Genomic DNA, 66,852 nt, shown 5'->3' on the forward strand with positions numbered 1-66,852 from the left:
GTGTCACTTGCACCACTCAGCTTCCTGTCATCTGAAAATTTGGTGAGGGTGCACTCAATCCCTTCATCTATGTTATTAATGAAGATATTAATTGAAAATGACCCTCTGAACCATTGACAATGAACCATTGACAATGACCCTCTGGATGTGACCGTCCAACCAATTCCTAATCCACCTAACAGTCCACTCATCAAATCCATCTCTCTCCAATTTAGAGAGAAGGATGTTGTGAGGGACCGTGTCAAAGGCTCTGCGGAAGTGCAGATAAATGACATCTCTAGCGCTTCCCTTGTCCACTGTTGGAGTCACCCCATCACAGAAGGCCACTGGGTTGTTCAGGCAGGACTAGTCCTTGGTGAAACTGTGCTGGCTGTCCCTGCCCTCCATGTGCCTCAGCAGAGCTTCTAAGAGGGTCTCTTCCATGATCTTCCCTGGCACAGGGGTGAGGCCAACAGGGTAGTAGTTCCCAGGGTCCTTCTTTCTACCCTTTTTAAAAATGGGTGCAATGTTTCCCTTTTTTCCAATCACCCGTGACTTCACTTTACTGCCAGGACTTTTCAAATATCATGGAGAGTGTCTTGGAAACTACATCAGCCAATTCCCTCAGGATTCCAGGATGCAATTTAACAGGTCCCCTATAGAATTATGTGCATTCAGGTTTCTCGGATGGTCATGAACCTCATCCTATCTTACAGTGGGAAGTACTTTTCCCCCTAAGTTCTATCGTGAGTCTTACCCTAGCCTAGGGTAAGCCTAGAATCACAGACATGCTGGATCTTGCAAAATGTGGAGAATGGAACTCACAGTAATGTATCCTCTTCAGAAGAGACTGTGGGTTCCTGGCCTCTGGCTGGGGAGAAAGGGTGATGGTACCTTGGACAGGATAAGAAAGCAGTGATTCAACGATTAAAAAAAAAATCAATCTGTCCTCCACTCCCTTTATGACTGAAACTATAAAACAAAGCTAACAGAATACAGATTTGTGGGGTCAATATGATGATGAGAATTTGCAATGCTCAGCTGTTTCAAGACAGCTGTCTAGCCTGAAGTTACCTGAAGATATACTAACTTTGAAGATCTGTGGATGATTTAATTTGCCCAAGAACACTCATGCCAAAGGAAATGTGACTGCTTTACAACAGATCTTGGTCACAGGTGCTGCTAGAGACTGACTCTGTAGTTGCCTTTTGAAGCAAGGCGTTTACACCATCACTTTGTCTCTACTCTGGCCAGAGTGTGAGCCAAATTGTATTGTCAACAAAAACATGAGCATTTGTGATGGATGTTTTCCCTCAGAGAGAGTAGTATATGGTTGAGAAGCTTGTCCTAATTCCACCAGTTGGAAGAGTTCTCCAGTATCGGTCCCGCAAATTCTGCATTCTGAATTACCCCACTTGATCTCATTTCAGGGTCCAGAGCACTGTACACATACTACAAAAGCCTCACTGTAGTAGACTACTATAGAGACATGCTAGCCCAGCGAGACCCAGGATAATAATTGTGCAGGATAAATATGGCTGAGCCCACCACATAGAGGTCTAGCTCCATGCCAGGATCCTTGTGTTGGTCTGGAGTACCAAGGTGTTATTGTGGTATTTAAACATGAAAACACACACTTGGGCTCATAGTAATATACAGAGCCGAATTCATCATATTTTTAGAATATCACAAAGAAGATTAGAAGTGTTCACACTCAGTTATTTTGATCTTTTGAATTCAGCTTTGTGCAAATGCTTACATTGTACCTATATATGTACAGTCAGAAGAAACATCTCTCAATCTAGGCAAGAGAAATATATGCTAATTGAGAATAATTATCGAAGTTTAAACACCCACCAGATTACTCCAGTGATTCCTGCTGTCACTAGAGTATCCAGTCCATGTAATTTTATGATTCCCATGTTGTTAGTGTTGAAAAAACAGATTGCAAACTCTGGATTGAGAGTAAAATGAAAACAAATAGGCAGAAAATACTTTAGTTATTAAAACTCTTTTTTGAGTGGCAGGTCTGGACTTAATACAGAGAAAAAAATGGTTTTTCTAGATAGAAAGTTTTACACTGAGGTATTTATAAGAGATATTAGGTATTTACAATAGATATTCCACACACTGAACTCTCATTTTAAAATGGTGGTACACTGAACCACTTTAAATTGTACAAACACATAATTCTCATTTCAGATTTTCTCTGAATCAGGTTTTAATTTTTCCTAGCCAGTGCCCTCTCTGCTCTATGTTTTTGTTCCAGTCTTTAATTCTTCCTTTCTTCCTGTCTAGTTCTCCTTTTTGACCCAGATTTTTTGGACTTTCTACTGTGTCTCTTACCTTTGTAGTTCTCTTTCTTTCTAAGCTGGAGGTCACAATGCTTTTCTTTAGGTCAGCCACTCTTCTCCATCGATTCTGGGGCTGTTCACAACTGTTGCTCAGCCACATCTTCCTTTTTGCTAGCCTTCTGAAAAGACTCTTTGTATCATTCTATATTTGTTCATATTACCATCCTCTTCTCTCAGCTGCTCTTCAGCATCCCTTCCTCCTGTAATCCCCTTTGTCAGCCACTGTGCCCCAGGCCCAATCTGTTACCCCCCAGCCACAGTACTCACCTATGCTGCTTTCAGTCCTTCTACTTCAGCAGCTCCTGTTTTCTTTCTCTTCTGCTTCATCTCTGCTCACGTACCTGCTGAACCAGTATCAGCACAGCAAATCCTTTCTGTATATCAACGGTGTGTCAGCAGCTGGCTCAGGGCCAAAGGATGGGCCTCCACCCAGTTCTTTACCTTCTGTGGGAGTCCTGAGTAATAGGAAAACAACAAGAAACTTGCAACGACCAGTTATTCCCTAACACTGAAACACTGAGATTTCCGATGAGTAAGAAGGTGATTGCCTAGACTTCAGATATGGAAGTTTTTTTTTTTAGAATGTGAGTAATTTTTTAAGACTTATTTACTGCACTGAAAGTACTTTTTTGTAGTCACAGGAGAGACATAAACATTTTCAGGACATAATTACTTTAATTTTACGGGAGACCTGTGGAGTCAGTAGCCTAGATTCACCAGAAGTAAAGGATGTTTAAGACAGCTGGCCAACTGAGTGTTTCTCTTGATTTACTTGTGGAAAATACAGTTTTTTACAAAGAATTATTCAAGTCCTACATAAGATGATTCCGTTCTGTTGATGCCAGTCTGTTAGGTATATTTTGCTATCTGTAGTGAGATGAAGCTTACCCCTAATTTAAAAACAGAAAGTTTATGAGAAATAATGAAAGATGTACACTAAAGAAGAGGTAGCAGAATGGTAACAAGAAAATAAGGCATAAAAATGGAGTGATCACATATGTAAAATCTTTTGCAGAGTTATAGCGCTATTACTGTTTAGATCCCTGAAGGAGCAATAATTTACCAGAATGCTAAGAAGCAAGAAGAGAGGATGAGAATTAAACGGTCATAATTAGACTTAAAAATACCCAATTTTTCTTAGTTTCATCCTCCTACTTTATTCTGCAGACATTCAAAAATACTGTGCCCAAAATTGATTATTTATGACTTTAATTATGCTTGGTACAATTCTAAATGTCTATCCATAGTTCCAACCATTGACATCTATGCCATCAGTGCACCAATAAATACAACAAACAAGAAGTCTTTCTACAAGTAAACTATTAACAACACCCAAGTCCGAGTGACCTGTGGTCCCCCTGTTCAAATTCATTTGGGATTAAACTGTATAAAGTTGATTGCTATATACACGTTACAGCAAGTCTACACACATTTCACCCGGGTCTTCTCTGTGCTCTGTCTGGTGCTTTTGTGACTTTTTAAGATTTCTTTTTGAAGTAAGTACAAGTTATATTACATCCTAAAAAAGTGTGGTTTCAGTTTCATGAAACAGACTGTGTGAGTTCTGAGTTCTGTAGCTCTGCATGAAGCATACAGGTATGTTTAATGGCAAGATTTCCTTGGATTATGTTAGAAATTGAATTTATTTGCTAAAATAGATATAGACCTGCCAAAAATCTTAACTGTGGTCTCTTTTGGAGTGCTTCACTATTCCTTCTTTTATTTGCCAATACTTTGAGATAAGGCCTGAACATTCTGACTGTCTGCCTGGGTTACATTTATTTGCACACTACTTCTTATATGAATGAGATTTCCAGAGACAAAGACTTAACTTTTCAAACCAGTGGATTTTCCAGCAGCACAAACTTGAAGTGACTACATCCACACACAGACATACATCTGCTTTATTTTATCCACTGAAGAAGGGAACAGATGGTTAGTGCTTTGGGTATCCAAGACATCTACATAGGTCTGGAAGATAGAAAATACAGAGCTGAAGGTTATGAAGATCCCTCAACAGTGTTTGAAGAGACATACATTTTGAAAAATTAATCCCAAACAATTTGGCTTCTTTTTAATGAGATGAAACACTGTCCAGATTCTGTTCTATTGACTCTCTCCCCATTGATTGCAACAGGGGTTTAGGCATGTTTCACATATGGAAACTTGTGGTATTGCCACTTGTATTTAGGTGCTTTAGTCTTCGGGCTGAATCTCACTCTGAGTCGTAGGCACACGAGGGAGCTGGATTTCCCCTCTGAATGGTGTCTTTCATACCTGCAATCTTATTGAAACAATGCTTGGGTACTGCTTTCCCTGTGGAACCTCAAGCAATTTTCAAGACCAGTAAAATCACTGTTTTATGTATGGAGAAAGTAAGGCACTGATAAGTGAAGAGTTTTATTGGTCAAATCTACCCATCATGAGCCAACAGCAGAGTAGAAATGCTCTGAATTCTAGTGTGATGTCTTATCATACAGACAGCATTGACTTTGGAGAAAGAAAAAAAATATCAATAGTGCTACAGTAGCTGCCTAGCACATTAAAAAAAAAGCGAACAAAAGATGTTCGATATCTTCAGTGAGGTTTAGAAAAAGGAAGGAAATTTATTTCCTCTAATTTTGTTCTTAAACCTCTTGGGCTTTGAAGGATAATATCCTGGGAAATCTTACACTCAACCAAAGCTACAAAAAGCTTGCAGGAACTGCATATGCTCACACCGTGCTTTTTACAAACCTGTCTGCTTTCAATCATTCGGAGAAAAACAGAGAAACAAAGGGGTAAGGTTTTAGCTAAAGAGAGAAAGAAGCATAGATGCTGATCTCATGTTCACACAAAGAGCATTCATTTAATTTCTTTTTCTCCAGATTTCTTAGAGGTCTTTCTTCTCATCTGCGCTCTGAGAATACCAACAGAAGTCATGAATGTCTTTGAAATGGGCATTCCATGTTCTTGTCAGGAACTGTAGTGACAGAACAAGGGAGAATGTCTTCAAAAAAGAATAGATTTAGATTTAGATTAAATATTGCAAAGATAGTCTTCCCTGTGAGGGTACTGAGGCCCTGGCACAGGTTGCCTAGTGAAGCTGTGGCTGCCCCATCCCTGGAAGTGTCCAAGGCTGGATTGGACTGGGCTCTGAGTAACCTGGTCAAGGGAAGGTGTCCATGCCTGTGGCAGGAGGTGGGACAGAATGGGCCTTAAGGTTCCTTCTATTGCAAACCATTCTACAATTCTATGATTCTATGAGTAGTTTCCAAATGAAACAAAGTGTGAGAGAGAAGAAAGGGGAGTTGCTTGGGAAGGAAAAGAGAGGTGGATATAAAAGATTAAAAGTCTAGAAATAAGGAAATTTTTTATTGTACTTAAAAAATCCTATGACCTCTTTTGAGAGTATGAGTTAAATATAATCTTTCCTTCACTCCCTCTTTCTGTATTATGTGCAAGATATTTATGTGGTAAAATCTGGCACTTGTATTCCGCTTTCACTGGACTACAATGTAAAAAACATTCAGCACTATTTTTACCCTGAGAAGCTTCATTCTCGAAACAGGGAGAGTGATCCAGTATTTGAGGACAGGTGCCTGAAATACTCCAATTAATCACCCTTTTTTATTAAATTATTGCTAGTCAATATTCTAGGATACTATGAGGTACATCTGGAATTTTTAAAACCTGTATTAGAATGTGGAATCATAATTATTATTTTCTCTTTTTGACATCCTTTTCATTCAGGTACTTTTCAATTATGGTTTGTATTCTATAGCATGCTAAGATCACTTAAGCTAGATTTTTCCCTTGTACTGCTTAGATCTCCATTGGCTACACCAGAAACCAAGTTACCTGCCTTACCTGTCAGCATTTACCACAGCTTAAATCTCATGGAAGGTACCTACACCAAGTTGTTAAAATACAGTTGTGGAGTCCTGCATACATTACAAGCTGGAAAATATGAAAGCCACTCCCTTAGAAATTAAATTGTATTGTATCTTCTGTCACTTCAATATTTGGCAGTAGAGATGTTCTTCTAGTGAAATATGTAAGTTATGTAATTAGGTTGATTCTAAACAGATTATCCATAGGCAAGAGAAAAATCAAAAGGGAAATAAATATTTTGAAATTCAAAGACAAAAAATAATGAAATCACAAAAATACGTGGATCTCTTTCTTTATGTTTTTTTAAATGTTTTATATGAAAAATATTTTATGAAACATAAAACCTGAACATCATTCTAGAAAATCAGTTGATTATTGGATAGGAATGTTCATGAAAAGTTTAAAAAATATTGTTTGAAACCTTCCCTAAGAAGTGGAAAAGAAGAAGAATAAACATCAAACTTCAGGTATTTTGGGATAAATCAAGATTAATTCTATCAATTAATGCAGAAGAAAAATTTATTAATGGGTACTGTAATTATTATAGTCTAAGATTATACGAAAGCTGCTATTTGGGATGAGAAATGACCTATTTTAGTCAATCCATCAATATATTGAAAATGAGAGAAATTTGCAGGTGCACAGGTCCTTTCCAATTTTGAAAGAAAAAATGCATACATCCCATGTATGCAAACTTAATTAAAATACTATATTTGAGAGAAAAAACACCTTTTTTTCTTCTGCAAATATTCAAGAGAAAGGGAGAGAATAAAACAGTTCAAGACAAGTTTCCTTTACATGAGTCCAGTCACAGAGAAAGACTGTGCTTTTATCTAGATATCTTGTCATTAGCGGCCATCTAGGGTAGCTCGGAACTGAGATCAAAAGTACATTAGCACATTTATTAATGTTGCCTCTTCCCTTTGACTGCCTTTTAAGTGAAGTTAGGGGTAAGAAGGTCTGTGAGGAAATCAGTGAAGCCTAAGCATTTTCTTGAAGTGAGGATCTGAATCACCAATTCTGCTATAGGTCTCAAACATTTTCAGAATTTGCTAAATAATAAAGGATGTCAATTAAACAACTGGTGTGGAATGTCTACTTAAACTGGGTATTTGCAACTCCAGAATGAAAAGGATGCTTGGGGGAGATAATACAAGATGTTTGTTATTGCTTTATTTTTCCTCCTTACATATTCCAGGTCTTCAAGGTCATCATGATACAAGAAAATGATACCCACATCCATGAGTTCATCCTTTTGGGATTCCCTACCATCATAGAGCTACAGGTTCTATTGTTTGTAATTTTCTTCATTGTGTATTTGCTGACTGTCATTGAAAACATAGTTATCATCACTTTAGTCATAAGAAATCACCAGCTCCACAAGCCCATGTACTTTTTCTTAGGCCATCTAGCTTTTCTAGAGGCCTGGTACATCTCAGTCACCGTTCCTAAATTGTTGGTCAACTTTCTGGTGAAGAATAAGAACATCTCCTTCACAGGATGTATGGCCCAGCTCTACTTTTTCATTGCCCTGGTCTGTACTGAATGTGTCCTTCTGGCTGTCATGGCCTATGACCGCTGTGTGGCCATCTGCAAGCCGCTGCACTACACAGTCATCATGAACCACAGAGTCTGTGTGCACCTGGCCGTGGGCTCTTGGCTGGTTGGCTTTCTGATGTCTCTGCTAAAGGTCTTCTTCATTTCCCAGCTCTCCTTCTGTGGCCCTGGTGTCATCAACCACTTCTACTGTGACATCAGCCCTTTGCTCAACCTTTCTTGCACTAAGCGCTTAGTTGCAGAGATGGTGGATTTTGTCTTGGCCTTGCTTATTTTGTTGATTCCCCTCTCTGTCATTGTAATTTCTTACATGTGCATAATCAGCGCCATTTTGTTAATTCCCAAGGCCCAGAACAGGAAGAAAGCCTTCTCCACCTGTGTTTCTCACCTGGCTGTCGTTATCATCTTCTTCTCAGCCACCCTCTTCATGTATGCCCGACCCAGGAGTATACACTCCTTGGATCTCAACAAACTGGTTTCTATAATTTATACTATAGTCACTCCAGTGCTAAATCCATTCATTTACTGTCTGAGGAACCAGGAAGTAAAAGACATTTTGTGGAAAGCCATGGCTGCTCTCTCCAGAGTTTCAGCATCTGATCACTAATATAATGCTTGGAAGATAGTCTTCTGACTGAATTTTTCTGTATCCTATGAAAGTCTTATAAGACTTTGACAGAAATGGGTATTATGCTTTTCTTTCAACATCAATGGTTAAGAATTCCTTCTCCTGAGTCAATCTGCATGTTCAGCTAACATCAATGAATGCTCATACTACATGAATGTAAAAGAAGGTATTTCTACTGAACTTGTTACACATCATTCCTGAGGAGTAGAAAAGGCAATAAACATCATCATCTTCCTTTAATTATATCTTTGGTGTGTATCAAAGAACAATATTGCATTCTGACTCTGATCCAACTTAAAATGAACTTCAAAGAAGTTGAGGCAGCAAATAAATAGTTATGCCAACCTTTTTTCACAGGGATTAGCATGGGAACTTCAGTAATTCAGATTACATCGGTCATTTTAGATAGCTGCCATAGGAGAACATGAATCAACACTGAGAAGTTCCTTTGTTGCTAACTTTGAATATAACTTTGGGAAGTAACTGTGATTCACAAAACAAACTTTTAAGTTTGGGGAAGAGGGTTAATTTGCATAGTTTGATTTCCATTTTAAATGCTAAGTGAGCCTCCTGATTTTCAAGTGCTATTTTCCTCTGGTCCTTCTGTATTGCATGAGGAGATATAAGCACTGAAGAAGAATCAGTTGTCTAAACACAGGCACCTAACAGCATTTCTGATGCCATATGGTATCTAAACAGACACTGGACCTGTAGGAGTCCTGATCTTTCCCGAGGTAACGTTCAAAGGAGACGGTCAAGAAGAACTTGAAGCAATTCAAGAGAAAAGACAAAGAGGTCATGAAGTAACAAATGCAGCAGGTTCTTGCACAAAGACATTAATTTACACAGATAGAGATGCCTAGTTGTATTTCAAATGTCCTTCTCTCCAGAAAAGTTAAGGTCTTGCCAAAGGTCTTGAGTGAGATGTCAGACCTCTATACATGAATGTATAGACAAATTAGTTCCACTTGCAGGGGTATATGCTTTGTGGAAACATATAGGCACATATGTTGAACATATAGGCACAATAATAGATAACTACTCAGGTACAGATTCATATTACATAGTTCTGTGTAGTTCCTGAAGAATTTCTGTCAGTGACTTGTTCATAGGGAGAATCGCTAGCTGGTAAGTGAGGAATAATCACCTCCAGAAAACATTTCACGGCAGCTAAGTTAGGTTATTGTTTTGTTTCCTGAACAGCAAGTGCTGCAGAGAAAGCATCAGAAAGCCAGAATTAGTCTTCATGGTTTTCCTTCTCGGATCCCTTATTTATACACAAGCAGAGTAAACACTGCAATCCCATGAGTAATTACTTATATCTCATGCAGTCTTATGCTGAACTGAGGAGACAATACAGTTCTTCTTCTTCAGGAATTTTTGAAGGGCAATCACGTCCTTCCAAGGAGGAATTTATCCACTGGTATTTCAATGTGTACAGTACACACAGGAACTACAGTGAGCAACATATGTAAGCTTCTGAGCTGCTTGTTGATATGTGCTTATAGAGTCGAGGAAGAGAGGAATAGATGTGGCTATGGAATAATTCCTCTGACCTGTTTTCTTCTCAATGGGAGAAGTACTACCTGGAAATGCCTGTATATTTATATTTCCTAGAAATAAAACAAGCTGACTCTATTGTGTATTGGATAATTAAACTGATAGCTATCTAAATTTCATTAGATGAATTCCAGCTTTTCAATATAGTCTTGTTACGTTAAGGTAGCTCAGATGTTTACTCCAGTTCAAGTGACAGACAAATGTAAGCATTGTATTTGACTTAGGAGAGTCACTCTCTTGCAATTGCTTATTTAGAGATTTGACTGACGTGTAAGATGAACAATTTGAAATTTGAAACACCCAGATATCCCTGGTTTCATAAATAGAATTAATATTGGCCAGGTCAGGAAGTACTGAATATATGTGCCAGGGAGACAAATTGGTTAATAATGTAATTTAGGCTACGAAAAAAAGAAAACATTTTTCAGCTTCTTTTTAGACTTGTGGAATTTCTCATGGTAATAAAAGCTAACAGTAATATGGTTACAAAGCTATTTGAGTTTGCACATTGTAAGTCTTCAGTTATGTTCTATATAACCACTTCTGCAGGTAAAAAATATTTTAAATTAACAATACCTGGAGTGATGTTTCAGTGTCAGCAAGTCTTATGAGGATGAATGTTCTTTCATCACTGAAAATCTAGTTTATTATATGCTCTTCTCTAATAAATCTGGGAAAGGGAGAAGAGGTGGTTTGTTTCTTTGCTTTTAACAAGAAATAAAATATTACAGTAGCAGAACTTTAAAACAAGATATTTTAAATCTTATATTAGATTTCAGGATGGCAAGGTTAAAGGAGATAAATGTTTCCAGCTTGAGGGGGTTTTTGTCTTTTCAATTTTGATTTGTAGAAATTAAGAATTGTATATGAAAATTATCATTAAAAAAAATAAAGACAGACAAATAGAGAAATAGCAAAACAGGGTATGGGAGTGGAAGAGACACAGACATAGAAATGAAATGCATTCCTCCAAAACATAATTCATCTTCCCGGAGAGCTTTATTTAGTATAACCCATGATGCTCTATGGAAATATCTGTTTCACTTAGTGAATATCTTGAGGCTTCCTATGCTGTGAAAATGTAGCAGGAACCAAACTCTACTTCACAGGCAGTGCTGGAATGACTTAGACAATTGGGCTTAGTTCTGGAAATCAAAGTCATACAGATGCATCCAGGATATTCAGCATCCCCTGCAAATTAAAGAGAATTGTGCATCCAGCTGTTATATGGGCATTAAACACCCATGGATTTCACTAATAATCTAGGCCACTAATTATGAACCAGATACCAAAATATCATATTGAATTTGTCCTTCATATCTTCAAAATGGTGTATGATCTGAATGTAATAATGCTCTTCCTTTTCTCCCTCCCTTCACGTTTTTCCTTTTCTTACCATTATCATTCTTCTTCTCTTCTATCTTGCCATTTTTTCTTTTCTTTCTCTGCAGTTCTTCTCATTATTTCTTTGATTTCTAAAACATTAATCCATTTTCTTTTTCATTGTCTTTACTTTTTCTCTGAAACTTATGCTCTGCCCTTTGTCATGAAGGATTAAAAAAAATTTCCAGGAATTTATCATCTTGGGATTTCCAATTACCATGGAATTTCAGATGTTGATCTTTGTAATATTCCTGGTGGTTGTGCTAGTTTAAAGGTAAACCAGCAGGGGAAATGAACTCAACTCAAAAGAGAGATTATAAATCAGAATAACAGTTTAATAAAATAATACCATAAGTACGATTATACAGACAAACAATTGGTTTTAACCCACAAAACCCAAATGTATAACCCAGCACCCTGGGGCATGAACAGAGTGGTGTTCTTTGGGCCCCCTGAGTCCAAAGTAAAAGGAGAGAAGAAAACTTGTTGGTGAGAGTGCTGTTGCAGTCTGGTCAAGAGCGGTGATTGCAGTCCGGTCGAGAGTGGTGGTTGCAGTCTGGTTGAAAAGTGGTGGTTGCAGTCCAGTCGAGAGTGGTGGTCTGCAGTCTGGTTGAGAGTGGTGATCTGCAGCCTTCCTCTGGATCCCATGAGTGGTTAAAAAAGTTCCAAGACTCTAAGATTATATATTCTCCTGTTCAGGCAGGAATGCCCAGCACTTCCCTCAGGGCGCGGAGCTCCACAAAGGGTGTGAGGACAAGAGCATCCTCCTATCTCACAGGCCTCTTAACACCTAGTTTATAGCCTGAGGAGTCAGGCTCTATGGGCAGATGGTGTAAGTGGTTCATTGATAACAGTTTCTGGGAAACGGTATGGAAGGCTATAGAATACACAGTTTTGGGTTACACCCATACAATGATGAACTGGTCCCAGCTGTTCTAACTAGGACAGTGGTCTACATGCTGACTTCTTGGAAAATATACTCAATTATCTTCATACAGATGAACTACCTGCCCCACTAGTCCATGTGTTTCTTTCTCAGCAACCTCTCCTTCCAGGAGGCTTGGTACATCCCAGCTACTGTTGGTGAACTTTCTTGTTGAAAGCAAGAATATATCTTTTGAAGGCAGTCTGATGCAGCTTTACTTCTTCAGCTCCCTTATTTGTACTGAGTGTGTCTTCCTTGCAGTTATGACTTATGATTGTTACGTGGCCATTTGCAATCCCCTGAGCTATTCAGTCATCATGTTACTTGCCACATGCTCCTGGCTCATGGGCTTCTTTATCTCCATGCTGAAAGTACTTTTCATCTCTCAGATGTCTTTTTGTGGCTCCAATATCATCAAGCACTTCTGGAGTGACATCAGACCCTTGCTGAATATATCATGTATGGACATGATGGTGACTGGAACAGTGAATTTCATCCTGGTCTTACTTATCTTGCTGGTTTCACACTCTGTCACAATTATTTCCTATATATGCATCATCAGCAGCATCTTGCATATCCCCACACCCCAGAGCAGGAAGAAAGCCTTCTTCACCTGTGTTTTGCACCTCGCTGTAGTCGTCTTCTTTTCAGTCTTTCTGTTCATGTATGCGTGACCCAAAAGAATCCATTTTTTTTACTTCAACAAACTGGTATCTACTGTGTACACTACTGTATATCCCATGCTAGATCCCTTCATTTACTGCCTAAGGAACCAGGAGGTTAAAGTGGCTTTGAAAAAATCTTCATTGTTAGGCAGATGTTCTCCAAGGTATTTCAAGCCATTGCTGTCCACCATTAAGATAGTTCCTATTGACAGAATGTGCGAGAGTTAGAAGGAAAGGTTTTAATATTTAGGTTGTACTTAGATCTGCAATCATAATAATGCTGGATAACTCAAGAAACTGAGACATATATATGACCCCTTATCTGTTTTGACTGACATGCACTTCAGGGAACAAAAGGACATGTCTGGGATATCATAGATCAATGGCTTTGAGAAAACAATTTAAATGTTCTGTTAATAGTGTATGATCCAAATTCAGGCAATATCTGACAGTTAAGGTGGGATGCATATGCCTAACTACAGGCACCTGCTTAATGTTTTAAAGACCTTGGGTATTCTGCTTTACAAATTTACAATTGTGATTTTAGAAGAGAAGAGTCTTTTCTGCAGTTCCTGTATCATATCTGCCAGTCCAAAAGGAGAGGTCTCAGGGTACTCCACACTGTTTCATATTCTGCAAGAAGCTCAGGAATTTGAATCAATCCTACTGGAAGATAGTAACAGTAGAAGGTAAGAAGGCGTTTACTGTGGAATGGAAGCTTGACTTCTCAAGAAAGGTTGAAATAAATAATCAAAATAAATTGAAGACTTTAAATACTCTACACTGCAAATAAAATAACTTTCCCCCCCTTTTTATGTAGGCCATTTTCAATAATTTCTCTCATATAGTCTGCTGAAGTCACTGTGTCTTAGTTTGAATATGACTGAACATGCAGTTGTTTTGGAATTTTATGTATTTTAGATTGACTGCATATCTACTGCCTTTGTCAACATCTGTACCGATAAATTAATTTACTCTAAGGAGTGATCTGTGGCCATTTTGCTAAACATATCATAGTGTCAGATATACCCTGATAAGCTTTGTGGACAGGCCCCTTTTGATGAAGCTGACCATGGTAATGAGCAATTAATTCCTTGATTGTGACCTACTGCAAAGCCTTTTGCATCTGTTCACTCAGGTCTTCTATCAGTCTGTTGTGTGCTATTCACTGCCATTTCTCTGTTCCACAATGTGAACTTCTCAATTTCCCCCATGTGTCTTCCCCCATGGATCCTAATATGCACTTCTTTTAAGGGATCCTTTTTTTCCACTTTATTTGTTTTTTTACTTGTTTGTTTATTTATTTAGAATGATGTTGTGCCTAAAACAGTTCTGATGCAACTATGTAGCGGCATGCACGTCCTTATATAATAAGGAAAAACGCTCCTCGTGAGTGGTGAAAAAAGAGATTTATTTCAAATTCAGTGTTGGTTTTATCCCTTAAAACCATGTGACTTCTTCGACCAATAAGGTTGTCTATGTCGGCGCATGTTCTTTTGGGCTTCTCTGCCCAGGCATGTGCCCCGTGCCTTGGACACACCTCCTACACAACTACATTGATGTCTTGTTCAGCTACGGAAAAGATTCCTGCATTTCCAAAGACAAGGTCCTGCAATGTTATTGCTTTCCTGTGACCCTTCACTAGGCTGAAAATACTGTAATAGTTAATCCGAAAGTTCATATTTTTTATAAACTGGTAAGAATTACTTTACAGCCTGTGATTTTTATGCTTCTACATGGTACTGAGCTTCTATTCTGCACGTACAGGATAGAGAACAGACAAAATGAAGCAAGTAATGATCTCAGAATCACAGAATATGCTGAGTTGGAAGGGACCCACAAGGATCATTGAGTCAAACTCCTGGCCCAGCAGAGGACCATCCCCAAGAGTCACACCATGTGCTTCAGAGCATTGTCCAAATACTTCTTGAGCTCTGTCAGCCTTGTTGCTGTGACTGCTGCCCCCGAAAGCCTGTCCAGTACCTGACCACCCTCTGGGGGAAGAATCTTTTTCTAATGTCCAATCGGAACCCCTTCCCTGACACAACTTTAGGCCATTCCCTGGGGTCCTGTTACTGGTCCCCACAGAGCAGAGATCAGTGTCTACCCCTCCTCTGCCCCTGCCCAGGAAGTTGTAACTGCAGTGAGGTCTCCCCTCAGTTTCCTCTTCTCCAGTTGAACACACCAAATGCCTTCAGTGTCCTCACACACCTTTCCCTCAAGGCCCTTCACCATCTTTGTTGCCCTCCTTTGGACACTCTCTAATGGCTTCATAGCTTTCTTATATTGTGGTGCCCAAAACTGCCCCAATATTGCAGGTGAGGCTGCCCCAGGGCAGAGCAGAGTGGAACAATCCCCTCTGGCCCAGTCGGTCATGCTGGGTCTGATGTCCCCCAGGACACAGTTGACCCTCCTGGCTGCCAGGGCACTGCTGGCGGTGACTGACCAGGAACCCCAGGTCTCATTCCCATATGTCTGCTCCATCCTAGGTGCAGAATCTGGCACTTTCCCTTGTTGAACTTCCTAAGGTTGGTGATTGCCCAGCCCTCTGATTTGTCGAGGCCACTCTGCAGGGCCTTCCTGCCTTTGAGGGAGTCAACAGCTCCTCCCAATTTTATGTCTTCAGCAAACTTGCTCAGTGTCCCTTCCAGTCCTGTGTCCAAGTCATTGATGAAGATGCTGAAGAGCAGAGGGCCCAAAATGGAGCCCTGTGGAGCCCCACTAGTGACAGGTGCCAGTCTGATGTCACCTCAGTCGCTGTCACCCTCTGTGCTCAACCCATGAGCCAATTGCTCACTCAGCACAGGATGTGTTTATCTGGCTGTGGTCTGGACACTTTGTCCAGAAGGATCCTGGGAGAAACAGTATTGAAAGCTTTACTGAAATTCAAAAATATTACATTACCCTTGATGAACTAGGTGGGTTATCATGTCATAGAAGGAAATTAGGTTTGATAAGCAGGATTTTCCTCTCCTGAAGCTGTGCTGGCTGTGACCATGTCAAGACAGCAACAGTGTCAGAGTATTGGGCCATGTGGAAAGAGCAAGAGAGAGATCTTTGCATCCAAGTCAAATGGGTGCTAAATACAGCACCACTGCTGTTTTGTTTGAAGAAAGAACCAGTGTTCCATTGCAGAAGAGTCCTATATTCACTAAATACTCAATATAGGCTTTAGACAGAGACAGTCAGAAAAATAGCACTTTATAGTGAAACAGAGAGAGATCCACAATAACAATATATGCTCTTAAGACACCAGTCCCAGAGCCACAAGTTCAACTGGAAGTATTCCTTTAAAAATACACAAGGCTCCAAAACTTCACCTAACCGATGTTTTGAGAGCCTTCGGTTCTTTAGTACCTTGAGCTAGTGTAAAGAGAAGAAGCTACACACTACAACACAAGCTCTCCATGGGCTGCACCTTCCTTCAGGGCATCTCCACCTCCTTCAGCCCAGGGCCCTCTGTGACCTGCAGTGTAGTTGTCTGCTACACTGTGGTCCTCCATGGGTTGCAGAGGAATCTCCTGCACATGGGGCATCTGCCCCCTTCACTGACCTTGGTGTCTACAGGGCTGCTTTTCTCACAGTTTTCTCATTCTTCTCTCTCAAATCTGCCACACAGTTTTGGGCAGCAGTGAGTCTGTTCCAGAGCTGACTGAAACCGGCTGTTTGACAGGGGGGTAGCTGCTGATCTCTTTTCACAGAGGCCCCTCTGCTACCAAAACCTTGACATGTAGAGCAAATATAACTGCAAGGCTTGACCAACTCTTCCAACCTCAGCAATGTTAAGATGCTATGATTTTGCATTTTCAAATATGATCCTCTCTTTAAGTGAAGTCAACATTTATTTTAAAATTCTTTTAATAAGACATTCATCTTTATTTTTACAGTGGTTGGCAATGCTTGACAATTAAATATTGTATACAGCAATTCAGTTCCCCTGGCTAGGTGGCTCAGAATGCCTAGATTTCATTTTGTCAACCATCCCTTTTAGAATGGTCAGGCTCTGCCTGAATTGTATTACAGAAGTTACACACAGAGGATCAATTAATCCACAAGCTTTTAACTACCCAGAAGACAGCTGCATGTCATGCACATTATTTTTCTGTTCCATACCTGTAATTTGATCATGTTAGTGCTCACTGTGAATATACAGGTGTTGACTTCCAATTCATCTTTTCAAATGCCATGTAAGCCTTCAAGGTTTACTCCAGCCACAGAGGATGAAGCTGTTTTGCCTTATCTATACAGGCAGTCACAGAGGTTCCTACACTTAAAATTCTCATCTTCTCCCTATTGTGGGACTAGGGAAGGTCACAGAACACAGTATGTATGAAGGCTTGCGGTTCTAATTCCAGCTTCATGTGGTCCATCTCTACCAGAGGCAGTCTGATAAAAAGCTTAGTTTGCCTTCTGGGAAGGAGTTTCTCCCTTCTTCCCTGACCAGCACTAGAGAAATCACTCCAGATCTCTGACAGTGAAATAAAGTCAAACACACCCTATGATCAGAATAACACATTTGTTGTCCTGCACCAGGCTGTACTGACTAAGTACAGGGCTACTCAACACAGATCCCAGAATAGCCCTAGTGATATTGTTTGCTATATTCCTTTTTTCTCCTTTTCCTTCCTCCAAATAAACAAGTAAGTCTTGTGGTTTTTTCAACATTTGCTTTGGTTTTGCTAATTTTGCAATCTTATATGATAACTACATCCTTAGTATGTGACACCTTGTAAGACAGCAGCCCTTTCTCAGTATCTTTTAATATCTTTCACCCTACGGAAGTTCCCAATACTCCCCTTTCAATGCCATAGAATCAGGTCTCTTCTCCCAACATTGTTTTGTTACCTGGACTTACTAATTACTCACAAAAACCAACAGGTTTTTTAAACTTAAATAACAGACCGTGTTGTAAAATATATAATGTTTATGAACTTTTCTTAATACAAAAAATCTCAAAATTATCTGCATTAAATAGGAGAGAGGTACAATGTGTTTATAAACAGGTCCTTTCACTGTAGGAGGCAGTAGCTTTGCAGTTTTTCTGGTGTTGGTTTCAGGCCGCTGCTCTGTCTATCTTCATAGGAAGTCATTCTTTTCCCTACATTAAAGGCTTCTTTCCCTTCAACTCTTTTATCTGTTGTAGATGTAGATCTAGACCCCTTTGGGATAACAGAACCAGAACCTTCAAGCATAGAGATTCAATCATTTTCTGGATATGATCTTGCCAAACACTACATTTCCCTCCACATAAAAAAAGTTTCTCCTGATGTACCCTGATAAATTGCAGTTTGTGGCTTTTGCCCTATGTTAGTGTTTCTGCCGGCCCGGCTCAGCCCCGGGCCTTGTGCACTTGGCACGGCGCGGCCTGGCCCCGGGTGCTCGGGCCTGGCCCCAGGCACGGAAAGGAGCAAGAGAGGGGGAGCTTCGCCGATGCGGACTGTGCCATTGTGGGAGACAAGAGGGGGAGCCCAGAACACACTAAAGAGAAGGACAACTCCAAACCCCGGCAGATGGAGCTCGTTCAGCCCTGTAAGGCCATCCATCTAAGAGAAGGTCACTCTAATTAAACCTACATCCTGAGGACCTCGCTGCCACCGTCCAAGCTCGCTCGGCCCTGGCAGATGAACCTTAGGATTAAAAGGTGGACTCAGTTCAGCACATACTGTGTCTCACCTAAAAAATCCATTGCGCAGGCTTGAAGGCTTTACCCACTTTTGCAAAGCCCTGTATCGACATCTTCTACAAATGCAGTCACACAAAGATCAAAAGACAAAGGCATATACACCTGCTCTCAGTGAAGTTCACCTTCACGAGGAAGGTAGCCTCAGAGAACATGGTGCTGGTTACACACTCTTTTGGTCTGGTAAGCCCAGAACCGAAAAGTGTATCTCAGGAGTCGGCTTCATGATCAAAAACTCTATCATTCCAAAACTCGAAAATCTGCTGTCAGGTCACTCTGATGGCGTTATCTCCCTATGCCTTCCACTACACAACAAGCAACACGTTGTCCTCTTTAGTATATATGTCCCAACTCTCCAAGCTGACCCTGCTGAAAAAGATAAATTTTACACCGACCTGCACCGCCTTACCCAAAAGGTGCCTGCAGATGACAAGACCATTATCCTTGGCGATTTCAACACCAGAGTAGGAAAGAATTTTGAAGCCTGGAAAGGAATATTAGGTAAGCATGGTGTTGGAAGCTGCAACGATAATGGTCAACTTCTACTAGAATTCTGTGCGGAGCAACAGCTCACCATTACTAACACTATCTTTCAGGAGAAAAATACTCTGAAGACAACCTGGATGCATCCCAGATTGGGTGCATTGGCACCTCAATGATTATGTCTTGGTGCAACGGAGAGATGTCCGTGATGTCCACCATACCCGTGTGATGCCCAGTGCAGAATGCCAAACAGACCATCGACTTGTGTGCTGTAAACTTAACCTCAGTCTTAAATTCAAACCTAAAAGGGGCAGCATCCCAAGGAGGAGACTCCAAGTCAACGATCTACAATCAGCCACAGTGAGAAACAAATTCCAGGCTAATCTTCAAACTAGGTTTGATAACCATTCCACAGATTCTACAGATAGTTCTCCTGTAACACTCTGGCGTCATATTAAAAACCGCATCCAGCAGTCCTCTGAAGAATCCTTAGGGTTCTCCCTCAAGAAGAACATTCAAGAGATCCAGGAATTGTTGAGGATGAAGAGAACCACCCACCAAGCACACCTTGCTCTGCCAACCTGTCACATAAGAAAAACAGCTTTTCGTATCACATGCAGCAAACTCCAACAGAAATTCCGTGACATCCAGAACAAGTGGTGGATCAGTCTAGCCGAAAAAACACAATTATGCGCAGACACGGGCGATCACAGATGGTTCTGTGAAGCCCTGAAAACAGCATACGGGTCTACATACCAAGCTCAAAGTCCTCTACTCAGCGCTAATGGTCAAACACTTCTAACAGATAAAACCTCCATTCTGAATCAATGGTCTGAACACTTTCAGACCCTTTTCAGTACCAATTGTGTAGTCCAAGACACAGTCATTCAGTCCGTCACACAACAACCAGTGAAGTATGAATTGGATACTGCCCCCAATTTAGGAGAGACCCTCAAGGCCATACAGCAGGTGAAAATCGGCAAGGCAGCTGGGGTTGATGGAATTCCACCTAAAGTCTGGAAACACGGGAGCCACGCACTCCATGCTAAATTTCACGAGTTCTTACTATGCTGTTGGGAACTAGGCGAACTACCATCCGACCTTCGAGATGCAGTCATCATCACCCTATATAAGAAGAAAGGTACTAAATCAGACTGCTCAAATTACCATGGTATTACTCTCTCTGCTCTCCATTGCTGGCAAAATCCTGGCAAGAATACTTTTAAACAGACTAATACCCACTGTAGCAGAAGGAATTCTACCTGAAAGCCAATGTGGTTTCAGAGCCAACAGGAGTACCACAGACATGGTGTTTGTTCTGAGACAACTGCAAGAGGAGTGTAGGGAACAGAACAAAGGTCTCTATGTAACCTTTGTTGACCTCACCAAGGCTTTCGATACTGTGAGTAGAAAAGGCCTATGGCAGATTTTGCTATGGAATGCGTAGGTTGTCCCCCCAAGTTCCTCAAAATTATCATCTCACTCCATGAGGATCAGCACTGCCAAGTCAGATATGGCAATGCACTTTCTGAGCCCTTTCTAAGAAAGAACGTTCTCGCTCCAACCCTATTCACAGTCTTTTTCAGCAGGATGCTCCAAAGGGCCATGGCAGACCTCGAGGATCAGGACGGTATCCACATTCGATACCGTACTGATGGAAGCCTTTTCAACCTAAGGCGATTGAAGGCCCACACTAAGACCTTAAATCATCTTGTCTGGGAGCTGCTTTATGCTGATGACGCCGCCCTTGTTGCTCACACAGAAGCAGCTCTGCAGTGTTTAACATCTTGCTTCGCAGACGCTGCTGAGCTCTTTGGTCTGGAAGTCAGTTTAAAGAAAACAGAAGTTCTCTATCAACCAGCACTTCAGGAAGTCTTCCATCATCCCCATATCACCACTGGCGAATCAGAGCTCAGATCAGTCCAGCAGTTTAATTACCTAGGTAGCCTTATCTCCTCGGACAGTAAGACTGACGGGGAGATAGACAACAGGTTAGCAAAGGCATACAGTGCCTTTGGAAAGCTTCATAAAAGAGTTTGGTAAAATAAACACTTGAAGAAAAGTACAAAGATCAGTGTTTACAGAGCCATAGTGCTGACTACTCTCTTGTATGAATCTGAATCATGGGTCATCTACTGTCACCACCTGCGACTCCTAGAACACTTTGATCAACGCTGCCTCCGTACAATCCTAAACATCCACTGGTCAGATTATGTGACCAATACATCTGTTCTAGAACAAGCAGCAGTCACAGGCATTGAGGCCATGTTGCTGAGAACACAGCTGCGTTGGGCAGGGCACGTCTCAAGGATGAAAGACCAACCACCGCCTCCCTAAGATCTTGCTTTACGGTGAACTTGCCACCAGCTGCCGCATGAGAGGAGCCCCGAAGAGGAGATACAAGGACTCCCTGAAACAACATCTCAGCCTTGGCCATATTGATCAACATAACTGGTCTACTCTGGCCTCAAATCGGGAGGTCTGGAGACACGCCATCTATAACGCTGCTGATGCCTTTGAGAAAGCACGCAGGATCACCCTTGAGGAGAAAAGACAGTGCAGAAAGAATCGTGCCTTGCAGAATTTACCATCTAAGGAGTCTTTCTGCTGTGCCTTTTGCAATCGGACATGCCTGTCTCGTATTGGCCTTTTTAGCCACCAGCGTGTTTGTAACAAATGTGGGTAGAGACCTTTCCTGATTCCTCGTTCGCGAAGCCCAGCCATGATGAGTGTTTCTGCCACAACTGAGATGTTCATCTCGTCATCCTCGTAGCTCACCTTGGACTTGCTGAAGGTTGCTATTAGGTCACCTCTCAGCATTCTCCTCATCAGACAAAAAAAGACTAGCCATATTCTTACCATCTGTACTGTATATAGCTGTTGGCTATAGTGGTAGATCAGAGAGAGTCCATCATCTCCATTATTCTCATTATCTTACTCTGATTTGATTGGTAATAAATTCAGTTAATTTCCCCAAGTTGAGTCTGATTTTCCCATGATGACAATTGGTGAGGTATCTCTCCCTTTCCTTATCACAACCCATGAGCCTTTGATTATATTTTCTCTCTCCCGATCAGTCAAAGATGGGGAGTGATAGAGAAGTCTTGGTGGGAACCTGGTGTTCAGTTAAGGTAAACCCACCACACTACCAAAACTGCTTCCTGGATTCGTGTGGCTATCCTCTTTTTGAGTCCCTTTAAGTGGAAACAAGTAAGAATTGAGAACATCCCAAATGACACTGAACTGCTGTGCTTAGGCAGCTGAACTCAGTCTTAAATGTTTGCATATCAGGTGTTTAAATTGGTACAAATGAATCCTATATCTAACATATAATTAAATGTAAATATATGTATAAAATTCCATTTTGACACTGGGGTTTTAGTTGATAATTATTGTACGTAACTGTGAGTACTTAAACAGGTACTCAGGCACTAAACTGAGTTTCTATATGTCAGTGTCATCAAGGGAGACAGATATACAGGATCAGGCAACTTAAAAAACTGAGTCTGTCTATTCCAGTGGAGGTATTTCACACTACTGGAGGAATCATTTCACCATAATATTTGTACTGTATTGTACTGTAGCGGCGGGGTCCTTGTATAACAAGGAATAAGTACGCTCCTCGTGCGGTGGTGTGGACAAAAAAGCCTTTATTTCAAAATTCCCGGTCCTTATATCCCTACATACCACGTGACTTTCTTAACCAATCAGTTTACTAACTCTGGGGCATGCTCTCTTGGCTCTGTACCTGGGCACATCCTCTGTGCCTTTAGCCACGCCTCTACATTGTACTATTCAGAAAATGCATAGCTTGGCTATTTATAGATCTGAAAGTTGTACAAGTAACTCCAGTGTAGGTGAAAACACTAAATTAAGGCTCTAGATTGAGAATAGGACACTAAAATATTTTTCTGCATTAGCTTTTGGTAGATGACTGCCATGTCCTCTGCCTCAGGGTATGTTTTTATTTTCCTCTGCCCCACAAAAATCAATAGACACTACCTGGTATTATTTAGTTCTTCAGTGTCTCAGAAAAGAAATGTTAGACATTTTCAGAGTTTCTTACTTCTACTCCACGTGGAATCACAGAGGAAACAATCCCTCCTCTTTCTGTGATTGCTTCCACTGGGAGGCTATCTATAATTTCTTAATAAAATCTCATGAGACACCAAAGGTAAATAAAGTGGTCATTTTATCTGTGTTAGTATAAATCATGCAACTGACACAACAGTCTACACTTCCTCTGTACCCTATTGATCATATTCTCTAGGATCAACTAAGGCAGTGGATTCTACTTGAATTCCCACTACAGAAGGTTGAGAACAGTTTTGTTTTTAATAGCACAGGTGGGGCTGTTTTTATTTCTGAAGGATTAATCTGAGTTAGTTGCAAACAAACCAGACCCAGAATTATAATTCGCTTGCACTTATGCTGTATCTCAGATGCTATGTGGACCTTTTATCTCAATAAGCTTTATGTACACATAAGTCTCCTCAGAGCTAGACATAGAAACCTCTAATGGGCTCCTTCAGATATGTTTGGAGGGTTTTTTAAATATCAAATTGAATATATCCCTGTAGGACTTCACAATTCCATCACAGTTCATGGGATATACGTGGTATAACTTCAGAAATGTTTAGATGCAGAAAATAAAACATTGGCAATGTGAATGTCTACCTATAAGCTCATAACCTATAATTTCTTTATACTGGATGGACAATATCATAGCATCATTCATCTAGCTTATTTTAGATCCGCATCTTAGATGAGACAGGACTTGGAATGCTTATTTATCTCCATGAAATATAAAGTAAAAAGCATACCTTAGTTTTTAAAATTAAAAAGTCTGAATTGAGCAGATAGATTTGAAAAAATTGGTTTCTAAAAACGCAGCAACAAAGTGTCTGAACTTTTACAATGTCTTTAAATGGTGGTGTAACATTGCTATGAATTTAAGCCTGTGTAGTTAGTTTCATTGTATTAATTTCTTGCAGGTGGATAAGCTCATCTTTCTTCTACAGAATGGGTGGGAGGAATGAAACCAAAGTCATGTATTTCATTCTCCTGGGTTTTCCCACCACTGCTGAACTGCAGCTGCTTCTCTTCTCTGCTTTACTTCTGGCTTATTTATCAACTGTGTTGGAAAACTTCCTTATCATTCTCATAATCCGAAATAATCACAGTCTGCAAAAACACATGTATTTCTTCCTAGGGAATCTGTCTTTCTTAGAGATCTGGTATGTTTCTGTCATTGAGCCAAAGATGCTTATAGACATCCTCTCTCATGACAAATATCTCATTCCAGGGGTGCATAACACAGTTGTATTTCTTTGTGACTTTCGTTTGTACTGAGTATATTCTGTTAGCTGTTATGGCCTATGACTGTTTCTTGGCCATATGCAAACCTCTCAGATACTCACTCGTCATGAATCATCAGTTTTGTGCTCAGTTGATAGCTGGTTGTTGGATGTGTGGTTTGACCACTTCTTCTATCAAGCTGAGCTTTATAGCCCAGCTCTCGTTCTGTGATGTAGGTGAAATCAATCATTATTTCTGTGATATTTCACCCTTACTGAATATCTCCTGCAGTGATTCCTCTTTGGCTGAGCTAGTGGACTTCATCTTGGCTCTGATGGTCATCATGGTACCTCTTTGCACTGTGGTGACCTCCTATACTTGCATCATGTTCACTGTGTTGAAGATCCCTTCTCAGGGGAGGCAAAAGGCCTTTTCCACCTGCAGCTCCCATTTGACTGTAGTGTTATTGTTCTACTCCACCACTCTTTTCACTTATGCCCATCCTAAGCTTGTGCATACCTACAGTGCTAACAAGTTGGTATCAGTCCTGTACACAGTAGTTGTGCCACTCCTGAATCCTCTTATATATTGTTTTAGAAACAAGGAAGTCTGGTTTGCTCTGGGAAAGACCTTTACTTGCACAAGACATCTGAGAAATCAAATACAGACTCCTGGAGAAGGGGCTTTTTTTGTGGAGATCAACTGGCAGTGCTGATGAGCTAAAGTCAGGAGGTCCAGACTTTAATCCATGCCGAAGTGAAACTCTCCTATTCATGCATGCAGTGCCCATATTTCCTGAACTAGAGCTTAATAAATCTAAGTTAGATCTATGTATATACTATGGCTTTGATTTGAGATGACTGGGGTTTTTTTTGTTTGTTTTCCCCCAAAGAATCTATGTTGTTACCCATTCTTAAGTCTCCAGTTGAATGACTGTTCCAGTTTTCAAGAGAAGTTTTGGAAATGCTAGAAACTGGACCCCAGATTTGTTTTCCCTAGATAGTTTACTAGGTCCAGTAAACATTGCAAAATGTATGTAAAAATCAGATACCTACATCCGATTTATTTACTCTGAGGTTCCATTTTTGTCCCTTGAAATGAATAGGCAGTGGAAAAGGATGAGTAATTTTAACGTTCTTAGATAGCTGGTGTAGGATAAAATGAACCCATCCTCTGAAGAAGACAACTTTTCTTTAATAGTGGAAGAGAAAGCATAATGTGAGTAGCCCAAGCTGCAACTGTCACTTGGCCTCTGTCAACAGAACCCTGGGGCCCTGAATATCCTTTTTGCACACCAAATAATTTGCTCCACGAAGAAATTCAGATACAACTGAAAGGACAGATCACTTCAATGTTTTCTTCAGACTGCATGAGCCTTGGATCCAGCAGTATTCCAGCAGGAGTCATGATCTTATGCACAAGTCTGGAAAGACTGAATTAAACACTGATCATCTGGTGAAATGGTGCCTCTAAGAAAACTACTCCATGTTCAGAATATCATAGTGTTTCAAAACATTTAATATTCTCTAACAAACAAACAAATAAATCTGTCAGCCAAGTGCACCCCTATATGGTCATATTAAATATGGGTTTGAGTTTATGACTGAGACTGTAGTTTCTGATATTCTATGCTCTTTATTAGCATATGGCCTTTTCAGATTTTGCAGTTCATGAAACATCCAGCTTTCCAGGGAAGAAACCGCAAGACACTTGCTGGAAGAACTTGCCTATGCATGTTGTTGCCATGTATCGCCAGAGATAAAATTGTTTCAAATCAGACCTTTGTGAAGACTTGAGTACAAGGTTAAGGAGAGGTGTCAAGAACAGCCTGAAGTTAACCATAATGGGAAGCTATCACCAGAAATGTAGGATGCTGGCTGTATAACAGGTATTAGCAGAAAATCTGTGATGAGAAAATAGGTAACTGACACAATATGAATATACATTACAATATGAACGATTGGAAAGGAGCCAAAAAATCAAGTAATTCTTTAGATCTGCATTAAAGATCAATAGCGACAGATACAGGTAGATATAGATTCCTCTAAAAATACCTAAAAATTAGACATTGAAGTCTAATGTCTATTTAGACATCTAGGCAAACTACCCTAGGCTCCTTTACCATTCATGCATATGGATTATCACCCTAAAGGATATTTATTCTATTTATCTATAACATATGCCTTTATGTTCAGTCATCTCTAAGAAAACAGGAATCATGAATAACAGTCACTTAGAAAGACAAATGCAATCGCTCCAAACATCCCTTTGTTCTCTTTCTTTCCCCCAGTTTTTACTGCTGAGCATGATGCTATATAGTTGAGAATATCCCTTTGGTCAGTTGGAGTCAGCTGTCCCAGTTGTGTTCCCTCACAACTTCTTGCCCACCTCCAGCATCCTCGCTGGAAGAGTTGTACAAGAAGCAGAAAAGGCCTTGACACTGTGCCAGGGTTGTTCAGCAATAACTAAAACATTCCTGTGTTCTCAACACTGTTTTCATCACAAATCCAGAATTTAGCCCCATACAAACTACTATGAAGTAATTTAACTCTATCCAAGCCAAAATCAGCACAGTGTCAGGTAACTTTGTTCTTATTACAGTATATTAAATTATTTATACACCAATAATCACCTAATCTATTTCTTCTCTTATTTCGGTTTTTTGTTTATAAAGTGCAAATGATAGCATTTCAGTACTCCATAGTGAGTTTTCCATTGAAGTATTAAATTTTGCAAGGTGTGAAGTTCCTTTAATACAGTGATTTGGCTACACACATTGACACTGGTTTTAAGGCACTGATCTGAAGGTGATTGTTTTGAAATTAATGTCAAGAAAAACTTTCAAACACACTGTGAAGAGGATTATCATCCAATTATTATGGGGTTTAGGTACACTAATAATGGTGTCATTAGATAACAGAGGTTTCTAAGTGTTCTTAGGAAAAGAGAAAACACAGAAAAGTCTTATAAAAATACAATATTTTTGAGAATACAGGTTATCTCTTGCATCTAAAAGTTTATGTCTGACAGCTTTCCTAATAAACACTTTTGTAAATTCAATGTTAGGTGTAAGTAAGTCACCTCCCACAAGTAATGTAGGTAAGACTGGAAGTTCAATTTTAGATTTTGAGACCCTTACTATCTCTCTTAATCTTGCTTTCTGTCTCTGGGAGCTGATGGGAATGTATGCAAATGTAAAATAGTCTGGTTTTAGAAGAAATTGATCTATCATGAGTCACAAAATTTGAGAAGCTTTTATATCAAGAAGAGAAACATCTATTTCATGTAGATTTATTTAAAACTACATACCAAAACAACAAAAATTTAATATAGTCTGCTTTAAATAAATGTGATTCTCCTGTGTTGAGAAGAATAAAAGTTTGCTTGTTGAAAAACAGCAGCATGTCCTAGGGTGTCCACACAGGAGTTGTGAGATGCTTCTTTTCTTCCTGGAGTGGTTTCTGGGTTCCAGATCAGTTTTCCATTAGAGGTTGGACACTAATGTGAATCACATTTCTAATGTGATGAGCACACTTTCCCTCCCAGTCTGAGAAGAGAGCATATTTAGAAGAAAGTTGGTTTTGGTTAGCGAAGAGAAACATATTGGTTGGGGAGAAGGCAAGGGTGTCGGTTCTATTTCCATAATCTGGAAGGAAACAGATTGTAATGGTTAATAGGGTTTTGATTAGGTCCACGATGTTTTACTTAGCAGAAAGAGACCTACAAGGAGCAGGAAGAGTTCTATATAAGAAACAGTGAAAAAGCAGGGGTAAAAAAGATACAGAAGCAGCATTAGACTTTATTGTTTGTGTTTTACTCTTGGTTTTTCTTCTTCCGCAGGCAAAGACAAATCGCACAAGGGAAAAATATCTCATTTGAGGTTCAGATGTCTGCTGTGAAGATCCAAGACTCTAGAAATTAAATCCCTAGCAGTTTTATGCACACCTATTAAAGTATATATAAGCAACATGCTAAGGAGAATACCCTTAGAACCAGTGAGATGAAAGGTCAGTGATGTATTGATTACCAAGAGACTACTGAAAAATTAGTAGAGTAGAAAATACGTTCAATTATTTTGACAACGTGTTCAAGAAATCTGAATTCCAGAAAACAAACCTGGCTTTAATCACAGTATTACAAGGTATGTGTATTGTGGTTTGTGAAGTCTGAGCTTTGTTTTGCTAAATGTAGTGATAGAATTGGACTAAAAATAGTTGTTTCCTCTTTTTTTGACTACATAGCATATAGTAATAAGGACTTATGAATACAGTTAGTTCTTCTAGAAAGTAAGTCTGCTAACAGGAAGCCCGTATTTAACGTGTCTACACTCTAGACTTTCTGTTTTTCATCAACCAAGAGACAGTTCCAGAGATTCTTCAGATCTCAGAGGAATCAAAAATCTTCCCCTCTCACTGGCTATAAAAGTAGCTCCAGCATCTTCATTCTTAGCTTAGGTTTTTGTTAGTCTCTTTTAAAAAGACGTTTACTTAGAGCAGTAGTAATTGTTATTTCAACTAAACAATTTTTGATAGCATGTAGCATACCTTTCAGCTGACAATATGTTTGATTATTATGAAGTTTACATCTGTTACATTTAAATCATTGATGGATACACATAAAACCAGAATAAAAATAATAATTTAAATATAAGGTCAGTTAGCTCAGACAAGATCACACATCCATCACATGGCTGACCACAGTGACATGTAATTTTGAAATTTTCCTTTCCATTATTGTGGACAAAAGTATCTCTTTTTTTCTTATTATTTTCTTGCTAGCTTGATTCCTTTAACACAGACACATACCTCTAAGGGACCGTTTTTCTCCTTTTTTGAACAAGTATGGTGGGGGTAGAAGAATAAAACTGTGGATGCATCTGTTTCTCTCTTTCGACAATAGGGGAAGCTTTAGCATTAGTGGAAGCTATAGACAACAGGTTTGAAAAAGCTTTGACTAGATGATTGACCTTTACTGTCTAAACTTGAGTTGCCTGTACACAAAAATCCCAAGAGAAACTAGCCAAAATATCTGAAGAGCAAGCTTACACAAAGAGAAGTTCCTTCTCCAAATTTATTTCCCTTTTCTAAGGCACGGGTAAATAAGAACAAAGGAAGTAAATAGAGCTTCCAAGGGCACCCAGAGACAAGGGTACATTTCAAGGACAATAAAGAAATGGCTGAAGTGTTGTGTTAAAAATTAATTCAGTGTTTTAAAAAGTTTAGATACATGTGGGTTATGAAAAATTATCTAATGGAAATAACAGCAAACCAAACAAAATACCAGTAACTGGATGGGGATACCTATCACTCAGTTTTATACATCTATGTACATCTTTATACTTACAGAATATTTAGCTATGCCTGAGTTGGACTTCCCTTTAGGTCAGTGGAGAAAACCAGAAAATCTTAAAACATTACTCATACCTTCTATGTAAATATTCTAAAGTGAGAGTGCTTATTTCTGAATTTAAAGGTAATCTAAACTATGAGTTCTAATGTAGGCATCAACCCACTGAAAGTATTCAAGCCTAGTTCAGATGACACCCAGTTTACGAAAATAAAACTACTAAATAGAACAGAAAAGGAATTACTTGAAACATTCTGTCAATTAGTGCGTGAATTAACATTTGAATAGAGAAAATTTATTTCAGAAATCTCAACATTTGAGGGGTTTCTTTCAAGTACTATTAAAAAAAAGAAAAAACTCAGTTTCTCATATAAAGAAGTGTTAGCTTTTTTAATAATAGTTTGGTTTTTTTTAAAAAAATCCACATTCTTTAAATGCATTTCTTGGTTTATATATATTTTTAATTGTTTTGCATCATCTGAAGGAGCATATTCTTATTTTTGTTTGTTTAGGAGAGAACAGTCTTTTGTGGGCTAGTTGCAATCTCAGGACAAGACTTTTTCCTACCCAGTTAAACCTGAAATAGGTCTTTAACTGTAGAATGAAATGTCTGTTTCTAGTTGATTAAATTAAAATAGTTTTAGATAAGCTGCATGCAGAGTGTTTCATTATACTGAAGATAATATCACAGGGTAATTAGTTTATAAATTTTTAAAAATTAATTTACAAATAGTTTACGAAAATATACAGATATGATAGATTAATCAATTTTCTAATATTTTCCATCTGTCTATTTTTTATATTTCTTATCTTTGATATATCTCGCTGTTTGTCTTATTCTTCTAACTGTTTCTCCAGGCAAACCACTTGAAATCCACTGCATCCTAATTTCCTTTCGGAACATCATCTGAAAAAAAAAATGGAAAACCACACCAAGATAACTGAGTTCATTTTGGTTGGGTTCAAATCTCATCCAGGATCACAACTCTTCCTCTCTGTTCTCTTTTCAATAATGTATGCTGTCACTGTTGTAGGAAATGTCTGCATGATACTCATCATTAGAATGAACTCCAAACTGCACACTCCAATGTACTTTTTCCTAGAGAACTTGTCAACTTTGGACATCTTCTATTCCTCTGTCATCACTCCCAGAGCAACACTGATATTCTCACTGGACAGAAGAAACATTTCCTACAATGGCTGTGCTTCACAAATGTTCTTCTTCTCTCTCTTTGGTACAACAGAAGCCTTCTTTCTTGCTGTGATGGCTTATGATCGCTTCACCGCCATCTGCAATCCACTGCTGTACCAAGTGATTATGAATAAAAGACTCTGTGTTTTCATGGTGATGGCCTCTTATCTGTCAGGTTGCATCAATTGCACCATCCAGACAGGCTTTACATTCAGTTTGTCCTTTTGTGGGCCCAAAGAAATAAACCACTTCTTCTGTGATGTTGCTGCAGTGATGCATGCTTCCTGTTCAGACACACTTATCAATGAACTAGTAATGCTGGCTGTGTGCGGATCCATTATTGTGGGCACTGCCTTGGTGGTTTTTATCTCCTATGCTTACATAATCATCACAATTGTCCAAATGCCTTCAGCTGAAAGCAGGCACAAGGCCTTCTCCACCTGCTCTTCTCACATGATGACCATCTGCTTGTTCTTCGGGACAGTTTTCTTCATGTATGCTCAGCCTGGGGCCACATCTTCACCCGACAAAAGTAACACCATCTCGATCTTCTATACTGTCGTTATTCCCATGCTAAACCCTTTCATCTACACCCTTCGAAACAAGGAGGTAAAAGGGTCTCTGAAAAAACAATTAAAAAAGAAAGGTTTTTTTTAGCACCTTTACTAAGGTTGAGAATCACCACAGTGACCAATTTGGTACAGACAGGTGCTTAGAATGTAAAAAAAGGGACATCAGAGGACATCAGGGCTTGCTTTCAAGAGTTTATTGTGTTTCTAGATGGTCAGTGTCATGGATGAAAGCAGGAGATACAAAAAAACCTAAGAGAATCTAGATCAGATGAAGGTGTGGATTTGTTTAACTGTATTTAGGCATTTACAATCCATTTGAGCTGTAATTTAGAGCAAGCCTCAGCAAAGGGTCCCTTCTGGTTACCACTACATCTGGTAGTTAAAAAACATGAAGTGGTACTCATACAGAAAGGTTTTACTTCATTAGCATATGCAGGGCATGAGAAGTAATATGTATTTTCAAATTGTATATGTACTTTTTGAAGTGAAAAAAAAATGTATTTTCAAGCTAATGAAACACAGTTCAGCTTTTGGTCACTGTTTGGGCCATTCCTGTGGCTCAGCTCCTATCAGCTGCATCGTTTGAAACAGAGCACACCCACAATGCCCCCTGCACTGCTCCTTTTCAGCCTCTCTCAGGGCAGCACACCAAGCTCCCTGAGGGCTCCTGTTTCTAGGGTTGCAGACAGCTTGTTTCTGCTGAACGATTGCCAACACAGACACTTCTTGCTGAGCTTTGTCTTTTAGTGTTTCTCTGCAACCTTGTTCACAAGGCTGCATTTCTTTAGTGAACATCAATTGAACAATGGTGGTTTCATGGCCTGCATTGCGGGTATCTGCTTCACCATGGACCTCCATGGGCTGCACTGGGGGGGACACTAAACCATGGTCCCCTCGATGGGCTGCAGGGGAATCTCTGCTCTTTGATCCCTGCAGCACCTCCTCTTCCTTCTTTTTCACTGACCTTGGTGTCCAAAGGGCTATTTCTCTCATACATTTCTCGACCCTCTCTCACACAGCTGCTGCACAGTGTTTTTAACCTTTCTTAAATATATTATTGACAGAGGTGCAACCAGTGTCAGCGATGGGCTCAGTTTTGGGCAGCGATGTGTCTGTTTTGGAGCCAGTTGAAACTGTCTTTGTCTGAGATGGGGAGAGCCTCTGGTCTGTTTTCACAAAGGCCACTCTGCAGTCCTTGTGTCACCAAAACCTTGTCACATAAACGAAATACACTCTATTTCATTTTTATTTCTGGGAGATAGAGAATTCAGTCTACACAGAATAATAACTAATTATTATTATGTCCTTGTTACAGAAACATATTCACATTCTTATAGGCATCACTGCATTGCCCAAAACAAAGCCTATGACAAAAATAAGCCCGGTAATAATTCCAAGTCATTCTTCAAGCAGAGCAAGACAAGTCCTGAGGTCTGCAGAGCTAACACAAAGTCTAGGACTCGCCAATTGCAATGCCAAGACCATATTTCTTTATCTGTAGCACTGTGTCAACTTCCTCCTGTCAGGGCTTGCAGTATAATTGTGGTTTTCTCAAAATTAGCTTGGTTGCAGGCAAGACCAATTAACTCTATACTAGACACGTTTATTATGGATATTGAAGAATTGACATTTGCTTTCACACTGCAGCAAATCCAGAGACTTCCCTGACAAGAAGCGAGCAGGAACGGATCATCTTTATTCTCTTGTGCAAATCCAGACTCATTCTTGGATCATAATGGGTATGGAAATGCATTGGTTTCCAGCCTTAAGGGTGTGCCCAACACAGCTGTCCTAGGGCAATGGGAGATGAGGTAGGCACAAGCACCGAACATCATCCCTCCGTGTCATACATTTTAGGTCCTGTGTACCAAGCAGGATGGCTAGAACAGGTGGACACTGATTTTTTTCGTACAAACACAGGTCTGTGCACTACTCCTGACTTCTAGTCCAAGGTTGCTTTGTGACTGTTCTATTTTTCTCTAGGATAGAGTTAATTTTCCTCCAAATAGCTCATAGGGTGCTATGTTCTGGATTTGTGCTGAAAACACTGTTGATCATACAGGGATGTTTCAGTCATTGCTTACACAGAGACAAGGCCTTTTCTGCTTCTCACATCACCCCACCACCAAGGAGACTGGGGGTGCACAAAAAATTAGGAGGAAACACAACTGGTTCCACTGACCCCCAACTGACCAAAGGGATATTCCTTACCACATGATAGCATGTTCAGCAATAAAACTAGGAGGAAGGTTGGCTGCTGCTTGGAGAATGCCCGGGCATCAGTAATTTGGTGTTGAGCATTTGTTTTCATTTGCATTAACACCATTGTGTTTCTGGTATTTTATTTCTCTCTTTTTGTTATTTTCATTATGATTTAGCATTATTATTTCATTTCAATTACTAAACTGTTTTTATCTCAACCCACAAGTTTTCTCACTTTTACTGTTCTCATTCTCCCCCTCCCATTCCTGTGGGGAGGAGTAGCAAGTTCCGGGTTCCTTAGTTGCCAGGTGGAGTTAAACCATAACAGTCCTCTTCTGTGCTCCAAGTGTAGCTTGAACACACAACCCCAACATTATGAGTCTCACGTTCCATTGACTGAGCTAGCTGGGGAATGGGATACTTGCTGCAGCTGTTGGAGGTGTCCAGATCTGACTGGTAACTGGCCCTTCCACATAGCAGTTCTGCTGTGAGGACAGCCCTGGGCACAGTGCTGGATGTAGGCAGATGTATTCCCCAGAAGGTTATTGTTTTCACTATTTAACACTTTCTAACTTTCAATGACTTCAGCTCAGGTCAACTGAGGAGAGTTTTGTCAAATCCAAAGCCATCATTACCCTGGTTATTACCACAGTCTGGTCTCCCTCTTTAAGTATGCCATAGAAGTGGGAAATTGTGAAGAGTTCATTTGTGCTTTCTTGTTTCTTTTCTGCTCACTGAGACCACTGCAGCATGTCAGGGGCAGTCCAGAGCTTTCAGGTAACCCCATCCTGTAGCATGGATCTGTGCTTGGTTTGTCCCTCCAGCACTAAAAGAGAATCATCTGGTGAGCAGGGGCTGGGCATACAAAGTTCAGCAACGCCAAGCGCAAAGTCCTCCACTTGTCTTGGGACAATCTCCAATATCAATACAGGGGATGAATGGATTGAGAGCAGCCTTGCAGAGAAACACTTGGGGATAGTGGAGGATGAAAAATTGAGCTGGCAACGTGTACTTAGAGCCTAGAAAGTCAGTCATATCCTGGGTTGCGTCAAAAGAAGTGCAGCCAGCAAGTCAAGGGAGGTGATGCTCCCCCTCTACTATGCTCTTGAGACCCCCCATGGTGTGCTGCATCAGGTTCTGGGGCCTCCAGAACGAGAAAGACACAGATCTGTTGGAGCAAGTCCAGAGGAGCCCACAAAGGTGCTCAGAGGGCTGGAGCACCTCTGCTCTGGGGACAGTCTGATAGAGCTGGGCTTGTTCAGTCTGGAAAAGAGAAAGTTCTGGGAAGACCTTATTGCAGCCTTTCAATAAGGAGGATTTGCGAGTAAGACAGAAAGACCTTTTAACAGAGCCTGTGGTGACTGTACAGTTTCGAATTGAAAGAAGGTAGATTTAGATAATATGTAAGGAAGAAATTTTTTATGAAGAGTGTGGTAAGACACTAGCACAGGTTGCCCAGAGAAGTTGTAGATGCCCCATCACTGGAAAGGTTTAAGGCTAGGTTGGATGGGGCTTTGAGCGACCTGGTCTAGTGAAAGATGTCCCTGCCCATGGTAAGGGATTTGAACAAGGTCACTCTCTGGAACTTCAGGGCTCTGAAGGTCACTTCCAATCCAAACCCAAACCATTCTCTGATACTATGATTCTCACATGTCTGAGCAGCAATTTTGGGCAGGCTTTGTCCCTTGACAGAAGCAGAAGTGTGGGGCTTCATCAGGTGCTGGTGCTGGGGCTCTGTTACAGGTTGGGACTGACTTGTGGTATGTTTCTTGTTAGATGGACATAGTGCAGTTGTGAGGAGGAAGTGAGAAATGGCATGCTGGATTTTGTCTTTCTAGGAAGTTCTATGCAGTGAAACACCATGAGATAAAAGTATGTGGAGGGAAAATACAAGTTTGAGACATATCCAAAGTTCCCTTAAAACTGTCTTTTTTTGACAGTTTACATTGTAGGACCTACTAGGCTGCACTCAGGTACAGTCATCTGTACTTTATGGGGGAGTTAGAAGGAGAATGTGCATACAGCCTGCAAGCACCTCTAGCTAACACCACCATTGTGACAGACGCTGGGCAGACCACATTGCATATGGAGAGTATCTCCTGCTCACCCACCCACCTGCCAGTACATGCCACACAAGAAGCCAGGTGTTCATCTCCACCTTTCATCCTGTGAACCACAGAGATGCCTTTTCCTGTCCAAATAACTCCTAGTCTCAGATTTCCAGCTGGTTCCTCCTAGAAACCCAGTTTCTTCTTACCACAGGACCTGCGACTTTTATACAGCTGGTGGTGAGAGGGATAAGGACAGCTGAGGGCTGCCCAGGGAAGTGGTGGAGTCACCATCCCTGGAAATGTTCAAAGAAAAGAGTGACATGACACTTAGTGCAATGATTTAGCTGACATGGTGGTATTTGGTCAAACTTGATGATCTTGGAGGTCTTTTCCAACCTTAATGATTCTGTGACTATGACAGAATGGGCTATGGGGGAAGGAAGACAGATGGACAGAGAGGTGGAGCAATGACTATGGCTGTGTTCACAGGCAAGGACGGATGATTAGGTGGACTGAGCTGCAGATAGATAGGTAGAAATATCTCCAGCACTTCTTACTATTTCAGAACAGCCACCAATGCATAGAGATCTTGCTTACAGGCTGGCGTCACCCTCTGCTCTTCACAGGACATGGATAACAGCAGATGACAAAACAGGCTTCTGTGTGTCAGAAAGCAAAGGCTGCCCCAGCTGCCTGCAGGTGGGAAGTTGGGTCTCCAATGTGTGTTTTATCACATCTCAGAAGAGACATTTCAAGTGCAGTGGCAGAATTACAACCTTGAAGAAATTTCTTTTCCCATGACCCTGAAGAGGCATGCAGGAAGGAAGGTGTCAGAGGTGAGGGAGGCTCAGCATCAATGAGAACAGCCCCTGCCTCATTCCCAACTGCACAATTCTTCATTTTTGATTAGCAATATTAATAATCAGTTAATAGGATGACAGAATCATAGAATCCCAGATGGGTTTGGGTTGAAAGGGACCTTTAAAGGTCATCCTGCCCAACTCCCCTACTATGGGCAGTGACACTTTCCACTAGACCATGTTGCTCCAAGCCCCGTCCAACCTGGCCTTGGACACTTCCAGGGATGGGGCAGCCACAGCTTCTCTAGGCATTTATTTCAGCTCTTTTTACGAACTAATTCATTGCCCTGACGAACTCCTCGGGTTACCGTCTCCCCGCTCCTGTCCAGCTCAGCGTTGTACCTGCTGCCGGGGTGCTCCCGCTTGGCTGCGCAGCCCCTCGGCTCTTTTCCGTTCCCTCGGGTCTCCCGCTCCGCTCCACGCGGATTTTCCACCGCGTTCCCGGGGAGCGGCCCCGCCCCCTGCGGCGCTGGCCCTTTTAGTGCCCCTCCCTTCCGCCGGGGGGTGCCGTCTGCGGGGGGAGGGAGGGCGCGTGCGCCGTCGGCGCTGCCAGGCGCATGCGCGGCTCAGCCATGCGGGTGGTGGTGGGTGAGTGGGGGGGGCCTTGCTGAGGGTGGACAGTGAGGGAAGGGGGACACTGTGAGTGTGCGGGGGGACAGTGAGAGTGTGCGGGGACATCGTGAGCGTGCGGGGTCATCGTGAGCGTGCGGGGTCATCGTGAGCGTGCGGGGTCAGTGAGCGTGCGGGGTCAGTGAGCGTGCGGGGGGTCAGTGAGCGTGCGGGGGGTCAGTGAGCGTGCGGGGGGTCAGTGAGCGTGCGGGGGACAGTGAGCGTGCGGGGGGACAGTGAGAGTGTGCGGGGTCAGTGAGCGTGGGGGGACACCGTGAGCGTGCGAGGAGACCTTGAGCGTGCGGGGAGACCGTGAGCGTGCGGGGAGACCGTGAGCGTGCCGGGAGACCGTGAGCGTGCCGGGAGACCGTGAGCGTGCCGGGAGACCGTGAGCGTGCGGGGACACCGTGAGCGTGCGGGGACACCGTGAGCGTGCGGGGACACCGTGAGCGTGCGGGGTCAGTGAGCTTGGGCAGCCCTGTGATCGCGACGCAGTTTTGAAGGGGAACCAGCCCCCTCCCCGCCCATGGTGCGGGGCCCGGCGGGGGGCGCCCTGGGCCCGCAGTGATGCCCCCGCAGCCGGGGTCCAGATCCTGGGTGACGGCCTATCTGTCTCTCCCCAGGTGGAGGGACTGGCTTCGTGGGCAGAGCCCTGACCCAGCTGCTGCGGAGCCGCGGGCACCAAGTGACCCACGTGTCTCGACAGGGGGGCAAGGATCGGATCAGCTGGGTGCGAGATGAGAGCGGTCACAGGAGGGGGCCGTGGCAGGGCCGAGGAACAAGCCCGCTGGCCCTGGCCTACCATGGCATAGAGGGAATCTGCCGCAGGGAATCTGACTCCTATGGATGTACTTTTGGGCTCCTGGGTGCTCCATGGGTCACAGTCATTGGAATGGGTACTGCTGTAGTTCCAAGGAGCAAAACCTTCTCCATTCATGCTTGTGCTCCAGGCAGTGTCAGAAAGGAACTGGCTGGAGTTCTTAGGAGCCTGCCCTGCTTGGTTGTTGGGAAGGCTTGAGCAGAGGGGAGGCTTGATATGTGATGTCTCTGTTACTCCTGCCTAGGAAGAGTTGTCCCGCACTGGACTGCCCCTGTGCGATGCCGTGGTCAACTTGGCTGGCGAAAATGTGCTCAACCCTTTCCGCAGGTAACTTGATCTCCCATAGTGCTGTTGGGACAAGGTGAAGGCAAGACAGTCCTGTGCTTGTCAGGGAATGTGGAAAGGGAGGAAACAACATGTCCAGGAAGCTCTTGGGTTAACTAACTGTTGACATCTGTGTCCTCAAGTATCCAAAACTCTTCTGTGGGCCTGTTAGGTCCCGAGAGACCTTTGGAAGAAAGGTTCCCTTCTGAATCTACAGCTGAAAGTCAGAAAAATTAGTTCTACTTTTCCAAAAGGACATTGGATGCCTACATTTAATAATGCAAAATCAGAACCAAAGTTTGACTTCTATGAGGAACACCATCTCTGTTGTCCAGCTGCTCTGCTGCCTTTGTCCTAAGGCAGTCCAAAACTCACAATGTTTTGAGGGAAGTGAAGAGCAACCATCTCCCAAAGTTCCCCTGCATTTAGGTTGTAAGGTCACATGTCCTCCCGCTGCTCTGGGGTGGGGGGAGTTCCCATGACTCCTGCTGTGCTTGTGAGCAGGTGTCTGCCGGGTCCCCGCTTGGTGCTGTTGTTTCCTAGGTTGTCCTTGTGAGGAATATAATCTGTGGCTCTCCCTTTACCAGATGGGGTGATGCCTTCTGCAGGGAAGTCATCAGCAGCCGGGTTGAGACCACAAAGACCTTGGCCAAAGCCATTGTTGATGCTGAACAGCCACCCCGTGCTTGGGTCCTCGTCACTGGCGTAGGTATTGGTTGGGCCCGGCCAAGATATGACTCATGCTGACCTGGAGAGGTTTTACCTCCAGACAGAAACACGCTTCCAGGGGAACACATCTTGCCCTGAAGTGTCAGCTTTATTGCCATCAATGTCACTGTGTTTAGGCAAACCTTGATCAGCTTTTTGGTACTGCTGAAGAGGAATCTGGGTCCGTACGCTTTCTCTTGGTGTCATTAGGACAGCACCTTTTCTGTGTTTTCCTGGGAAAGCCTTTAGACATCCTGTAGAACCAATTTGTTTAGACAAATTGTAGCACCTCAGCTGAATCCCTCTGCATATCTCCAGCTTTGCATTTTTGCTTGCTATAGTCTTGAAAGCTGATGTAGTTTATCTTCTGTAATGCCCAATTTTAGTGCAGGTGCCATTCTGTGCAGCCAGTTCAGTGTGTTGCCTGCAGGCCTACTTGGTTTTTGGGGCTGCCGGCTCAGTCTCAGTATTAGTGTATCCCACTGTACTCATAGAGCACATCGGTAGTTGAAAAACTCATCAGCATTGCCCTGTGCTGTTCATATGGGGATGTCCCTGGGGGAGTGATGGAGTTCACAGAATCGTAGAATCCCAGAATGGTTTGGACTGGAAGGGACCTTAAAGACCATCCAGTTCTACCCCTCTGCCATAGGCAGAGACACTTTCCATTAGACCTGGTTGCTCCAAGCCCCGTCCAACCTGGTCTTGAATGCTTCCAGGGATGGGGCAGCAACAGTTTCTGTGGGCAACCTGCACTAGTGCCTTCCCACTCTCACGGAAGAATTTCTTCCTAGTATCCAATCTAAACCTGCTCTGTTTGAAGCCATTTGTCCTTTTCTCAGTCACTGTCAATAGTCTCTCTTCAGCTTTCTTGTCGGCTCCCTTCAGGCACTGGAAGGCCACAAGTAGGTCACCTCGAAGCTGTTTCTTTTCCAAGCTGAACAATCCCAATTGTTTCAGCTTTTTCTCATAGAAGTTCTGGGCTTCTGAAGGCGGGGAAGATGGTCCATTGGGGAAGGGGGGGTTGGTCTCATCATTCAACCCTGACCCCATTTCTGCTGTTACCCTTCAGGCTATTACTGTCCCAGTCCCACAGCTGAGTATACTGAAGACAGTCCTGGAGGGAATTTTGACTTCTTCTCACGCCTGGTGAGCTCCTGGGAGGCTGCAGCTCTCATCCCTGGGAGCCCAGCTCGTGGAGTTGTGGTGAGATCAGGTGAGATCAGGTCCCTGAGGGGCCTGTTAAGGGTGACTGCATTGGTTCTGGTGCAGAAGTGTGAAGAGGTGGGAAAAGGCTATCAGTTCTTCTGTCTCTTCTTGCTGGGGTCCTGTTCCAATCCAGCCCTCTAAGGAGTGTCTCTTGCTTGTAGGTCTGGGCATGAAGGAGGCTTTTACCCTTTTGGGCAGGGGACCTGGTTTCACTCTCTTCTCCCCACAGGTGTAGTGCTGGGTCGAGGTGGTGGTGCAATCTCTCAAATGCTTTGGCCTTTCCGTCTGGGACTTGGAGGACCCTTGGGCTCTGGGCTCCAGCCCTTCCCATGGATCCATATTCGGGACCTGGCTGGGATCGTGTGTCATGCCCTGGAGACTGAGTGCCTGCAAGGTGTCCTCAACGGTGTTGCCCCGTCCTCCTCTGCCACCTCCAACGGCACCTTTGCTCGGGAGTTTGCTGCAGCCCTGGGGCGCCCAGCCCTGCTGCCAGTGCCTGCCTGGGCTGTGCGGGCTGTCTTTGGGGCAGAGCGGGCTGTCATGCTGCTGGAGGGACAGAGGGTGCTGCCGAAACGCACCCTGGAGAGTGGCTACTGCTTCATCTTCCCTGACCTGGCTGGAGCTCTGAAGGAGATTGTGGCTTGAGGCCTCCTTGGCTGGCGTGGGCCGGGCCCTGTTTTTGTGAGCTCACATGCACTCGCCTGGGTGAAAGAGGGGAGCCCTGCCCCTTGACACTTCCCCATCCCCATCCAGAGAGAGTGAGCAATCTTTTCCCCATCTGTCTCCCTGTGTGCACCCCCAGTTTGAGTCATCCCTCTTACTGCCATCTGCAATCTCTGCGTTAGCTGCATTGCATTTGGGGAAGGACACAAGCCCCTCAAAGGATTGTGACTGTGGAATTGCACATCTTTCTTTTTCCACAATGTGCATGTGAACTGCTGGCAAAGTAGCCAGGGGTGTAATGTCTTCTTCCCTGAGAAGTGGGTGGCAGCAGGAAACTGGTTGTAGTTATTAGCTGTTGTAATTCTTCCGTGGTACTGGAAGTTTTTCCCCATCTTTCCTTCATGATGACATAGAAACTTACTTACGCTGTTCTGCTTTGCCTTTCTCAATCTCAGTGGTTGTGCTGGTTTAAAGGTAAACTGTCAGGGGAAATGAACCCAACTCAAAAGAGATTGTAAGTCAGAATAACAATTTAATAAAAATAATACAATAAATACAATTACACAGATGAACAATTGGTTTTAGCCCACAAAAACCCAGATGTATAACCCAGCACCCTGGGGCACGAACAGAATGTTGTTTGTTGACTCCCATGCTGAGCTCCATGTGATCCCCTGAGTCCAAAAGTAAAAGGAGAGGAGAAAAACGTGTTGGTGCGAGTGATGGTCGCAGTCTGGTTGAGAGTGGTGGTCACAGTCCGGTTGAGGTTCTAGTCCTTCTCTGGATCCCATGGGTGGTACCAGAAGTCCCAAGACCCCAAGATTATACACCGTCAGGTTCAGGCCAGAATGCCCAGTACCTCCCTCAGGACGGAGAGTTCCACAATGGGTGTGAGGACAGGAGCATCCTCCTATCTCACAGGCCTCTTAACACCCAGGTTATAGCCTGAGGGATCAGGTGTGCTCTGGGCAGCTGCTGCAAATGGTCTATTGTTAACAGTTTCTGGGAAATGACATGGAGGGTGTAGAATACACAGTTTGGGTTACACCCACGCAGTGATGAACTGGTCCCAGCTGTTCTAACTAGGACAGTGGTTGTGGGAGAAGATCCATCTTTAGGGGATGTTACACTCCAGTTTTTAAGCTATAAGATGCCCAGAGGGGTTACATTTTTATTTAAGACTATTCAAAGCCCTTTTGGTTCATTATAACCTCAAATTAGTGTCTGGAGAAAGAGTCAGACACTCTTCTCTAAGAGAAATTCTTTTCGTTTAGTGAGAAAAATAAGATATTTTGGAAAAAGGTTTTACAGGAGTAAAATACAACCAAGAAAAAAGCATTTCACTAAAACATCCAGCACAAAAACCCATTCCACAGAAAACACTCACTACAATCAATATACCAGCTTTAGTAAAACACAGTTCATTGGTGTTAAGTTACCGACGAGAGAAGGAAAAGAGTAAAAGAAGAAAACAGATGAAATGTAAAGAAAGAGAGAAGGAAAAGAGGAGAGAGAGAGAAAAGGAAAAATGGTTACTGACAAAATTTGATGGTTCACATAGTTCAGGCTGCAGGAAAGGAGAGAAGGTGGCGGCTCATATGGAGTCTCATGTATTTATAGAGTTTAGTTTTCCCTCCCAGGCAGGATATCCGGTTACTGACCCTTTAGAGCTTTCCAGGCCAGAGTGAGTTGTGATGTAGCCAGTCACAGGCCACAGGGGTGTGGTGTGGGTGGGCTACCAGGCAGGTCTGCCTTGACTGACAGCCCGGCTACAGGCCTTCAGTGATGCCATGTGCTTTGCATGGACTGCAGGCCTTCCTGCTCTGCCATGTGCTCTCAGCAGGCCTTATGTGCAGGCCTTACCATGTAGCTGCAGGTCTAGGCCCAACTCTTCTTTGCACACACACATATTCACAGTGAGTTGGTTCCAACCCATGTCAGTCATTCAGTGAGATTCAGATCCCAGTATCTCACATGGGAGTACAAAGTGTGCTGAATACGGATTGCTTGGAGACTCTACCATCTCTTTTCTTGTGGCTGGTACCAAGTTGATGTGTCAGTGCCTCCAGCTGAGTCTAGTCCCAAGAGTTACATCCTGCCAGGGTTGCATGCCCCTCATGCTGTGGCAGGGATGAAGAAGAACACTACTTTGCCAGCCTTTAGGGAAAAGGGTGGCAATGGGACTGTGGTCCCTGGACTGCTCTTGAGGCCTTGGCTAAATGCCCACTACATCCAAGCTTGTGCTGAGGAGAAACTGGGTCATCTTGGTGTTAGATAGCCCAAGTCACTGCTTTAGTCTGAAGGAGCATTTTCAACTATTGCCTTCATTGTACTTATCTCAGACCAGTGTGGTTTTCTTTTATTCATCCCATGAGGTGGTACTTGTGTTCAGGGGGTTCCCCCTGACTGGGCAGTGAGAATATCCAAGCTGCCTGGGCTGCCTTGGGAAGCAGTACATCTCATGGAGAAGATTGCAATTTCATCATCTCATACTGTAAGGAAATGTATCTATATGCTTCCCTTAACCCTCTGTGAAATCCACAGAGCAGTTAAATTCGTTACAACACTGCTTCTGGGGAAATATTCCTAGTGCTATGTAATTTGAGGCTAGAAAATTCCATTAAAAGGTAGTTCAGGCGGATAAAAAGACCTGCTTTGTTTCTGAACTAAGAAACCATCCAGAACAAAGCAGTCCACATATTTCTGGTTTATGTCAGGTTAATGTAGTTATAGTAGCTGAAGGATCACTCTTGGTGATGTCCACTTTCCTGCCTCTTTGCTCAGTCCATACCGGAAAGAGAATGGCAATCTGCTGGCTTTCCAGGCAGGAAAATTAGAATATGACTGTCTAGATGTAACTGGAGATAGTCCTTGCAGTCAGCGTAAGCACAGCCAGGTGAAATGGGACATCAGGAATAGCCATGAAAGCAACGTGGTCTGAGCTAATGTGGTTTGCTTGGACTGTGTCTGTGCTGCCTGTAAGTTAGGTGCAGATTCCTTCCTCTTCCCATGTGCTTCAGTTTCCTGTCCATGAAAGCAGGCTGACCCACTCTGCATACAGACCCAGTTCCTTGTGGGACAATCAGCAGTGCTGCTCTAGTTACTCCAGCTGCCTTTTTAGGGCCTCAGGCTTCAGTCATCTTCCCCAAATATTGTGGCCTGCAGCATCCTTCTGTCTGCCAAGCTGATTAGCCAGCCCAGTTAGGTTGTTTCTGTACCAGTATGTACCTTGATGATTGCAATAGCTTTGGGTTGTGATTGGAAATGAAAACAAGGGTGGCTGAAGAAGAACAGTCAGTCTGCAGCTCTTCTGAAAGAGGGTTTGTATCCCACAGAAAACTGCCACTAAGCAGAGTTCCCAGGCCTTGAACTCCCCATCTGGATGTGTAACTCAGAATTTTTGAAAGGTTACCTCTGCATGGTGTTTGGCTTAAACACGCATCACAGGTCTTTTCTGAGCTTCTGTCATCTGAATCCTAGTGTGTGATCTGAAAGCACCATCTGCTGAGTACAGTTAAGACTTTCCATCGTGATAAATTCACACACACTCCATATCCCTTTCTCTGTGGTAGAGCCAGAAAAGATGCATGTTCAGGTGACAGGAGGCAGAGATCTAGATTGGATTTTGGACCACTGTCTATTTTTAATGACCTTAAGGTAGCCCTGGTCCTCAGTCTGCAAGACTTTGTGATCCTGAGAACAGGCCTTGTGTTATCCCAACACTGGCACAGCCAGCCTGGTAGAGCTCAGTGCCAGCAAAGTGTTTCTGCAATGCAGCACTCAGACGCTCGTCCCGAAGGCACATCGCACTCTCAGGTGCCTCCAGGTACCAGCATGGATCCCCTGCTTGCCTGATAACCCTGCCCAGACCTGGAGTTTCCTACTTGCCAGCTGGTCCACATTTTTGCTGATGAATACACACACACACCCCCCCCTGGTTTGTGGGACATACAGACAGCTGCCTCCCCAGAATCAGTCACACATGCTGTGAGCTGCTGTCCCATCTAGCTGCTGGCATGGAGCCCCTTGCTCCCCTCGCTCATGCTGGTCCCCCCAGGAACTGATCTTGTGGGCACATGGTGTTCCAGCCACAGTGGCTGTAGAGCAAGTTCCTACTGGCTCCCAGAGTTGCTACCACAGGCTGTGGTGCCTGCTCCCTCTCTCCCCCATCTGACTTCAGTATTGGTCCCAAATCCATGCATGCCGGCCCCCCAGTAGCTGGCACTTAGCCCTTGCAGTGCTCACATGGGACAGTGAGGTTGCTCAGAGAGTTATGGAAAGATAGAATAAGCCAGCACTGACTGGCCCTGTTTTACATCCACCCAACCTCACAACCCTTTTCTGTCTAACCCCCTTTTGGCTGCTCACTACCCCTGCCCGTTCCCTCAACAACTAACACATCCAACATCCTGCCTACTCAAGTCTGTATCCTTAGTTGCAAAGTCCTGGCTGCCTATAGCTTCTTGAGAGCTCATCAGTTGGTGTGAATGGTGCCATTTTTTTCTGGTTATTGGCTTTGTTAATGTTAATAGGTCAGGTTTTCTAACTCTCTTTTGTTTCCCTCCCTTTCCTTCCCTACTGTAAAAATAAATGTTCTCAGCCTTACCCCTTCAGGTGACTGATCAGGTTTGTTTTTATCACATCTGGCTCCCCATCATGTGTTTGGTTTATCTCTATGTTGTTTATGGCTCCTTGGACCAGATATCCCTAAATGAGCAGACATGCTCCTTCCACATCCCCTGATACTGCCCTACTGCCAGGAATTTTGGCAAAAGCTGCACTCCTCCTTGATCTGCTGGAGCCCAAATGGGCCTCCCTATGGGCTGTGCTCATGGGGGCGATGACCCCTCTGGGCATTGAAGGGGTTGGTTGTGTGTGTGCAGGGGCTGTGATCGCTGGCCTCATCAGAGGCAATAGGCAGGAAGATGCTGAGGCATTTAAAATCAGTAGCACCTCTGTAAGTGTATCAGTTTGTACAGGCAAGTCCAGTGTATGATAGGTGCATCTCTCCAGGCACCGGGACATGGGATGTCTGTGGCTGAATGGATCCTGGGGTTTTGGTCTCATTCCAGCCAAGCTGAGTGATCTGCACTGGTGCCTTGCTTTGCAGTTAGCTTTGGGCTGACTGCTGAGTTGCATCACAGTATCAAAGACAGCTTAGTTCGGAGTTTTTGGAACCACTGATAGTTCTGCACCATTTGCGTTGTTAGTCCACCTTACACATTCTTTCACAAATTGTGAGACATTGCTGTTTTCCTAATAAAAGTTGTCATTTCCCTTCCTTGTACCTCTTTATTTCCACTGAACCATGGTTGAGACTTGACTGGGACAATTTTCTGAGATTGTAGGAACATGTTGTGACTACCCTTCCTATAGATTTCCTAGTCAAACCCAAACATCCCCTCTCGCAGCTTAAAAAATTGTAAATCTGAAGCTGAAATCCAAAGCAAGCCTGTAGCTCCCAAATTCCATAATGTAGACTCCAACCACATACTTGCACTCTTCTCCTACCTACCTGTAGGGAGCATGTATTGGTTTGAAACACACACGCGCACACACACACACGGTCTCAGAAACATGGACAAAGACATGCACACTCCTCACAATTGAAATCGGTAGTACTTGGGCAGCAGGGAGGGAAAGGATATTGGCTAGGGTAACTATCATTCAATGCAGTTATTTCCTTTTTAAGGTCAAGAATTTCTTGTATGACAAATCAAAAGGACCAAACAAGGCCTATCATTAGTTATGATATTTCAGGATAGTGTTTTTTCATACTTGGTAGTATGCTAATCTGCCTTCATTGTTCATGGGTATATTGTCCTAGCAACCCATATTGTACTGGATCATTTGGATCCCAGTTAGGGTTTTGTTTCATTGCGGGTGCAATGGCTTTTTTCCTTGTGGGGATGACAATTGATCAGTATGTGGCCATCTATGTGCCACTGTGCTACTTGTCTATCATGAACTGGAATATGTGCACAGGATTGGTGGCAACTGTATGGTTCAGTGGATTTCTTCATTCTGTTGTACAGATTGATTTTCTTCTCCAGCTGCTATTTTGTGGTCCAAATGTACTGGACAATTTCTACTGTGATGTCCCTCAAGTCATCAAACTGGCCTGCACTGATACTCTCATGACTGAACTACAGATAGTGTTTAGTAGTAGAGTGATTATTATTATTCTTTTTGTAATTTCTTACAATGACATCTTGCTTAAGATAAGGACATGCACCACAGAAGGGAAATGGAAAGCCCTGTCTACCTGTGGAACCGAGATAACTGTTGTGAGCTTAATATTCATCCCCTACATCTTCATCTATGCCCAACCTTATAAGAAATTCCCTAGGGACAAGGTGGCCTCCCTTGTTTATACTGTGGTCACTCCAATGGTAAATCCAATGACTCACACATTGAAAAACACTGAGATGAAAAAGGCCATGAGGAGAACACTGGGAAAAATATTTCTCTCAGGAGGAATACAGAAACCAGACCAGACAGCAGATCCAAAGACATCAGGTCTGGTGCTTCCATGAGAAAACTGTGTTCATCTCTCCTTCAGTAAGTGAACAACTTTCTAGGTGTGAGATGAAGGCAACATTCACCTCCCATCAGCTTAGGAAGGTCAGTCACATGTTTTCTTGTCCTCCATGGAATGTGCAGTATGGTGTGATTTCTAGAGCCTAATAAGAGTTTTCTGCAATAAATGACCTGCAAAGACATCACCATGGCACACCCGGGGTACTGACCATGTGAGGGACCCTAACCTCGCCCTTGTTCTCTCTGGTGGAAATCACAGCTGGGCATTCCACTCCAGCATGTCTCACTTCAGCAATCTAGTGTAGTTTCATCTCTAGGTTAGCATACCAGAAAACTAGCTTGGTAAACTTGATTTTTATATCTGCTTGTCACATAGTTACAAAGGGTCTTTATAGTAGAGTCAGATATAGGTTCATTGTACACCTTTTCCCTCTCTTATCCTCACTTTGGATGGACTGTGTAGATTTTAGGATCAGTCCTGGAAGGAAGCGTCCTGGTCCCACATTAGACAACAAGGAGCTGGTTGACGGATAAGATTGTCCCAGGGCTTGCTCAAGGGTGCTTCAGGGATGGAGGTTCTGCCCCCACACCATTCCCCTCTTCTTTGCTGTGCCCCATCCTCCAGTTTCATCTCAGCAATCCTCACATGACCGTGGTCTCCTACAAATCCAGAGTCTTCTACGTGGAACAGGCATTCTGAACATAATGCTAAAGAAGGACAAATGTGACAAGTGAGGAGGCAGACCTCCCATGGTGTTTCTGAATCACTAAGAAATTAAAATTTATTTGTAGATCCTGATAGAAGATCTAAAATTTTTTTTTGAGGAAATGTCAGGCCCAAAACTGGGCCACCTGGAACCAGGAAGAGACCTGGGGGAGCAGGATGGATGTAGAGAAGAGAAAATTCTGTCTGCAGGAATATCTGACATCACCTCATGGAGGATGTTGTATGGAGGAGAAAACTTAGAAGTTCCCAGATCTGCCACAGAAAGTGCTGCTGAACACCAAGCCACCCAACCTACAAATGACCTCAAACTCAGAATTAACATAGTCCTTTGGGTCTCAGATACAGCTAAGTGTCCTTATGCCTCATATGGTAGGCTAACAAGGCCACGAAGGGCCTGTGTAGTAGGTGCCAGAGATAACGAAGGTCTGTGCACTGCAGGTGCCACCAAATCCCCTTCAAAGGAGCCGGATGTCAATACTTCTGGTCTGTTGTCTGAGGAGCTCTTAGGTGACATAGACACTGACTGGTTGTCTTTCACTTCTGAAGGAGTGCTGAAGGACTGCTTTCAGGGTCAGTTGTGTGACAGGAGTGCAAAGGGACAGAAACTCTGCACCAGAAACCATGAGGCTGCTCAGAATGGTGGTAACTGTGCTCCTCAAGGATCATGCTTCTCAAGGACCATGGAGCCAACCCTGGGTGAAGAAATTTCCCCAGTACATCAAATCTGATCATGGACACCATCCCAGATTGGGGATGCTGCTGTCCGGGTGTAGGTGCCTCTTGCTGGATTTAGAGGGATGGTGGCACCATGTGTGGGAAACAAGCTGTGGTCAAGGCACTGAGTTGACAGGTGGAAGGATTGCAAGAAGGGACAGAGCAGAGATGATAGCAAAGTCCTTTACAGCGTTGATGGACATGCAGCTGGAAGGCACACTTTACTGAGTAGTGAGTAAGACTCAGGGTGGGAGAGGCTGGATGCTTGTGGCCTCTGAAAGAAGGAGATGCTCTCTTTGTAAGGCACTTCTTTTCTTTTGCCAGAGGACAGGTAGGAGAGTTAAGAAAGGGGATATGTAGAGGGCTGGCTAGCAAGACAGTGACGTATGGATATAGCTAAAGCTATGGATGAGCTGTTAGAGTATAGAACACGGCCTGTCTAGGCCCGTGAGAAGATCTGAGATAACGAGGTTACAGTGCCCTTGTACGTGTTAGTTGGCTGGTAAACAGGACACTGTGATTAGCAAAACAAAAAGCAACTGAAAGCCACCTGTGTCAACAAAGGAAGGGAGTGAGAGACAGAATTAACATCTAAGTATTAACAATGTTAGGGAGTAAGGAATGAGGTCAACATTTAAGCAGAACCAATAATGAGCTTAGCTTTTGCAATATGTATGAGCTAATTATAAAGTGTATATTAAGCTGTTAGTAGTGATCAATAAACGAAGTTTGCTGATTCTCATATTGAGCGTCTCATTCTTCCCTCGTCACGACAAATGGCATCTGAACAGGGGCTAAGTTAAATCTGCAGCCTCAGGGGCTAAGTTAAATCTGCAGCCTCAGGGACTAAGTTAAATCTGCAGTCCCAGGGAGCTAAGTTAAATCTGCGCTCCCCGAAACCTGAACGGGAGCTAAGTTAAATCTGCGCTCCCCGAAACCTGAACGGGAGCTAAGTTAAATCTGCGCTCCCCAAAACCTGAACGGGAGCTAAGTTAAATCTGCGCTCCCCGAAACCTGAACGGGAGCTAAGTTAAATCTGCGCTCCCCGAAACCTGAACGGGAGCTAAGTTAAATCTGCGCTCCCCGAAACCTGAACGGGAGCTAAGTTAAATCTGCGCTCCCCGAAGCCATGGTCTGACGCAGTAGCCGGTCGGTCTTGAAGCAGCACAAGAGGCAAAAGAGCTGGACTCCGTGCCCCAGGCGACCTCACTGGAGGGTCCTGGCCGACAACACTGCCGACGTCTTGTAAAGGGCTGCAACAGCGCGCTGAAGATTTATAGGTATGGAAAGACAAGCGGTGCTTTTATTACTCCAGTGCTTTTTAGAAAAGCGGGACTTAAGGGTATAGATTTGAAAAAAGAATTACCAAGATTGCTTGCGGCGGGGGTTGCTAAAGGTTGTTTTGTGGACCCTAATACAGTTTTTGACGAAGGGGACACCTCTTAGCAAAAGAGGGATCTAATGTTGCATCTATATGGAAGTCTACCCTACTTAAAAAGGAGAAAAATTAGACGAACTGGCTTTGTGACAGATGCTGCTTTCGTGTAAGGGCCAGAGATTTGAAGCGAACGCTGTAACTACCTTTACTATTTTTACTTGGAAAGAACTTAGTGATAAGCTCTTTACTGCTGACTCTAAGGGAGAAAAAGTTGCTGCTTCCCTCCTTACAACTTGGCGATTGTTATCTGGAACAGTAAAAGACATTAAAGCACAGTTTGAGGACATTAGAATGCTACTAGATACCATCATACGGAGAAATCGTGCAAAAAGGGAGTCGAGTGGAGTTGAAGGGAGCCGGAGCGGGACCAGAGATCACGGAGCAGGGCCGGGGACAACCGAGCGGCCCCGGCAAAATGAACGCGGTGCTAGCGTCTCGGCAGTGCATATCCAGGACGATCGGGAACGACGGCTGCGGCGTGAAAGTACTGCTGATGGACCGGGGATGAACTTTACGAACACTATGACTGAGTTCCACCTTAAGACATTTCCAGCTTTTCATCTGAACTGTGCCGCAGGACTGCGCCGCGCATTTGTGGCTGTGTTCACGGCGCTGGGTGCCTGTGCCGCCGTGCTGAGTGAACCCGGGGCGGTGCCGGGCGGCGGGGCAGTGGCGGTGGTCGCGGTGCCGTGCGCGGCCCCGGCTCGGAGCGGTGCGCCTGTGCGTGTGCACGCTGGCAGCCCTGGGCGCGGCGGGCGGCGGGGGGGCTCTGTTTCCCCCGCACTGCTGACAGCCATGGTCCCAAGAGGTGTAGGTTCCCCTCCCCTTCTTTACAGCGAATGTTTTTTCCCTAGTACCGCTCCTCTTCCTAGAGTGTCGAGTTAATGACGGTAGCAAAGGCTTCGGAGGTGCAGTCGGGGGAGGGGGGGAAACTGTTTCTCTTTTTTCCTCGTTACGCCAATCACCCCCTCTCTGAAACGTGCCTGTTTGCAGCTGTTTTCTCTCTCTCCTATGTTTTTGTCTTTTCTTAAGCAGACCCTGTGATTAAGTTAAGTTCCTTCTGCTGATTTTCTCTGAGTGAGCCCGGCCCCTCCTCCTTCGTCCTTCGGCAATGAGGGGCGTGGGGAGGCAAAGACGGTAAAACACGGAAAAAAGGGAAAAGGGAAAAAACAACTTAAAATTAACAATACCCCAACTTATAAATCAAATAAGATTGCACTGTTTTTACAGCAATAGGTGTTACGGATGCAGCGTGTTCATAGCATTCTCAAACGTTTTCTCCAAAGACAGAAAGGGAGACTGACGAAAAATCCCTTGAAGTAAGATTAGAAATAACGCAACATCCGTGCTTAGCTTTTTATATATTGCAGAAAGCTGTTAGGAATTTCCTATAGTTTGCCATTTTGCTTCTCTTACATGAAATTTGGCTGTTTCCCCCGGGAGCAGGGTGCAGGTAGAAGGTTTGCAGACGGAACGATGAGACAAAAGGGGATATAGTTCTGCCCCCTGCAGAAGTAGTGTTATTGCCTTTATGACAGAATATCATTGCTCTAAAAGAAGGGTTAAAGATTTCCAAGATAATATCCTATTCTTTCTTGCTGCATTTGTCTTTTACATGGAGAGTTGTGCAGGATTTGCAGATTGCTGTTGGCGACTATGCCATGAATTTCCTTTGAATTATGAAACTAATAAGAAGAGCACAGCCAATGACTCCTTGAAAATGTGTGTGTGAATGATGAATGTCTGAGGTGGCCACCTAAGAGTGTATGGAAAAAGATTGTGTGAAAGAGAAAAGCAACATGAATGTGTAACTGAATAAACTTAAAAATACTTTCCGTCGGTGTCGAGATTTAACAAGGTGTTAAGACTGAAGTTAAATAAGAGATTCTTACAAAAATTTGGTATTCTATTACAGCCTTGTATGAAATTTATGCAAGTTAAGTCTCAGGTGGAGTTTTTCCACTGCTGTTGTTCCTCAGCTGTGCGAGCTGCGCAGGAGACCACTAGTCTTACAGCAAGTAAAAAACCATAAGCCAGCAAACATTAGTGCAGACTGCAAGGTTAGCAGAGCCCGGAGCAAGGTGCACCACTATGCGTCCAGGTGCCCGGGAGCCATTCTTACAATTCGTGCAGAAGCTGCAAGACGCTGTAGAGAAACAAGTTTTGTGACAGTTACAGAAGCTGCTAGTTACATAACTAGCTAGAGATAATGCAGGCTTGTGCTGGGGTGGGGTCCTCAGACCATCAAATAATTGCAGTTGCATCTGCTATGGCAGTAGTGAGGGTCGTTTTGAGCTTTTCTGTGTTTTCCAGGATTTAAATCAGGTGCTGTCGATGTTGCTGCCTTGCTTGTTCAGCTCGTTGCAGGGGGGGCCCTTGCAGACTGTCAAGGCCATCCTGTGTGCCTTCTCAAAAACATCTGCAGCGTTGTGGATAGTGTGTCTTCAGGCCTCCTGGCTGGAGGCCAGAGCAGACCAGTTACCTTGATCAGTGTGACCAGAGCTGAAGTGTTGTTTTAAAGAGTACTTATATATTGTCTTCAAAACCCCTCCCCTGCAACAGCTGGTAGCAATATTCATTGTAAAACGGCTAGTCTCTCCTCCTTAAAATATGCCCTACCCATTGCAGTTGTGTTCTCAGCAAAATAGCCTCACTACTTGTGACTACTACTTGTTTCATACCAGAGGTATTGCTTGCATAATTTGACTAGTGAATGTTTAGGGTTGTAGAAGGCAACCTGTACTCTTTGTAATGCTCAAAGCTTGCTGTTAATCGTCCAAACAAACAAACAAACTTCTGTAGTCATTCCAAGGGTTAGAGTTGTAATACTAGGAGGTACTGCTCAGAGTTTTCTTTTAGAACATACAGATCCTGTGTGACTTAAGCAATGGCTCCTACCTACAGAGCAGCTGTTGGCCCTGCAACAGCTTGTCAAAAAGCAGCTTGATGCTGATTACATTGAACCATCTCAGAATCCTTTGATTACCCCTGTCTTTGAAAACTGTTGCATGATCTCAGACGGGTTGGTGCAGTCATGGTTAGTAAGCATTGGCTTACTGACCCCTTCTGTGCCTTCTGCTGAATAACCCATTGTTATTATTGATTTGACAGGTTATCTTTTCACAATCCAGTTAAATCCCAGTGATAGAGAAAAAATTTGCATTTTCAGTTCCATCTATTATTCGTGCAGAACCTTATGAGTGTTATCCATAGAAAACCCTCTCCCGTAGAATGAAAGGCTTTTCTATAATTTGTCAGTGGTTTATGTTTCCAACATTATTCCCTGTACTAATGCAATTTTCTGACTGTCTTTTGTTGTCATTATATAGATGATATTTCTGCTGGCTGTAACCACTGAGAATCAGCTGGGTGTGTTAGATGCTGAAACCAAAAAGAGTCTACAATTCTTTGGCCTAGTAGTTGCTCCTGACACGGTGCAGTGAAAAATACCCTGGAAATATTTAGGGTTCACGTACACAGAAACCAGTCATTCCTCAACCAGTTCAATTGGGTATTAATGGTTAAAACTCTTACTGACATACAGTAGCTATTAAAGTCTTTGAATTAGGTTGCATCGTACTTGCAATTGCCAAACACCCAGCTGGCACCTCTATTTGACCTGCTCAAACATTCTGACAATTTTCAGGAGCAACAGTTGCAGGAGTGGGAGGTCTTACTCTGGCAAGAAGATCCCCTCCAATAACTATAACAAGACAATCGTCCTTTTATTTGTCTTTAGCATCTGCCTCAGATCCTTTTCACACTTGTTTATTTGTCATGCCTTTTAGTTCAGTGTATAGGTAGTGTTTACTTGTTGGGTTTCATCGTCATGTAAGACCGAAACAGTTATTTCTAATGCATCTGCTTGCCTTATAAAGGCTCTCAACACCTCTTTACCCTGGGATCCCCAAGAGTTAGATTTAATGGGATCACTGTCTGTACGTAACACAAGTGATAATGGGACTCAAACCTGTTTTATGTTGGGATTATTTCAATCTGGGTTAAGTGTTTATCAAAGCCACGACTTGTCCAGCTGGACTAATGTCACTTCACATACCCCAGGGTTTAATTACAAAAATGCAGGAGACTATTGTGGTACTAATAATAGTAACAACCAAGGCCTTGGGGAATATGGAGCTGAAGTAAGGCCTTCCTCTCCGGGCATTTGGGTTAACAACACTGTACGCGCTTTTCCACCAGGTATGTTTCTTATTTGTGGTGACACAGTAGCAACTAGTCCTATAGACTCCTGGCTTCAATCTATTTTTAGTTCTATGTCTGAATGAGTTTTACGTTTTGTTAAAGAAGGCCTATGATGGTTATTGACAATTGTTGTAATTCTAGTAATAGTTTGTGTTGCTTTTTCTTGTATTGTTAAACGTGTAAGTGCTATGACAGAGAAAGTATTGTTGGCCTCAAATAAAAATGGGGGTATTGTAGAGGGCTGGCTAGCAAGACAGTGACGTATGGATATAGCTAAAGCTATGGATGAGCTGTTAGAGTATAGAACACGGCCTGTCTAGGCCCGTGAGAAGATCTGAGATAACGAGGTTACAGTGCCCTTGTACGTGTTAGTTGGCTGGTAAACAGGACACTGTGATTAGCAAAACAAAAAGCAACTGAAAGCCACCTGTGTCAACAAAGGAAGGGAGTGAGAGACAGAATTAACATCTAAGTGTTAACAATGTTAGGGAGTAAGGAATGAGGTCAACATTTAAGCAGAACCAATAATGAGCTTAGCTTTTGCAATATGTATGAGCTAATTATAAAGTGTATATTAAGCTGTTAATAGTGATCAATAAACGAAGTTTGCTGATTCTCATATTGAGCGTCTCATTCTTCCCTCGTCACGACAGGGATAAGCAAATAATAATAATATTAATAATAATAATATAATAATAATAATAATAATAATAATAACAATACCTACTTCATATGCAGCTATATTTGGATTCTTATAGCACACAATAGAAAAGGTTTCATGAGGACTGAGTCCATAATATGATGGGTGAGCAGCTGACTGACAGGTCAGGCTCAAAGAGGCTGCATGGAGGTCAAGGCCATAATCATGAGCCGAAAAGCTTCAGCTGCTCCTAGGAAGTGGAGGAAGAAAAGCTGGGCCATGCAGCCCCATAGGAGATGGTCTTATGGCATGAGAAAAAGGCAGCCAACATTTTGGGCAGGGTCACAAAATAGTAGCAGATACCCAAGAATGCCAGATTGGCCAGGAAAAAAAACATGAGTGATTTCAGCTGGGAATTTTCTCAAATTGCAAAAATGGTAATGGCATTGCCTGGCAGAATGATCGTATAGAAAAGCAGGAAGGAGAAGAAGAGAATAATCTGAACTTCACAGGTTTGGAACAATCCCAAAATAACAAACTCTGTAACTACTGTGTAGTTTTCATGTTCCATTTTCACTCTGCAGAACCCTGAAAAAAAAGACAGTAATCATGAAAATAAAAAAAAACCATTAACAGTCCAGTGCAAATCTACAGAAATGTTTGAACAACTTAGGGCATATTTGGATTGCCTAAAAGGCGTGCCCTTTTCCCATTTCCTGGTGTTAGGGAATTCCTAATGGTGAAATACTTGAAAACCTGTAATTTAGATTCCTGTTAACTTGGGCATTTTATTGAAAATCTCTGGGACCATTGAGTTCAACCTATGACCAGACACCACCATGTGAACTAGACCAAAGCACTAAGTGCCACATCCAGTCTTTTCTTAAACACATATGGAGATGGTGACTCCACCACCTCCCTGGGCAGCCCATTCCAATGTCAAGGAGTTGGAGAGGTCATGCCTGAGCCTCCTTTTCTCCAAACTAAACACACCCAGGTCCCTCAGCTGCTGCTCCTCCTTCCTTTTCTTCCTTCTTTTTCCTTTTTTTTCTTTTTCTTTATGTTTTTATTTTTATTTTTCTCTTTCTTTCTTTCTACCTTTCTTCCTTTCTTCCCCTCTCTTTTTCTTTTCTCTCTCTCTCTCCCTTCCTTCCTCTCTTCCTCCCTTCCTCCCTCCCTTCCTTCCTCCCTCTCTTCCTCCCTTCCTTCCTCCCTTCCCTCCTTCCTTCCTTCCTTCCTTCTCTCTCTCTTTTCCCATGATTTTTCTTTTAATTTGTGCTGACTTTATATCAAAGGATCTGATGTATCAGAACTGAGAGGTGTTTGTTTCTTTTCACTGCATACAAAGAATGGGTAGGTCACACCTAAAGATATACAGTCCGTGTGTCTAAAGTTAAGTGAAATTAATTCCACAGTGCCATATTTATGGAATGAGGTGGCTGGATTGTAGTCAAATTACCTGCAAAGAGAAAGGTGTGCATGAGACTCCTTGTACCCACATCCTCGTACCTTTGTTCCTTGATAAAGGAGTCTTGGAAAAGCCACCTGCTATTACATGTGTGAATTGCATGATCCAAACTCACATGGGTCATGGTCACTGGTTCACTTTGCCCACTTGTGGGTTGCCTGAGGGAGTTTGTAACTCAGCCATGGCTCAAGGCTTGACCTCCCTTAGAGCCTCCTTGAGGAGATCAAGTGCTCCCATGGCAGGAGGTGATCTTGACAGAACCATAAGCTCTGGCAGCATGTCAAGAGCTCGTTTTTGTCAAAAAAAGTTAATTAATTAGTTATTAAATACCATTTCACACAGACTTCTGAAAATAATTAATAGAAAGGAATGAAAATGTTGAAATGTATTATTTTTGTTAAAATGCATTCTTCCATAAAAATGCATTCAGAGTAAGTGAAACATATTTTAGACACGGTAATATCTAAAGATATGGTAATGTCCTTCATAACATAAGGAAACTAACTTTCTTACCTTTTACTTATCTTTTTTTTTTCCTTTTACTAGATCTCCCTTTAAACCAAAACTCATACTGTATTCATTAGAAGCATTACCTAAGGTATCACAAATACGGTACACTTATTTCATTTGTTTACTCTGGATAGCATGCTGGGTGTAGTTTGTTGTGTGTGCACATACCAGATGAACATGGCTGGGGAAGAGCCAATGAAATGCCTTTGCAACTTCTGTTTCTTCTTTATTTTTGTCCAAAACATGAGTTTGGCTCTATTACAGCTTATTGTGAACTCTGAATGAGACTAATTGTTTAAATTAATTTCTGATAGGCACCTAAGGAACCAGATATGGGCACTATCTTGGTTAATGAGAAACCTAATACTGTGGTACAGCAGCACCTGACAAAAAATTCCCACCTTTCCAAGATCTGTGCTGTGGTGGTTCTGAGGAGGACAATGCCTGTACTGGGTTCTGTGACATATTTACCAAAATTTCTCTGTCTTCCTCATGTAATCTCAATACTGTATGCTAGGGTTTGGATCAACCTTATGGCAATGTCCCCTACAGAGTCCCATGCCTGTCTCTTTGAGGCATAGAAAAACTATATAAAATTAATACTAGCTTGAAATCAGATTAGGCATGTTAAATCAATAGTTCAAATATTGGGGTTGGGGAAATGCACCCAGCCACAAACTTCTGCCTTAGTCTATTTGTGCAGTTCTGATCCACTAAAAGGCATAATTTAACCAGAACTTCCCTTCTTTATAGAGGAGAGAAGACAGTGTAAGTGAGCTCAGCTCTAGCAAAATCAAGGGATCCTTCCAAAATACCAAAAATCGGTGCTCCTTCCTAGGTGTGAAATTCTGATTTACAGAAGCCAAAGACCTGTCTCACGGTTTACCAAGCCAGTTTCTATTTGGAGTATCTTTCATGCAGACATGACATATGGAGATAGGGAGCAGAAGAGATGAGTTCAGGAAACACGGTAAGTTGCTGACAGTTTTTGATGGGAGGGCCCTGCAGCAGTTATAAAAAAGGTTTATGCTAAACTGATGAATGATTTTGGATGTCTCTTTCTTCTTGGACTGCAGTCTGAAACATCTTTAAAAGAGTCATGAATTTAAAAACTTGAATCATTTGAAATGCGATGTCCCTTAAAGTGATTCAGGCTAATTACACTACTGTTATTTTATTAGAGCAATTAAGCTTGCTTTTTTTCTTTTTTAAGAAAGGCTTCTTTCAGTATTGTCTTTTCAAGGAATAAAACAAACAAACAAAAATATCTCTTTTGGCAGAAGTACAAATACATTAACTCCCAGAAGGAAAGTCTGTAGAAGTGTAAATGAAGTTTCATTAACTCTGTTTCTCCGGAAAAAGGGGTCAGTTAACTAAGTCAGATGACACCTCTAAACCTTCCTGGCAGAGACAGACTTTAAAGATCAGTATAACCACATTGGCAGTGAAGATTTCTTTTGCTTAACCTCAATTTGGAAACTACAGTTTGAATGTTGCAGGCTCAGGTTCAGGCTATTAACTAAGCCAAATTGCCTATTCCATTCAGAACAAACTTCAAAACCATCCCTACATTTGAAGGTTTAGAGGCAATTGAATTCAATGTGTGGAAATTGGACTGACATACGGCAAGGTGCGTGTACGTGACCTTGGGATATATGCAATTAATGCAGCACTCTATAAGGTGAAATCTTCTCGAAAGGGAGGGTAATATTAGTTCTAAATGCCTGATTTCATTCATTCATAGTCATTCTCACAAAGGTTTCACTTGTTTCTGCTTCTACACTTCCATAACTAGTAAGATGCTTGTGTCCTAACAGTCTGGTTGTTATCACTGTTGTGAAAGCCAGAGGTGTGCAAACCCCTGCTATTTCACTGCCCTTCTGCTTCTTGTGTAGGTATTTTATGGGTCCAGTCTGGTTCTTCATCTTGGTTTTATCTTTTCTGCTTCAGTTTCTTTTTTTTTTTGCATGATGCTCTGTGGTTGTTTAAATCAAATCACATGCAATGTAATGTAGCAATTAAAACACAATATTCTTTTAAGTCTTTTTTCTACAGTTTCTCTTGAGGCTTTCAAACACATATCTCCATTCATACTTCGTTCATTTCCAATGTAATATTTAAGATTACAAAATTCCATAGGGTAAATTTCTCATTCCTTTGTCTCTTTGCATTGGTACCAAAAAGAAGAAACGCCACCTTGGATCATTTGGCATTCAGCAGTACTGAGATATGGAATTTGCTTTGTGTTTTTTATAATGGATGTCTGTTAGCTACCTTACACTAAAGCTCCTTAGTAGTTGCTCTTTTCTTCACGGTTCCTGCATTACTACATTCTCGTTGGACTGAACTTGATACTGGTTTGACCTGGGGACATGGAGCTGCATCAGACTCACCTCACTTGGACTGCCAGATTCAGCATATTTACCTCTAAGAGAAAGATCTTTCCTAAGAAGTTTGTTTCTTTTTTTTCCCCTCTAAACAAATGTGACCGGGCAGCTCACACTCACTGCTCTGTAATCACATTAAGTTAAGCTTGATCTTCCTCTGTACCATATATAGCATCTTAAAGGACAAGAGTTATTGTCATATGCTCAAATTTAGTGGTTTTTTTGTTTGGGGATTGTTTTTGGCTCCAACTGCATGAACCATAACTCGGATATGATGTTGAATCCAAATCTGCCATTGTCCAAGACATATGGCAAAGGCATGTAGAAGTGTTTGAGAGTGCAGCAAAAGCTGTGATAACTTTGCAAGATTGGTTCTGGGGAAAAGTGTCAACTTTACTGTGTACAAAACTGAAAAGTGAATGAAATTTCCTCAGAACTGAGAGAGAAGTCATCCTGGTCAAAATCAGTCATTGCTCCAATGCTTGATCCCATAATCTACTCACTGAGGAATGCAGAGGTGAAGAATCAACGAATTATAAAACATCACAACTTTCAAAATGAGAAATTCACCTTTCTTGGTGTGGTTGTTTTCTTTTACAGAGAAATGTGAAAAAAACCCAGAGAAGCAGATACTGTCAAATTAATAATTGACTTTTGCTTTTGAAAAAGAAGGAAATTTTAATTACAATAATTAGCAAGTGACTAAAATGACAATACTGTCTCTCAAGGTACTAACTGCTTGGGAAAAGTGGTTTCTGACTAATAAAACAGTGAACATGCATTATAAAAGAATCAACAGCAATAGCAAAAACATTCTGTTTCTCTTGCTGCCCTACCCCCAAGTAGGCTTGGGGTGGGCAAGAAGTTTGGAAGAGACACAGCCAGGATAGATGACCCAAATTGTTCAAAGAGGTATCTTATGTCATATGATATCATGCTCGCCAAGGAAACTGGAGGGAGTTTTTAAAAAGTAGCCATTGCTCTGAGAATAGCTCAGCATTGTCCTGCTGCTGGGGAGAGACTGCTTTGCAACACTTCTTTTTTTTTTTTCTCAGCTTATTAAACAGTTCCAAACTAAAGATTTTTCACTCATTTTTTACTAATTTTTCATCCAGGGAGTTGAAATCCCTCATCAGGATAAGAACCTGCAAATGCAGTCCTGTATCCTGAAGCAAGAGCCCTTGCCAGCTTGCTCCCCCTGGTCAGGCAGCCTGTAGTAGACCCTAAGAATTGTGTCAATAAGAATTAAGTGATCTGAAGAAGAATAATTTTGTAGAACAGATTTATTTTTTTCTCACAAGAATGTGAGGTGACTGATATTAAAAAAGAGAAGTCGCTCATCATTAGACATAGTAGCAGAAAAAGAAATCACGCCACTGAAATGCCAGCAGGATCCTTTTACTTATGAAAAAAAGACCAAAAAACCAAACCTCCCAAAAAACAGTGAAAAACCATCTTTCAGCAGAATATCCCACTCACCTTATTTAGTGTTAGAGGAACCTGCCCTTGACTCCACAGACTGTATTGGTGGGAACTGCACTTAAAGTAAAGGAAGCTTAGTTGAGTTTCCTCTGACTTAGTTCTCTGAAAGGGTTTCTCTTATGCAAATGTCTTTGCTGGAATTTCGGGTATTTCAGTCATGGTAAGTTGCAATAGTTACAAAGAATAAGGGCAACCATTCAGCAGGGAGTAAAGCTATTCCCTTACAGAACCCTAGAAACAAGTCTCCTGATGGCCTTTTTCATTTCACTATTTCTCAGGGTGTAGACCAGGGATTCAGCACTGGAACAAGCACAGTGAAGAAGATGGAGGCCACTTTGTTCAGTTCAAATGTCTTGAAGGGCCGAGCATAGATGAATATTCCTGGAATGAATGTTATGCTTATTGCCATTATCTGGGCAACACAAGTAGACAAAGCTTTGTGCTTTCCTTCTGCGACTTGCCTCCTTATCTTTACTAAAATGGCAGTGTATGAAAGGAGCAGAAAGACAAAAATTACTGTGAGGATCAGTCCACCATTTGAGATCATCAGCAGCTCTGTCAGGTAGGTGTCAATGCAGACCACTTTCAGCACTTGTGGGACATCACAGTGGAAATTGTCCAAAGTGTTAAGACCACAGTAAGGTAAGGGAAGAAGCAGAGCAATCTGTGTTGCAGAGTGAATGAATCCACCTGCCCATGACCCTGCCACTAGACCTAAACACACCTCACAGTTCATTATTGTCAAGTACTGCAAGGGCTTGTGTATGGCCACGTACCGGTCAGCTGCCATCACTGCGAGAAGGAAGACTTGAGCACCACCAACAAAGTGTAAGAAAAACATGTGAAGGATGCACTCCTTGAATGGAACAGTTTTGTGCTGGGAGACAAGACCTGACAATAGAATGGGAGTATGTATGTATGGCCAGTCTTCGCGAACGAAGATTTGGGAAGGGCCTTTGCCCTTCGAGCCTGCGCAGTGGATTTTTTTTTAGGTGAGACACAGTGTGTGCTGAGCTGAGCCCACCCTTTAATCCTAAGGTTCATCTGCCGGGGCCGAGCAAGCTTGGACGGTGGCAGTGAGGTCCTCAGGACGTAGGTTTGTTTAGAGTGACCTTCTCTTAGATGGATGGCCTTACAGGGCTGACGAGCTCCATCTACCCGGGGGACTCCTCTGACCGGGACCCGAACCTGGGCCGCGGCGGTGAAAGCGCCGCATCCTAACCACTAGACCACCAGAGGGCCCCCAGAATGGGAGTACTTACTGATGATTTGGTTATATCTGTGAATGCTAAGTTAGTCAGGAAGAAGTACATGGGTGTGTTCAAGTGGAAGTCAGTGATAACAGTGATGAGGATAGTGATGTTTCCCAACCAGGTCATCAGGTAGACAGTGAAGAAGACTGTGAAGAGGAATTGCTGAATCTTAAGACTGTGGTTGAAACTCAGGAGGACAAATTCCATTACAGGATTGGTTACATTCTGTGGCTCCATCCATTACCATCTGCACATGCCTGTGAGAGGAAAAACAGAGAAAGGAGACTGATGAATTTAAGATTTTCAACACCAAGAGAGATGATCTTTCTGCTCTCTTGGCTCAGAAACTCCCATTCTAGCAAACTCCTTATATCCCTGCACTACACAGTGAATATTTTGTTCAGTGGAGGTAATCTGAGTTTTTGGAACTGTTTCTTCTGATCTCCAGTTTTTTACTCTGCATCTCTACCCTTAAAATACAGTGTGACTTTACAATTAGTTGCTATCTTCATCAATAGGCTTCTGTTTGCCCAGTACTCCAGGCTTTGGCCCCTCCTCGGTGCAACAGTACTTCCCTCTAACATTACCTTTTACCCTTCACACATCTAAAGCACTTATTCCACACGGGACTGCTTTGTCTGCAGTCTCAGAGCTGTCTGATTCCTCTTCTCCACAGAGGATTACAAAGAGAAAACAAGAAAAAAACCCCAACAAACCACTCATACATTCATTCTGTCTAAGCATCACGGTAGGAACAAAGTTGCTATGAAATCTGTAACTTTCTTGGGTGTGAACAAAGGTGGGTTTACTGTAGCCACTCAGGGAATCCTGCTCCAGCAATCAATGAGAAAAATAAATACTTCAGAGTACTTCAGAGTGTTTTATGGTGTAATAGTGTTTCCTGTAGTATTAGTATGTTAGCCAAATGGAAACAGAATATATTGTGCATTCTTTACTTTGTAGACAGCTCTGTTTCAGGGCAGATGTGATCATATCCTGCAGGGGTGTGCCCTGACCGTACATTCAGAGAGGACCTTGGATATGCTGACTGCAGTTAATTTCATTTATACAGGCATAAGCATCTCATTCTACGTATCTCAGATTCTTGAATTAATATTCAATCATCCTCCGAGTGTGTCTAGTTGTTCTTTGTTCTAAGCAGATCTTGATGTTTAGCTCTATCACAAAAGGGGGACTATCTTTCTAAAAGGAAAGGTTCAAAGTAATTTTGTATGTCTTAAAATACCCAAGACATTTACACTGGTTTGGAAACTGGACTGGTTCTCGGGTAGCAGTTTGGCACAAACATGTGATGACTTCTCTTCAGGTGCCCTGTATCCGCACAGAGTAGCAATGTTCCCTTCTGACATTTACTACAGTAGATTAGTGCAGGCTACTAATCAGAAAGCCCACAATTACATCATTCCAGCACTTTCAGGTGTTGTTCTATTGCCTGTTATTGATCCGAGGTCCTTCGTGTCTTGTTTGCATTGTCCCGTTTGCCATAGTTTACTGCATCCAGTTCCTGTTTGCACTGCAGCTCAGCTCTGGGACAAAACAAGGCCATGATACTCCCATGTCACTTAGACAAGTTCATAGCAGTGGAATAGGTTGAAATCTAGGCCAGGAAATTAAGTAGTCAAGATGAGGTAAAAGCCAGCAAGATATAAGGCCAGGCACAGCATACATGCAGCACAGGCAAGACAAGAAAAAAGAAGAGAGATCAAGCTTAAACATTTCAGTCCTGAACTAATTTCCAGATGAGGTTTCCCACAACTTTCTTACAATTTAGCTGTTTCACATCAAATTAATACAAGGTTAAACAACCATACTGTATCAGTCCTGACCTTGAACAGAGACAGCTAAACTGCTGGGGAGAGGAGAGAGGAGACAGCAGAGAGGGAGTACAAAGAAGGCCCTTATCTGCAGGTCAGAGCATTTTAAACCTGTTTCTGCACCTGTTGTCCCATCAAATCTAAAAAAGTCATCATGAGTAAACTAGGAACATTGGTTAGAGAGTCACTGACACCTGGAAAGGCCAAGCAGGCAGGTAGAAAGTACATGGGGTTGTAAAACCATGGATCGCTGATGACTGTGACAAGGATTATGAAGTTCCTTGGAGAAAAGCATGGAGAGAAAATACTGAATAAAGAGTTATCTGTCCTATGAATCTTCCTGTTGCTGTGTTTACTGAGGACTGCACTGTGCCAGTGACTAATCTCAGACCCTCTCTCGGAAACACCTGTGAGATTTACTCACAGGATCAAAAAAAAAAGAAGACCAGAACAGTATTGTTTTGGAGATATAGGGATTGGGTCATAAGGGAATGAATTAGAAAGTTCATGGTTTATTTTACTCTGTAGATAATAATCCCACAAGCACAAGAACAAATGTCCTTCTGTGCTAAGCTCAATGAGCCTGAATACTGTATGTGACTTCCAACAGTATTGTGAGTTACATGCCAGGATCATCTCAGTAGTCAACAGGTAAAACCTGGCTAATCAATAAATTCTTTGCTCATTTTTTTTTTTGTTCATTAATGGTATGTGAATTTTAGTAAGAATAACCCATTTTTGATCTCACAGCTACAGGATCAGCAAATTACAGAATCATATAGGATGAAGGGATCTCCGCAAGTTTCCAGTCCAGCCTCCTGTTTAAAAGAAAATTGCTCATGGACATATCTAGTTGAGTTTGGAGTATCTCTTAGTATCTCTGTGGCAATGTCATGCTCTGTCTTAGCTCCTATTCCAATGCCTGTCCACTCTTGGTAAAAGAAAGGTGTTTTCTAAACTGAGTTAAGCTGCCACAGTACAACTTATGTCTTATGCTCCTCACCCTGGCACTGTACACCTTCAAGAAAACTCTGAATCAGTTTTCTCTAAACCCTTCTATGCATAGAGGAGGACAGCAATAAGTTCTCCCTCACAGCCTTTTCCTCTATCTCTTAATTTGTCCTCCATTGTATTTTTTACAATAATTCCATGTCTTTCTTGTTCTGGGAAGGCTGAAAATAGGGAAATGAGTCCAATGGGCTCTCACAAAGAGAGGGATCACTTCCTATAGTTACTATAGGAAGCAGCAGTCACTGCTTCCTATAGATCAGAATGCAGTTGGCCTTAGTTACTGCAAGGCTGCACTGTAGAGGTATACCTCACTTGTGTATCTGGATGCACAGATATTTTTCTGGATATCAGCTATTTTCTGCTCCCAACCCCAGAGTCAGCTTTGTTACATACTGTTTCTTTATCCCAGACATAAGACTTTGTGTTTGCATTTTTAAAACTTGAGAAGATTTCTTTCAGAGCAGGTATATAGTCCATTCAAATAATTCTCAGTACCAGTCTGTCTTTCTAATGGACTGTGCTGGTTTTGTCTGGGATAGTTAATTTCCTTCATGGTCTTTCTACATATAGAGGGCAAATCACATTTAGAGTTTAATTCATGTTTTTGATAGATCTCTGTAGCGGTTTAGTAATGGTATTCTCCAATTAGTGCTCCCAATGAAACCACCCCATTTCTCACTCCACCCTCCCCCTCCAGGTGCAGACACAAAAGGCAAAGGTTGAGATAAGAATAATTTACTGGAAAGAGCAATGAGATAAGAAAATGAATAGTACAGCAACAATATTAATAACAAAAGGTATAAGACAAAGAAACAATTTAAACAGTGTAATGGTTTTGACTTTAGGCCTTCCTTCCTGGTTGCCAGGAAGGAAGGAAGGAAGCATTCCATTCTATTCCTTTATGTAATCCAAACATATAAATAGACGGAGAGAGAAGCCTCTTCCTCTCTTCCCTTCCGGTGGCTCTGGAGGTGCGGGTTCCCTGCTGTCGGTTCTGCCGTATGGAGAGTGAGGCCTGGTGAGGCCTTGTGGACCTTGGGAGGCGGAGGGTGCTGGTGGTCATCCAGTACGATTTCTGCTATCCCAAGGAAAGTAGTAAGATATTCTTTTGCTAATTCTCTAGTTTGCTAGATCCTGAGTTTCTGATTGTGTATATCTATTTTGTTTTTGTCCTTTTTTTTCTTCCCTCTTCCCTTTCCCTTTCCCTTTTGGAATTGTATATAGTATTTCAACTGTATATAACTGTAATATACATAAATACATTTATTTTAATATAGTTTGGCTAGTCTGGATTTTTCATAGTTTTTCTCTTTTGCTCTTTGCAGGAGGCATTTGTGCTGGCTCTTGGGGACTTGGTGGGGAGCCAAATGAACCATACAGAAAGCCAAGACAAAAAATGAAGTACTGGACCGCTCCCCCCACCGTATTTTCTTGACCAGAAGGAACTCCTTGTCCCTGGAAGACCACTGCATTGTTCAATTTTCCCAGGGACTGGTGCATGATAGTGAATATGATGTATGCACTCAATCCCACGGTCTCTGGCCTAGGCGTCCACGAGGCTATTTCTGAAATGAGTCCCACTGTCAGACTCAATTCTCTCAGGGGGGCCATGTCAGCAAAGACTTGATTTTCCAGGTCCAGGATGGTGTTCCAGGCAGTGCCGTGAGGCACAGGGAGTGTCCACAACCATCTAGGGTTTGTCT

The 66,852-nt window shown here is 42.5% G+C and overlaps 8 protein-coding genes and 1 long non-coding RNA gene across 12 annotated transcripts in view; 6 read left to right on the forward strand and 3 right to left on the reverse strand.

The window, feature by feature from the left end:
* The window catches only part of LOC116798595 (histo-blood group ABO system transferase 1-like), a 9,747-nt gene extending 7,351 nt beyond the window's left edge, over positions 1-2,396 (reverse strand). Inside the window, exons 1-2 of the mRNA XM_032711113.1 lie at positions 2,326-2,396; positions 805-873 (exon numbers count right to left, since the gene is read on the reverse strand). The gene's annotated coding sequence lies outside the window, so the exon portion shown is untranslated. The remainder of the gene's footprint in view (positions 1-804; positions 874-2,325) is intronic.
* A 5,023-nt stretch (positions 2,397-7,419) lies between these two features.
* On the forward strand, positions 7,420-8,370 carry LOC116798519 (olfactory receptor 6B1-like). The gene has a single exon (XM_032711014.1). It carries the CDS (start codon positions 7,420-7,422, stop codon positions 8,368-8,370), a length of 951 nt encoding a protein of 316 aa, XP_032566905.1.
* Positions 8,371-12,356: 3,986 nt separating this feature from the next.
* LOC116798520 (olfactory receptor 6B1-like) lies at positions 12,357-13,152 on the forward strand. The gene is given in 2 exon segments (XM_032711016.1): positions 12,357-12,403; positions 12,405-13,152. Coding segments are annotated over 2 exon segments (795 nt in total).
* Positions 13,153-24,283: 11,131 nt separating this feature from the next.
* LOC116798521 (olfactory receptor 6Y1-like) lies at positions 24,284-25,100 on the forward strand. Its single transcript, XM_032711017.1, is given in 2 exon segments — positions 24,284-24,372; positions 24,374-25,100. Coding segments are annotated over 2 exon segments (816 nt in total).
* Positions 25,101-30,644: 5,544 nt separating this feature from the next.
* Positions 30,645-31,580, forward strand: LOC116798593 (olfactory receptor 1020-like). The gene has a single exon (XM_032711107.1). The coding sequence runs from the start codon at positions 30,651-30,653 to the stop codon at positions 31,578-31,580; it is 930 nt and encodes a 309-aa protein (XP_032566998.1). The 5' UTR covers positions 30,645-30,650.
* A 4,630-nt stretch (positions 31,581-36,210) lies between these two features.
* Positions 36,211-37,174, reverse strand: LOC116798597. Its single transcript, XR_004360912.1, has 2 exons — positions 36,951-37,174; positions 36,211-36,551 (listed from the first exon to the last, which is right to left on the reverse strand). It is a non-coding gene; the product is annotated as an uncharacterized LOC116798597 (long non-coding RNA).
* Positions 37,121-41,757, forward strand: SDR39U1 (short chain dehydrogenase/reductase family 39U member 1). 4 transcript variants are annotated; one of them, XM_032711109.1, is made up of 6 exons: positions 37,121-37,196; positions 37,841-37,947; positions 38,282-38,364; positions 38,949-39,070; positions 40,142-40,285; positions 40,508-41,757. In XM_032711109.1, the coding sequence occupies exons 1-6, from the start codon at positions 37,166-37,168 to the stop codon at positions 40,921-40,923; spliced, it is 903 nt and encodes a 300-aa protein (XP_032567000.1). In that variant the 5' UTR covers positions 37,121-37,165; the 3' UTR covers positions 40,924-41,757. The 4 variants fall into 4 exon arrangements, with proteins under 4 accessions (XP_032567000.1, XP_032567003.1, XP_032567001.1 ...); XM_032711110.1 differs by having other exon boundaries at positions 37,192-37,247; positions 37,841-38,113; XM_032711112.1 differs by lacking the exons at positions 37,841-37,947; positions 38,949-39,070 and having other exon boundaries at positions 37,137-37,196.
* A 4,848-nt stretch (positions 41,758-46,605) lies between these two features.
* On the forward strand, positions 46,606-48,967 carry LOC116798596 (olfactory receptor 4D1-like). The gene has a single exon (XM_032711114.1). It carries the CDS (start codon positions 46,728-46,730, stop codon positions 47,475-47,477), a length of 750 nt encoding a protein of 249 aa, XP_032567005.1. The 5' UTR covers positions 46,606-46,727; the 3' UTR covers positions 47,478-48,967.
* Positions 48,968-60,992: 12,025 nt separating this feature from the next.
* On the reverse strand, positions 60,993-62,541 carry LOC116798522 (olfactory receptor 4D1-like). The gene is made up of 2 exons (XM_032711018.1): positions 62,309-62,541; positions 60,993-61,977 (listed from the first exon to the last, which is right to left on the reverse strand). Exons 1-2 carry the CDS (start codon positions 62,538-62,540, stop codon positions 61,325-61,327), a joined length of 885 nt encoding a protein of 294 aa, XP_032566909.1. The 5' UTR covers position 62,541; the 3' UTR covers positions 60,993-61,324.
* Positions 62,542-66,852: the final 4,311 nt, after the last annotated feature.

Source organism: Chiroxiphia lanceolata, chromosome 26 (genome assembly GCF_009829145.1).
Source record: "Chiroxiphia lanceolata isolate bChiLan1 chromosome 26, bChiLan1.pri, whole genome shotgun sequence".
NCBI classification, from domain to species: Eukaryota; Metazoa; Chordata; class Aves; order Passeriformes; family Pipridae; genus Chiroxiphia; species Chiroxiphia lanceolata.

What these genes read in the sequence shown, in the direction of transcription:
- LOC116798593 (XM_032711107.1), top strand. Translation starts at nt 30,651, where the DNA reads ATGGAAAACCACACCAAGATAACTGAGTTCATTTTGGTTGGGTTCAAA.
- LOC116798519 (XM_032711014.1), top strand. Translation starts at nt 7,420, where the DNA reads ATGATACAAGAAAATGATACCCACATCCATGAGTTCATCCTTTTGGGA.
- SDR39U1 (XM_032711109.1), top strand. Translation starts at nt 37,166, where the DNA reads ATGCGCGGCTCAGCCATGCGGGTGGTGGTGG. An exon ending in AGCCATGCGGGTGGTGGTGG is followed by an intron (nt 37,197 to 37,840) that starts GTGAGTGGGGGG and finishes GTCTCTCCCCAG; the next exon opens with GTGGAGGGACTGGCTTCGTG. An exon ending in TGGAGTTGTGGTGAGATCAG is followed by an intron (nt 40,286 to 40,507) that starts GTGAGATCAGGT and finishes TTCTCCCCACAG; the next exon opens with GTGTAGTGCTGGGTCGAGGT.
- LOC116798522 (XM_032711018.1), bottom strand. Translation starts at nt 62,540, where the DNA reads ATGGAGCCACAGAATGTAACCAATCCTGTAATGGAATTTGTCCTCCTG. An exon ending in TATAACCAAATCATCAGTAA is followed by an intron (nt 61,978 to 62,308) that starts GTACTCCCATTC and finishes TCGTTCGCGAAG; the next exon opens with ACTGGCCATACATACATACT.
- LOC116798596 (XM_032711114.1), top strand. Translation starts at nt 46,728, where the DNA reads ATGCTAATCTGCCTTCATTGTTCATGGGTATATTGTCCTAGCAACCCA.